Source organism: Rattus norvegicus, chromosome 11, assembly GCF_021556685.1.
Source record: "Rattus norvegicus strain SHRSP/BbbUtx chromosome 11, alternate assembly SHRSP_T2T, whole genome shotgun sequence".
Taxonomy (NCBI): Eukaryota; Metazoa; Chordata; class Mammalia; order Rodentia; family Muridae; genus Rattus; species Rattus norvegicus.
In genome coordinates this window covers 38,871,567-38,943,655 of record NC_141544.1, presented here as the reverse complement: position 1 = coordinate 38,943,655, position 72,089 = coordinate 38,871,567, and the positions used below count along the sequence as shown (strand labels likewise).

Sequence of the window (72,089 nt, the reverse complement as noted above, 5' to 3'; positions counted from 1 at the left end):
GGAAAGAATAGGAATTCAAGGCCCATACCTAAACATAGTAAAAGCCATATACAGCAAACCAGTTGCTAATATTAAACTAAATGGAGAGAAACTTGAAGCAATCCCACTAAAATCAGGGACTAGACCAGGCTGCTCACTCTCTCCCTACTTATTCATATAGTTCTTGAAGTTCTAGCCAGAGCAATCAGGCAACAAAAGGAGGTCAAGGGGATACAGATCGGAAAAGAAGAAGTCAAAATATCACTATTTGCAGACGATATGATAGTATATTTAAGTGATCCCAAAAGTTCCACCAGAGAACTACTAAAGCTGATAAACAACTTCAGCAAAGTGGCTGGGTATAAAATTAACTCAAATAAATCAGTAGCCTTCCTCTACACAAAAGAGAAACAAGCCGAGAAAGAAATTAGGGAAACGACACCCTTCATAATAGACCAAAATAATATAAAGTACCTCAGTGTGACCTTAACCAAGCAAGTAAAAGACTTGTACAATAAGAACTTCAAGACACTGAAGAAAGAAATTGAAGAAGACCTCAGAAGATGGAAAGATCTCCCATGCTCATGGATTGGCAGGATTAATATAGTAAAAATGGCCATTTTACCAAAAGCGATCTACAGATTCAATGCAATCCCCATCAAAATACCAATCCAATTCTTCAAAGAGTAAGACAGAACAACTTGCAAATCATCTGGAATAACAAAAAACCCAGGATAGCTAAAACTATCCTCAACAATAAAAGGACTTCAAGGGGAATCACTATCCCTGAACTCAAGCAGTATTACAGAGCAATAGTGATAAAAACTGCATGGTATTGGTACAGAGACAGACAGATAGACCAGTGGAACAGAATTGAAGACCCAGAAATGAACCCACACACCTATGGTCACTTGATTTTTGACAAAGGAGCCAAAACCATCCAATGGAAAAAAGATAGCATTTTCAGCAAATGGTTCTGGTTCAACTGGAGGTCAACATGTAGAAGAATGCAGATCGATCCATGCTTATCACCCTGTACAAAGCTTAAGTCCAAGTGGATCAAGTACCTCCACATCAAACCAGATACACTCAAACTAATAGAAGAAAAACTAGGGAAGCGTCTGGAACACATGGGCACTGGAAAAAATTTCCTGAACAAAACACCAATGGCTTACGCTCTAAGATCAAGAATCAACAAATGGGATCTCATAAAACTGCAAAGCTTCTGTAAGGCAAAGGACACTGTCATTAGGACAAAACGGCAACCAACAGATTGGTAAAAGATCTTTACCATTCCTACAACAGATAGGGGCCTTATATTCAAAATATACAAAGAACTCAAGAAGTTAGACCGCAGGGAGACAAATAACCCTATTAAAAAATGGGGTTCAGAGCTAAACAAAGAATTCACAGCTGAGGAATGCTGAATGGCTGAGAAACACCTAAAGAAATGTTCAACATCTTTAGTCATAAGGGAAATGCAAATCAAAACAACCCTGAGATTTCACCTCACACCAGTGAGAATGGCTAAGATCAAAAACTCAGGTGACAGCAAATGCTGACGAGGATGCGGAGAAAGAGGAACACTCCTCCATTGTTGGTGGGGTTGTAGACTGGTACAACCATTCTGGAAATCAGTCTGGAGGTTCCTCAGAAAATTGGACATTGAACTGCCTGAGGATCCAGCTATACCTCTCTTGGGCATATACCCAAAAGATGCCCCAACATATAAAAAGGACACGTGCTGCACTATGTTCATCGCAGCCTTATTTATAATAGCCAGAAGCTGGAAAGAACCCAGATGCCCTTCAACAGAGGAATGGATTCAGAAAATGTGGTACATCTACACAATGGAATATTACTCAGCTATCAAAAACAATGACTTTATGAAATTCATAGGCAAATGGTTGGAACTGGAAAATATCATCCTGAGTGAGCTAACCCAATCACAGAGAGACAGACATGGTACGCACTCATTGATAAGTGGCTATTAGCCCAAATGCTTGAATTACCCTAGATGCCTAGAACAAATGAAACTCATGATGGATGATCAAAATGTGAATGCTTCACTCCTTCTTTAAGAGGGGAACAAGAATACCCTTGGCAGGGAAGAGAGAGGCAAAGATTAAAACAGAGACTGAAGGAACACACATTCAGAGCCTGCCCCACATGTGGCCCATACATATACAGCCCCCCATTAGACAAGATGGATGAAGCAAAGAAGTGCAGACCGACAGGAGCAGGATGTAGATCGCTCCTGAGAGACACAGCCAGAATACAGCAAATACAGAGGCGAATGCCAGCAGCAAACCACTGAACTGAGAATAGGGCCCCCGTTGAAGGAATCAGAGAAAGAACTGGAAGATCTTGAAGGGGCTCGAGACCCCATATGAACAACAATGCCAAGCAACCAGAGCTTCCAGGGACTAAGCCACTACCTAAAGACTATACATGGACTGACCCTGGACTCTAACCTCATAAGTAGCAATGAAAATCCTTGTAAGAGCACCAGTGGAAGGGGATGCCCTGGGTCCTGCTAAGACTGAACCCCCAGTGAACTAGACTGTTGGGGGGAGGGCGTCAATGGGGAGAGGGTTGGGAGAGGAACACTCATAAGGAAGGGGAGAGGGGACGGGGATGTTTGCCCGGAAACCGGGAAAGGGAATAACACTCGAAATGTATATAAGAAATACTCAAGTTAATAAAAAAAAAAAAGGAAAAGGAAAAAAAAAAGACAAGCGAAGTAGTAAACAAGGAAATGACAGAAGATAGTAATTAAGCAAAGTAGTTAACAATGTTCACTGTTGCTAACATTCTTTTCTGAACCTTTTCCTTGTCGAAGCCCAGTGACAAATGTTAAACTTCTAGAAGCAACACGAAAAGCTCTCAACAATCTATCCTCCACAGAACCAAGGGGCTCCCTTCTCATTGATGCCAGACAATGCCATCCTCTGCTACATTTGCAGCCGGAGCCATAGGTCTCTTCATGTGTACTCTTTAGTTGGTAGTTTAGTCCCTGGGAGCTAAGGGGGTCTGGTTGATTGATATTGTTCTTCTTCCTATGGGGTCGTGTACAGAAATATATTGAGCATGAGTTAGAGTTTTCTATATGGAAAATATTAAACTTTGTTTAATTGATTACAATATATCTTAGCCATAGTTCCTCCTCCTTCCACTGTTCCTAACCACCACTCACCTCCCCTTTCCCCCAGATCCCCTCACCCTCTGATTCTCTTCAGCAAAGAGCAGTCTTCAAAAGATAGCAACAAACAGGACAAAACAAGATACAATAATCTTTGTCATGAACATACATACCTTGAATTACAACTCAAATTGTTGGGGAAAATGTCCAAAATGATTAATTCTGGACAGCCCACAGAGCTCCTCCCCATTTCACCTTTGAAGAACAGTTAAGGTTCAGCCATCTACTCTTTTCTGGATATTTTCCTGGAACATCATTTTCTGTGGTCTCCCACTCATTTCTAGCTATTTTTTAAATAGCTTCTATTGTATCCCTAAAAGACAGGTTGATTTACAAACACAATGGCAAAAGCCTCAACATGTATCTGACAAAATTATGGCCAAGAAAGTTACGAATTAGATTAATTTGTTATTTCATGAATAAGCTAGCAATATCAATGAGATTAAATAATTCAAAGAAATGGCGATGATTTATTAGCTTCCTGAAGTATAGCAGCAATTTACCACAGATTAACTATCAGAATACATCATAAACATATTCGTTCACAGTTCTGGAGAGGAGAAGTCTAATGGTGGAAACCTCGATGGAGATCTGATCCCTCTAGTACTGTTTCTTACTGCATCAGGTACTGCTGACAGTTCATGACTTAAAGAGTACCACAGGCTCTGCCTTATTTATACATCTCCACCTCTGTGTGGCCAGTGTCTCTTCTGCATGTTTCCTACGACAAGCAATATTCATTAAATAACCCACAACCATCTTTTTGTTCTAAATATGTAACTTATTTATACTGTCTTTGGCTCCTTTTCTATGTGAATTAACATTCACAGACTACAGAGACTAGATGGGAAGTTCAGGGCAGTGACGTGTACGGGGATGTTGACATGCTAATATTTCTACATCTTTAACCTAAGACTCCAGATGAAACAGTTCTGCTAATGATGCTATTTTCATGAAAGTGTTGTTTCTTTTGGAAGAAGCTTTAAGAATTAAAAAATTTTACAAATACTAAGATTCTATCTGAAAAGAAAAGCTTGTAATGCCCCCCCACCTTGTTCAACACCCACCCGAAATGTTGCAAGAGGATTGCGTATTTTTATCTTAGCCCACTCGGGAAACCGGAATATGTGCAGGGTAACTCATGATACTGACAGAGGGCATGGCTGTGAGGAGGCCTCTGGAAACCTACAAAGATCAATTAGAACTTTACTGCACAGGGCATCCTTCTGCATGTCTTTAAAGGGGGAACAAATAGCTCATGAATTCCCTCATCAGGAATGCGGTGGGAGCATCTAAGGGGATGACAGTAAAAAGAGGATGGAAATGCGGAAAGCTCAGTGAAAAATAGATTAACATCGTTCCAAAATGTATGAGGTTGTAGCTCTGAAGAAGAAAAGAAAAGAAAAAAAAAAAGAATCAAGCCAATGAGTGTCATAAAAATCGTCTGGAAGCTAAAGGATAAAAGTAAAACCTGGTTATAACTTTAAGGGATTATGTGACCACTCAAAGGGAAAAGAGTGTGTTCAAATGACTTTAAATCAAAACCAAAAATAAGGGGATTAACTTATGAAAGTAAAATTTGACCAGACTCTAAAGAGAATACTTTCTAACAGTAAAACCTATTGAATCAGGATAAAATCTGCCACAAAGAAATGATGATGCTTCATCTAATTGTTCTAAAGTTACAATAGGGGCCTGTGCAAGCTTCTGTGGATGAGTAGTAACTACTCTTCAGAGGACACACATTCAATCCTCAATCCCTAGCACCTAACTCATGCCTTACTGTCATATTTAATTCCAGTTCCATGGTACCAGAAGCCTCCTTCTGGCTTTCTTAGAGCACATACATGCAAGCAAAACACTCACATACTCAACATGAAAATAAAACAAAAAATAAAATAAATTAGACTAGGTAAACCACTAGGAAGTCAGTAGTGAAGAATGTAGTTCATTGGCAGAGAAAGAGTAAAAAAATATCTAATAGCTTTATGTGTTGTATAATCCCAAATTCATATTTAAAGTGACGTATCACTTTTGTTTATAGCCCCATTTTTGTTGTTCAGAAACTGAACCTGGAGCCCATGAAAAAGTACCACATTCAGTGTATCAAATTGTCTTCATGTTTGTTAAATCGTGTACACACTCAAAGAAAACAAGACTTTGCAAGGCACAGAAAGCACAAATATATTTACATCTAGATTCCTTGAAGCTTCAGATACTGGAAACTTGGGCTCTAGCATGGCATTGTTGAGGTCATAGAATCTTCAAGAAGTGGAGTTTAGAATAAATCATGTATATTTTGAATAAATCCACACAATCTTCAGGTTGTGTGCAACCATAGTGCTCTAGGCCTGGTTTATCCCTCTGAGGATTCAGTCGTTCTACAGAGAATTGCTAGGATGCCCATCCTTCCTCACTACCTTCTCTCCATACAGGCTCCACGCAGCCAGCTGGCTTCTCTTCTTTTGTAAATGACACTGTGATACAGCCAGTGTTCCTCCTTCTCCAGTGCCAAGGCTAATGTCTTTAGATTTTCCAGACCCTACAATCTTTTCATTCTGTTTAACATAATCTTCAGTACTTTGCTATAACAATGTCAAATAAGTAGATACTCAATTTCTGATGAATTAAAAAAGCAAACAACAGAATCTGTGGCAAAGAAAATCTATAATGTCCCCACTCACACATTCACTATCACTGTCAGAGCCAAGAAATCATATCTAGACACAATGATCAAGGTCCTACATTTTCTCATCATTGCATAAATCATCAGCTTCCCTTTATTCTTGATTTTTGTTTTAATAATATTTACACTGGGTATTTCAACCACTCCAGGAAAGGACTGTAGAGTCCAGGAATAATTGACCAACATAATTGACAAACATGTAATTGGATACAATGGATACAAAGCTCTCTCTCTCTCTCTCTCTCTCTCTCTCTCTCTCTCTCTCTCTCTCTCTTTGTGTGTGTGTGTGTGTGTGTGTGTGTGTGTGTGTGTTTGTGTGGTTTGATTTGGTTACAGTTTGCTTTGCGTTGTCCTTTTTGGTTGGTCTTTTATTTTCAATTTCTTGATATTGTTTATATTTTTAGAAAAAGAATAAAAGTTGGATGGGTCAGGGGCATCTAGAAAAACTTAGGTGACAGGTGGAATGTGTTCAAAATATATTTAAATTTAAAAATTTTCAAATAATAAAAATATTTTTAAAAGTTTACATACAATGTATTTTATCACATTTTTCTCCCTCCCCTAACTACTGACAGACCCTCTCCATCTCCCTACACATACAACTTTATGTTGTAGCATTCTCAATCATTTATATTCTCCATATGCTTGGGTATTTGACATATGGCCCCCTAACTGATGGCATTGTTTTGCGAGGCTGTGGATCTGAAAGAGTTAGAACATTGCTGGAGGGAGCATGACACTGGAGGTGGGATTAGAGAGTTTATAACCTTGTCCCACATCTACTTCATTCTGTCTGAGTTGTTCTTAAGTTTGAAGATGTCGTCTTTCAACTTCTGATCTAGCTGTCTACTGGCAATCCTCCCACCATTATGGACTCCTCCTTGGCAATGATATGGCAAATATAAACTTTCAATATAATAATAATAATAATAATAATAATAATAATAATAAATTTTAATTTTACACATGTGATGTTCTGCTTGCATTTATTTGTGTCTATGGGCTTTATTAAGTTTTGAAACACTTCAAATTGTGAAGCCATTTTTGAAAATATTGATAATATTTTAAACCTGCCAGTCAATGATGAGTGCGATCGAAGACAAGTTAATTTTCTTGCAAATGTGAGATTCTGAGCTTGACTTTCAGCACTGAAGCTGTGAATTAATTAAAAAACCAAACCAAAAATACTCCTTCCAATCTTAGTTGATTTTTGTCTTCCCATAAAAGTCATTTTGATGATTATAATGAACAAAAGTTCATGATGTTTATGCTACATGACATCAAATGTCACTCTATAAACATAACCATCTTTTGCACCTACACATAATTGACCCTTTAAACCACATGAAGTTCTTTTCCATCTAACCAGAGCACTAAGTGTTCTAATTGATTCAGTGACTCACTATGGAAAATTAAGTCAACATCACATTCTGAGGATCTACCATGTTAAAAACATTCTGATGTGCCAGGAGAATAAGACCTAATTCTTTGAATACAATATACTAAGATTAGTATGGTGAGAACTGGGGAAATAAATTGGTCGGTAAACTTTACAGACAAGCATGGGGACTTGAGTTCGATTCCCAGGACCCATATAAAAGCCAGTCATGCTGGTGTGTGTATTCCCAGTCATAGAGACACAGAAACAGGAGGCTACCTGAGGCTTGTTGATCATCAGGTTTAGCTAAACTGATGAAATCCTGGTTTAGGGTTAGAACCCATATCAAAATGATTGGAAAGCTATAGAGAATCACACATTAATCTGTAGCCTTGAAAAGTACATGGACATCAAAATCCACACCAACAAAAACATAAAAAATAAAAATAAATTAATTAACTTATAAAATGTCTAAATGTAATGACCAAAATAGTAGCATAACCACATTTTTGAGGGAATCTGAAATCAAGCTTTGGCTTTCTACATATCACAGAGATGTCCCATGGCAGGAAGAGATCCTGCACAGTATAACTGATGTGAAGTTCCTACTCAACACACTGTCTTATTTGTTTGTTTGCTTGTTTATGTATTTATTGTTTGTCAGACAGAATTTCTGCACGTAACAACACTGGCTGTCTTGAAACTCACCTGACAGAAACTGGCTGTCCATCTGCCTCTGCCTCCGATGGACCTCAACCCTGTGTGCTGGGATTATAAACCTATGCCACTCTGCCCTTGGCCATTGCCTACTTTAAACTGAGTCATTTATCTGGGACAGTCAGCTTTATATACAGCTCAGAAAACTGTATCTGTGAACAAGGCTTGCTCTGGAGCTCACACACATTCAAAAAATAAGGATTCTTTTAGTTCAGCCATTCTAGGCCCTCTCTGCAAGTGAAATAAATGTTTGGTTCACATGATAAGAGGGATACAGCACTCAGAGACTTTAAATTTCAGAGGTAAAAAGGGGCCAACTGACTTGGGTCATTGTTCTCTCTTATGAGCTGTGACTAGACTTTTCCCACTTCGGACTTTAAAATGCCTGAAAGAAACTCCCAGTAAGAATTTCTATTCTTTGTAATTTTATTTTTGCTGAAGAAGATGTAATTGGTGAAATGGTAAATAATGAAAAAGGTTGAAGTGAGTTTGTGTGAGGAAGAGAATTTTGTTATATAACTTTACCTCTTATGAGACCTTCGGGTATTTATTGTTGAAAATGCTATTAATTACTAGCGTTCTTAATAAAATGCCACAGAAGTGATTCAGTTAGGTACAAAATGGCTGTGCCCAAGGGTTTGGAACTTGGAAGATTAAACAAGTGATAATTAAAGGCGAGCTTTCATATGTTGGGTGAGTTGAGGGATCAGGGAAGATGTGTTAGTATCAGAGAGCCTGTGTGTCAAGAGTTTGTTAACATGAGTCATGGTGCTATAAACCTTTCTAATTCTCCAAAGTATTTCCTCTGAAGGGTCATCAGTGTTCCAATGAGCTAATATATAACATTGTTCAGAAATCCAGGTCTCCCTCTGTATCTCTACCCCAGAGCCACAGTCCACCAAACCCCTGGATTAGAGGAACTCTTCATAAAACCCTTTGTTTCTACACCCTTGTGTAGACACCTGGACTACTACAGGTTTTGAGTCTTAATTTATTACTTTCCCCACATGAAGTCAACATTAAGGACACTCCCTTGGTTTTCTTTACTTGGGGCCAGTTACTTCATGAGCTTCTTAGTGTAACTGAAGACCAAAAGTAATCATGAACTCACATCTTTGCCTGACATTTGCCATCCTGGCCATAATTCTATGCATTGTGCAGTTATTATCATGGAGTGCATTTAAATAAAGTTTCAAACTCCAAAATAGACTTCAACCTAAATCATGTTTTGTTACTTTACCAACCTCTTTTGTTCCTTTACCTAAAAATAAAGTGCTAATTTTACATTAAATTCTTTTTACTTAACCCATTATTTTTTGCTTTAGATTACCTAGCTATTTAGTTCTAAAAAGTTGCTATATTTTCTGGAAGGCATTTTCTAAATCCAAAATTTATAAAACTTGAGAATAAGTAATCCAAAGGGTATCATGCTGGCAGAGCTATCCAGCACAATCAATTCTGAAAATGAATCATTTTCTTCCCATTCTATTAATAGTATCAACTAATTTCAGATTTAAAGCAACATTGAGGGAATACTCACTTGAATTTAGAAACTGCTTCAAGTGCCTGATTTCCCTGAATCTATCATCGTAATATTAAGTTATGAATATCTATGGTATGCTTATGAGAACAATTAAAATATAGGAAACTTAAATGAGTATCTAGTAAGCCAAGTTACTAGGAAATGACTAAGTCACAACTCCAGTCTAAACTATTGGACACCTAGGTAAATGCTTTTCATCATGATACAAGTCTGCGTGTTATTTTAATCTGTTTCCCATGCCTACTCTAGATGGTTCCAAAGACACTACTTATGTAAGTTTTATTAAAGCGAGAAACCAGAAGTTAGTTACTTAAGGTTAAAGAAATAAAAATACTCAATTGTACACTAAGTGTGTTCATGATGTGTGTGTGTGTGTGTGTGTGTGTGTGTGTACTCTCATAAAGAGTTATTAAAGCAATTATTTTTAAGTGACATGAATTTGAAGAGGTTCTGATTGCTTTGATCATAAGTTGATTATTCTAATTTACTTACATAGGCAAATAACTTTAATATAACTTTTAACCCAATAGAAATTCTGCTGTAATTTGGTTTCTGAAATTCTCAACAATATGCATCTTGTACTATAGGAAGAAAATAAAATAGAATGATAAATTTTGGCCATGACTTTGTAAGCAAACAGCGTTCTTGAAACAGAGAGTATAGACAAATGAGTTTCTGAGTGGCAGTGCATTCTGGGCTGTCCACTGCTCCACTGCAAAGTTGCTAGCTGGCATCACTGTATTCTGCCTGTGTTTTCACATCACTCTATCATTGCTTAAATAAGAATCAGCTGTTGGAGATTTAAGAAATCTAAAAGGTTGTGTTCTTAATTTGTCTCAAACAGTATCATATACAATGATATTCTCTAAGTAAATATTATTGGATTAAATTGTTTCCTTTAAAATTTATTTAGAATTGTCAAAAATGAAATTCAGATGTACAAGAGACATTAAATATAGACTGTGATAAATATGGAGTTGCTACTCACTGGGTATAAAGTTTCAAATATACAAATCGAAAAACTCTGGAAGTCAACTGTCAGTACTAATAATATACTAATATTATTACGTCTCAAGTTATTATTTTATACCATAATACAAAATGATAAATTGTTTTATTCTTATATTTTGTAAGCTTTGGAAATATGCTATGAAAAAGCTAAGAGACCATGCCAGTGTTCAATTCTAATGGATCAGAAAGCTCACAGCACATAGTTTGTATCCAATCTCACATCATGTAAAGCCGGGAGCATCGAGGGAGAGGGATATATTCTCAGTCTGTTGTTATTTCCAAGTCCACTAGGTTTCTCTTCCCATCTCTTTATTAACCACAGATGAACTCAAGATTTCAAAATAGATGTGGTAACTAACTTCTGCCTACATGGGAACTGGCTGGAAGTCTGAGCAGTCACAAGTGTGCAGAAAGTGATAAGAAGGCTAATGTCATGTGCAAAGTGCAGGGAAAAAAAAAACACTTTACTCCACACACGGAGCATGATAAAAGCAGAATCAATAGAGAAATAAAACATAACACTAGTTTTGAATGTTTGATAGAGAAGTCCGAATGTTCAAATGAAAATATTGAACTGCTCTGCTTTTGATATAGAGTAAGGTCTTCAGAAAATGATTTTTTAAAGTTCTAATTACTTTTGGCATTAAAACTGCTGTTAAACAAATACTTGCAGATATTAATTTTCGCATATAAGATGATTTATAATCTTAACTGCGTATTTCACTTTACTGAAAAAGTTACTTAGGAAGAAGGGAACAGAGAAGGCTCCCAATTTCAAAATATATTCTTTCATTCCGGGGGAGAAAGGCATTGCAAGCTGCTATTCCACATAATTCTGATTAGTAATCATCAGGAGAAAATTACTCATTACCCAAGAGACGTGGCCTTTGAAAACAAAATTACTTGAGAGTAGAGTCATTTTAAGGAGACTTTAATTTGTGCTGTGTACCAAACTCTTGCACACAGAATAGTTCATAAAACATCTTGACGAAGAGTTCAAATAACTAGGCATTTTATTCATCTTTGTGAAAACATAAATAAAAGTCACAATGTTATTGGCAAAATTTTATCATTTACTTCCAAAAGTCAAAACACTTCTGTTTTAATCTAGCTTAAATTGTTTTATCATTCCTTTCTTTCAATTAAAAAGAAAAATTGGTTACATAATGCTAGAGAGTGGAGGTTCCCACATAATATTTCAACACTCAGTGTTGCAGGTCTGCCTGACTTTAACATGACGATGAAGCGAGACTGGGTGTTTGGCATTCCTGACACCCTCTTAGTTGCATTCTGTAGCTCCACAGAATAGTTGTTTTCATTAAGTGAAGCCAGCAACCAGTTTATACAACAATGACCCCCGGGTCAAAGCGTCCTGGCTTTGAGGTGCAGATATCTGAGCCTTCCTGCAGTAGAGTAGCTATAGTAGTTTATCTCCATGTGTTTCCCCTGGGACCTGCTTTTCTTGCATGATTAGGAGGATATTTTATGAGCAACTTACTTTTTTTTTTTTTTTGGTTCTTTTTTTCGGAGCTGGGGACCGAACCCAGGGCCTTGCGCTTCCTAGGCAAGCGCTCTAACCATTGAGCTAAATCCCCAACCCCCGAGCAACTTACTTTTAATGAAGTGTAATGAAAACATTAAACCTACTCATGATTGTCTTTGAATCTGGGCAGAACTGTCGCTGAAGCGCTGGGCTTGAGTCTCAGCCGCAAGTAGACATGATTCTGATTTTTTTTTCAATTGTTTTGTGAAAACACCAAGAATATGTTTTCAGTAGATGACCTTATTTCTTTGTAGGTGGCCACAAAGGTTAGCCTGCGTGGTCCTATTAATGTAATGATTTCCCTTAGAACTGTCCTTGGGAGAAGTGGGTTCTGTCATTGCATAGATTAAAGATAGAATGATTATGTCAGCTCATTGTTTCTTATCCAATACTGTGTTCTTCTATTCTTGAGGAGTTTGACCTGTATTAGCTCTCCTAACTTTAGACACATATTCTGGAAGTCTGTCCAGTTTTTCCATCTTTGTTTTGATATTTACCAACTTACATATGACTAATGATAACATGGCTGAGTCTCCATTCTGTCTCTGTTTCTACAACTCTCAAACAATTTTTAACATTCAACCTTTCCGTGCCAACGATTATTTATCTATATCCTTAGCAAGTTATTTTTGAATTAAGGAATAACTAGGCTATAACATAAGAAAGAAAATATCAAATGAAAGTAAAGGAAAAACAAATTCCATGGAGTTCAATATGCCAAGTGTAATGACTGAAGGAAAAATGAGATCTAATTATATTTTCTGTTTTACTAAAAGCGCCCTTAGATGCATCTTTCCAGGTCACCACTCTTAGATGTATCACCCCAGGTCTCTGCCCAGAATGCATAGAATGCATTTTGCCCAACACTTTACTAAATTGTTTTTCGAAATAGAGCAGAATAACTTGGTTGATACGGTTGGGGACTTTTATCATGAAGCAGATAGGAAATGTCTCCAAGGTTGGGGACCAGTTAAAGAAAACATTTTTAATACACTGAAGATGGATTATGCAACCTTTCAGTTAATGCTTTTATTGCTCCTAAAAGTCAATGAATGATATAGAGTTGTCAAAGCCTTTCCTTAAAGTGGACTGTATCTAATCAACCAATGATCATGTGTTAAGTTCACGCACAAGATGCATGTGCTCAAATACCTACTTAAATTCAGGGTCTATAATTCTGAGTGGGGACCTTATTGTCCAAGTGGTTATAATTCTGAATTGGACAATGACATGTGAATAAATCACAGAAATTTAAATAATGGAGCATAGGAGCAAAGGACAGTTGATGTTAATTTATTGAGATAGAAAGGAAGGAGTGGAGATGATGTAACACTATCCATACATGAAATTTCCCCCAATAAAAAGGTTAAATAAATAAAAAATAACAGTCAATAAAAAGAAGAATTCTAAAAATACAATGCATGTTTTATAAAGGATTTAAAGTACACAAATAAAAAATATTTTTGGGAAAGTAATGTCAGATACTTCATCATGAATGTTCAATAAGATTACAGAACTCTTAACTGAAATGTTTTGAATGTAAATAATGTGAGAAATCTTGCTTTTCCATACCTACTGATACTGTGAAAATGAAAGATAATTAAGAAGCAGAAATTGTAAATGTATTAAATTCAATTCATTGTGTTTAAATATAAATTTGAAAAAAAATATTTGCTGTAGAAACAAACAAATGAAGTTAAAGTTCATGAAAAATTGTTGCCTTAGACAAAAGAAATAAAAGTTCAAGGACAAACTCATAGGTATTTCCATATGTTTTTATAGTTTATGGTATTTATCTAGATAGAGGGAAGAGGATACAAACTTCTCAGTCTAAACACATTGTAGTTTAGGAAGCAATTGGCCAGAAAAACCAGCAAAGAGTGAGATTACACATGTGCATTTGAGGCCACTTCCTCAAGGAGACTTTGGACTGTTTAAAATTTAATTTGGTCAGAGTTCCTTGCTCTGTATGAAGAAATAATGACTATCCCTAAGGAATAATCCTTAGAATTTCAATGAGAGAGTCAAAAGGTGATGCTTCAATCAGTTTTAGAAGCATCTCTAAATCATTAAAGGGGCAAATACACAGATCCATGTTTCTCTTATAATATTTAGAAGTTTTTTTTTCTCCTAAGATTGAATCAAAATTTCAAGAGCATAGCAGCCATACTTTCCCCTTAACTTCCTGTCTAAGACAATAAAAGATGATGTATGCCTGTGTGAAAGACTCCCTGGGCAACATAGTACCACAGAAGATGCAAATATATAGTGAAAATTAAAAAAAAAACTAATAAATAAAATGCACACATTCTATCCATGGGATATTTCAGATAGTTATTCCTCTTGTTAGGCTGAGTAAAAGAACATGTCCATTTTCTTTATTCCATAAGAAAGATAAACTTTCATTGTCTTAGGGTTTTACTGCTGTGAATAGACACCATGATCAATGCAAGTCTTACAGAAACAAACATTTAACTGGGGCTGGCTTGAAGTTTCAGAAGTTCAGTACATTATCATCATGATGGGAAGCATAGCATCATACAGGCAGACTGTGGCTGGAGGAACCAAAAATTTTACATCCTAATCAGAAGGCAGCCAGGTGAAGACTGGCTTCCAGGGCAGCTAGGATGAAGGTCTTAAAGCCATGCCCATAATGAAACACTTCCTCTAACAACACCACACCTACTCCAACAAGGCCACACCTCAAATAGTGCCACTCCCTAGGTCAAGCATATTCAAATTCTCACTCTCATTACATATATCATCTTTCTCCCCAGCCAACTCCTACCACCACTTTTTGTATAAAGGAAAATGTGATAATACTGTTTCATTACATGGTAATGCACAACTGTCACTAACCTTTGGTTAGTGGTAAAGTGGAGACCAGGAACTAAAGCTTCCTTTTTATTTTACTGGACATTCTGATGAGAAACTTCTTGAGTGCACAATTCCAAGGCACATTCTTAAGAGGCATCAAAACTAAGTGCCAAGCAAGATTGAAATCCAGGGGCTCATGGTGGAATCAGATCAACTCAATAATGCCTGCCTGCCTGGGTCCACATCTTTTCCCTTTTCTTCCTAGTCACAGGCCAAAGTAAACTAAATGTATTTAAGTACTTGTTCCAGACTTGCTTTGGGGCAAGAGGATGGAGAAAATCCAAAATAAAGAGAAGCCAGAGTTAAAACACTATAGGCAGCTGGCTTGTAAGATCTAAAGTGAGGTGAAGCCAACAATGATAAAAGAAGTAGTAAAAATTTGCAACTATGCTATTTGCTGATTTACACAGTTCCATTAGGAATTTAAAGAGAAAAAGCCTTCTTGCTATTTCAAACAGTAAGGGCATCTATCTGCAGACCCTCATAACTACTATCTTTTGTGAGGGAAGATTATCAGCTGGGTTCTGAGGTCCTCAGATGGAATGCTTCCAGAACTCTGAGGGGCTATGGTATTCCCTTACTGCTTGGCTTGGCAGAAAACCCCAGTGAAATTTAAACCCACCTTCCTCCACTTTGAGCTTTATCTTTTACATAAATCATGCACACAGTTTCAAAATGACATGAACTATTTAGGGGGAAAAATGATCTCGTTTCCCACAATACATCCAACACCATCACTGCACTGACCTGCTTCTTTTCGCTTCCTCTTCAGGAGCAAGATGATTTAAACAACTCATGGTGTAGGTTAAATCTTTATTGTCCTTTGCTCTAATGTTTTTTTTTTTTTTGGCAAGTATTCTAATCAATTTTATTTTCCTTTTTGTCCCCATCTATGAAGGTAAGAATAATTGAAAGACTGATATGTGAGAATGCAGTCTGAATATGGCAAGATTTAGCTCTCCCTTTACTGTTATGTTAGTTTTCTCTTATCTTTTCTTAGTTTTCTCTGAGCTGTGTGATGTACAGCCATAGCAAACATCCAGTTACCTTGACCTAGACGCTGTCCTCTAACGCCACAGCTTATTTACCTGCCAATTTCCTGTTTTCTATGTTCTTAATCACCACAAAAATGTCTCTCCTACACAGAAACATAATCATTTCCAGAAGGATAGTAAATAAAAATATAGAGGCAAAACTTAAAAGTACAAGTTGCAGATATGGGAAAAAAATGCTCCTCAGGAGACACAACAGCCCTGTGGATGCACCAATTTCCGGAGAGGCTTGCATGCAAAAGGAAGCGGTGCTGAGGAGGGTTCTCATAGTGTAGAAAAAGAAGTGTGAAAGAGGCTATGACAATTTGGAATTTTGATCACTATTTATGTAATTGTGTTTACAGGACCCATCTATTAGCCACTGGCCACAGCTTTGAGATATAGGCCACCCAGTGTTTCTTAGCTCTTTTAAACCTTGGCCAGATTTTTAGGAAATTTTATAACTTACATTGTGGAGATTTATAATCTACCTTATATCCTATAAGTCAATGCATTCTTGTTTAACATAGACATGTAAGACAGAGCATCAGCAGAAACATAAGCGGAAATATCACTGTCAATTTCTGGTCTTCTGTATGAGGATCCTATGTTTATGATTTGAGCCTGATGTTTCTGTGGAACCTTAATGAGATCCTTCAATATAAGCTTCAGCTATGAACAAAAATGGAAAAGGATCCACTTGGAGGGCTAAGGTTGCTGGAGAGATGACTCAGCAGTTAAGATCACTGGCTGATCTTCCCGAGGACCCAGCTCAGGTATAATTCCTATAACCCATTTGGTGGCTCATAACCATGTGTAAGTCCATTCCCAGGGGATCCAATGCTCCTTTCTAGATTCCATGAACATAGAACATGCAATTTAGTGTACAAAAATGCTAACGCATAAAACAATCATTTGCAAAAAATAAAACAGAACAAAATAGAATATTTATTTTAAAACAGAGTTCTACTCTGGTTCAGATTCATGTGTAGATGAACGGCTGCTAAATTAGCTGTGGAATCGAACTAGAATTGCTCTTCAACTGAACCATAATACATTTAAAAATAAACAGATAAGGCATAGATAATAAGTTGCAAATACAAAATATCATCATTTAGAAAAAAATCTTTAAAAATAAGGTATTTTTAATCTGGTAAAAATCTATGATTTCATCAAAACAGAGAATGGAATAAAACCACATTATTTGCACATGTTTGTATGGAGTGCAGGTTTTATGTAAGTGCTAGTTTTAAAAGTGGTCAAAAAATTCATCCATATAATGATTCTGCTGAAGATGTCAAGATACCCTATCAAGAATTTTGGAAATGATGTGAACTTTACCTATTTTTATTTACTAATATGATGATAAAGATAAAAATGAACCTAAAATTTACTTATGTGTGTGTTTTTGAGTGTGTGTGTGTGTGTGTGTGTGTGTGTGTGTGTGTGTGTAATCCTCATATAGGTAAATATAAAATCTATGTACATTAAGTCATAGTAAGAATATTTTCAGTTTTTAAAGGTCAACACATTTTTAAAGCATTGGCTTTGTGTGCCTGTGTGAGTTTTTGGGCACGTGTTCCAGAGCAGGCTATGAAGGTCAGAAGACAATTTCCAGAAGCATGGCATCTCCTTCTACCATATGAATCTTAGGACTGGAACTCAGCTGGTCTGGCTTGGTGAAAAGTGTGTTTACCAGCTGAACCATTTCACAAGCTCCTATTTTATTTAATTTTTTCATTTTTTTATTCTCTTAGATTGTATAGTATTATTCTTTGTATTCTATAAAATATTTTAATGTTTAAAATTTGAAATATTTAGCAAATTAGAATGTAAAATTTCCCTTGTCTTTAGAGTACTTTTAAAGTACTGTATGTAATGAATTCTTACCAACTATGTAATCACATAAGGGATAAATATATTTCTTAGTGTATATTTGCCATAATTAGACTTTTTTAGAAAGAGAATTTTAATGTTTCATACTAACAATAAAAACCCAATAATTCTGTTTTGAATACAATTATGCTATTTATTTTAGAACAGATGATTAAACCCTAGTTTTATAATGCACAGTTTATAAGTACATGGGATTCCAAATGTTTGGTTAAATATCCTTCTGTTTAGCATCCAGAAAAGTACTGCCTATTCCCAAACAGTGACAGAACTGGCTGGAAGTATATCAGCATATTAATGTGTATGCATACTCCTAATGTACCGTGTGCTAGTTAGGGGTAACTATGGGTACAGAATCAAAATGCAGATAGAATTTGTTTTTCTATGACAGAGATGAGAATCCTATGGTAAGACAAACAACAAGGTACTGACAGAAACCTTGTATATCTTAAAACTAAGCTTCTACAGAGCTGAGAAAAACTGCATCCTGCAGAAGGAACAAAAAACTGTGAAGCCTCTTTCTCTTCCAGTCCCAGGTGCTGTGAGAGCAGCGGCTTACTGTGCAGACATGGCCAAGCCCACAAACCACACCACACACAACCAGTCCCGCAAATGGCACAGAAATGGCATCAAGAAACCTTGGTCAAAAAGACATGAATTTCTTAAGGGGGTTGACCCCAAGTTTCTGAGGAACATGAGCTTTGCCAAGAAGTACAACAAGAAAGACCTGAAGGAAACACAGGCCAACAATGCAAAGGCAGTGAGTAGATGCACAGAGGCCATCAAGGCCCTTGTGAAGCCTCAGATCATCAAGACCAAGATGCCAAAGGGCCCCAGCTGCAAACTAAGCCATCTGGCTTCCTTTGCTTACCCCAAGTTTAGGAAGAAGATTCGAAGTTTCATGGCCAAGGGTTGTAGGCTCTACCAACCAAAGCCCAAGGTTCAAACTAAGGCAGAGGCCAAAGCTCCAGCTAAGGCCCAGGCTTCAGCTCCAGTCCAGGCTCCTAAAGGTGTCCAAGCTCCTGTGAAGGCCCCATAGAAAAGGCTTCCTTCAGTGTGAAGACAGACGGACTGCTGTGACACACCTACCTATACACTATTTGCAGATGACCAGTGACCTATGCTGTTTCTACAAATAAACACGAGACAAGGAAAAAAGAAAAGAATCTATAAAGTCCTGAGCTTAAGGCTGTGCCTGTGTTGAGGAGGAAGCCAATGTGAGTCTGAGAAAACACAAAGGTAGCAAATTCAAACTGGTTCAGAGAGAGTCTTTATGCCACTGTAAAGGAAGAAACTTTTACACCAAATAGGACCACAGGATTCTGGGATGTTTTCAGAAGAGAAAGAGAATTACAGAATTACGTGATTCCTATTTTAGAGGAATCACTTGGTAAATCAATTCTGAATACAGAATACCTAACTGCGGAGGAAGCCATGAGCTCAGTTTAGAGGATATTTCAACTATTCAAGAGACTGACAATGGCCACTTACACTGAAAAGACTTCAAGAAAGGTTGCATCACTTGGATAGCAACTGTATTTGAAGGGCTAGCACTGGTGGATCTGAGGCAAACTGTAAATAAAGAAGTTGAGAGTAACTCCAGGGTGCGTTGTTTATTTGAATATCTGGAAAAAACAGAGATTTGTTTGCTTGTTTTAATATAATGGAGTAAATGGAGTCAGAGGAATGACCCAAAGTTGACTTTTGAGCATAGTGTGTTTGAGATGCCTGACTTTTTTTTAAATTGGATATCTTTTTATTTACATTTCGAATGCTATTCCCTTTCCCAGTTTCCCATCCATGAGCCCCCTATCCTATCCCCCTTCCCCTTCTTTTATAAGGGTGTTCTCCCTCCCCAACCAATCCCCCTTCCCACCCCCCCACCCTGATATTTCCCTATACTGGAAGGTCCAGCCTTCATAGTACCAAGGGCTTCTCCTTGCACTGTTGCACAACAAGGCCATTCTCTTCTACATATTCAGCTGGAGCCATGGGTCTGTTCATGTATAGCCTTTGGGTAGTGGTTTAGTCTCTGGGAGCCCTGGTTGGTTGGTCTTGTTGTTCTTATGGGGTTTCAAGCCCCTTCAACTTCTTCTTAAGAATCCAACTCAGGTATTAAATAGGAATTGAGATTTGGGGAGATAACTCATTGATTTTACATCTGTACCTTGCAGAGAGTATGTGTTCAGTTTCCAGCAGCTAGACGGTCCCAACTACCTGTGTTTAATCTCACAGGGACCTGATAACTATACTCTCTCCAGTAACCTGATCACATATCCACAAGCAGACAGACAAGAAAGCAGAATCAAATGAAATTATACAATCAAAAATAAAACAGCCAAGAGACAACCAGATATACCTTAGAAAAAACGGAAAAATAATGTCTTAGAGTTGGAATCTTAGGACCCCTTGTGTCATGGAGGCTTTTTACACTGCAAGTCTTGGTTTGATTATCAGTGGTGTGAGTGTAGTTACATGGACAAGAAATAAAAAGTTAGACAGTCTTGGGAACCTGCAGGGAATCTCAGGGAAATACAAAGAAAGCAGAGGAGCCAACTAAGAAAGGTACTTTGAGGATGAAGACTATCTGAAATTCTGAGATAAAACATCCATGTACAAAAGAGTCGTGATGTTTTCAGGACATGTTATACTTATCCAAATCACACAGGGATGGAGTATGGTTTTAAGGGGCGATCAAATGGATTGATTCCGAAAAGAATGGGAAACATAGCAAATCATAGCAAGGATAGACATCTATGTTGAGACACATTATGGATACAGACCACGTCCACAGTAAGGGATCTATGAGGGATTAATGCTAAGATTTTAAATGGAGAGAAATGATGAATTCTGAGATTTATCAAATCAGTAGTAGAGTTATTGAGAACAAGATAAAATGTGCTAATGTTGTCAGTCAGAAGTACTTTAGGATGAGGCTCATCATCTGTTGTGTAGTGGAACTTTCTATCTTTGCCATCATGTTAAGGGGCACACAGGAACATTTAGACTGAACTCACAGTCAATAAAAATTTACTCTGTTTATCTAAAACACAGCATTCCTTATCAAATAGATAGTATAAGTGTCTTCTGAGAGGCTCCACCCAGCAGCCAATCAAAACATGCAGAGACCTACAGCCAAACATTAGATGGAGCTAGGAGAGTCTTGGTAAAGAATTGAGGGATGAATTGAAGGATCTGAAGAGGACAGAGACTCCACAGAAAGACCAACAGAACCAACTAACCTGGAATTTTGGGGCTCCCAGAGAATGAACCACCAACCTGCAAGAACCAGCCTTTTCTAAGTCTCAGTTCCTGAGAGAAGGAATATATGGGAGTTGTTAAATAAATGATTCAAAGTTAAATCATGGGACCAAGCGTGTGTCCTGCTCAGGATGGTTCCCTAGACAGCTCTCTGTGGATAGTTCTGGGCTCTGTAATATGTTTAAGATAGCTTTCTGCTAGAGACAGCCCTCTGCTTAAGACAACTCTCTCATGCTAAAAATGATTCTAAAAGCATTCTGGAGAGCTCATAGGTTCATTGTCCAAAGTTAGAAAGACTACCAGAAAAAAATGCTTGAATTTTGCAATCAAATTGAAAATCCTATTAAAATAAATTCTAAAAGTAATTCTTCTGTATTCTGATCAAAATCAGAAATCCAGAAAAAAAAATGTAAAAGAGCTATGATTGCTTTGTAGTTTTCTCTAGGTGACTGCTTGAAAAAATTCTAAAAGCTGTGTTAGCTCTATAAGTCAGTCTTCAGATTTCCTACTGGAACATTTCCAAAAGAGCTATGAAATCTAAAAGATCTGTGTTTCCTCTCCACGGATTTTCCAACCAAAATCAGAAATACTGTTAGAAAAATTTCTAAAAGAGCCTTATTCACTCTCCAGAGATCTCCAGACAGCTCTCAGTTCTTGCTAGAAAAAAACATATAAGAAACTGCTATCATTCTCTGCTAATTCATTTCATATAGACCAAAAGCCTAGCTTTCATTTATATATCAGTTCAATCCTTCACTCCAGGTTCCCTGTTGATCACCCCATGATTCACCATTTCATTTTAGTCCTTTAGCACATTTTAACATTATAAAAGAATACATGAATTTGTAAACTTAGCAGAGTGGGATCCTATCCGGAGAAATCATTAGAACCTTACCAGGACCTAAATTAGCTGTCCCAAACTGAACTTGAACTCAGGAATCTGCCTGTCTATGTACCTTTCTGACATATATATATATATATATATATATATATATATATATATATATATATATACACCTTTCTGGTATATAGTGCAGCTGCCTCTGTTCCTTTAGATTTTTGAAACCCCTAATATATAGTTCATACTGCATCCTTATAGTTTACATAGTTGAGAAATTTTTTGAACTCATGTTTAGAGAGTTATTTCCGACAGCCTTAAAGGCTGTCCTGAAGGTCACAGCATTCTACCATTTTGCTGAGATCTTAGGTACACCCTCAACTCCTGCACATGTGCTGGCTCTGATTAGCATAGAGTCATTAACCTTGACAGAGAGAACATTCCTTAATGGAAGAGCATGACAATATATGTATATTATCATACAAGCAAGCATTACATATGAAAACCAACAACACTTGTGGAGGCCTTCACACTGCTGCCTCTGTTCCAGGAGCAGGAACCATATCTCACTATCCCTACATAGCCAAGCTGGACTCAGCACCATCCAAAGGGTGAGTATGGACTGGACATAGGCCCCTTACATATGTAGCAAATGTGTAGCTTGAGCTTGATGCAGGTCCCCCAACAACTGGGGTCTCTGAAACCTGTTGCATGCCTGTGGATTTCATTCCTCCACCTGGCCTGCCTTGTCTGGCCTCTGTTAGAGAGGATGTGTCTAGTCTTGCAGTAACCTGATGTGACAGAAGGATTAGAACAGGAGGCTCCCCCTTCTCGGAGGAGAATGGCAGGGGGAAATTGGAGGGTAGAACTGTGTTGGGGGATACTTGGAGGAAAGGGGAAGGCTGATATTGGGCTTTAACATGAAAAAGTAAATAAATAAAAAAAGAAAAATACTAGAAATGCACACACAAGCGCGCGCGCACACACACACACACACACACACAGAGAAAGATAGCACAAATTATTCCCTAAGTAAACAACAAGGTTCTCCTCAGCAATACTAGGACTTAGATTATCTTCCTTATAAGCTTGGTTCAACTAAGGGGCTACGACTTGCATTGGCAATAACTCATAACTCAAAATGAGGGATTAAAGAGAAATACTCTGAAACTACCAATGATTTACAAACCAAATGTTTCCCTCAAATACTTTCTCTGCTCTGAAGGCAGTTGAGACCACATAAACCCAGCTTTGATCTCAAAATCCTATTGTCTCTTCCTTAGCATCTTTACTATCTTAATCCACAAATGCAACATGATCTGACTCTGCTCCCTCAAAAATGCATATGTTGAAACTTAGTAGCAATGTGATATTATTGAGAAATGTACTGTGGGAGAAAAATTATGTCATAAGAATAGGATTCTCCTTAGTGTTCTTATAGGATCTCAGAGTACTGTCTATTCTCTTTCCTCATGAAAACACACAGCAGGAAGACAGCATCTATGAATTAGTTAGCAAACACAGAATTTCCTAGTGCCTTGATCTTAGAAGTCCTATTCTCCATCTATGTAAGAAACTATTATGTTCACGTCCCAGTGTCTATAAGCAATCCTTTCTGCTACCTTTTATGAGAGTAACATGAATGGATGAGGTACCCCATATGATGAGTATTGAAGTAGAGATGGCAAGGCATAACATGCTGTTGACTGTGTGAAAATTTCATCTTTGAGAAATATGTAGGAGGAGCTTAAAGTCAAGGGATGCCTATGCCCAGAGCCAGACAGCTTGCCTGTTAGCAACCAGGAATCTATACTGATCAGAAACAGCATACTGTATTTCATATACATTATTCACAAAATAAGTTACATTCCACTCTAGTATTATATACCAGCAAGTTGTCAGATGGATCCGTCTATATATTTGCAGAATACTCTTTTCCGTTTGATTTTTCTTGCCTTTAGGATAATTTATTGGCAGAGTTACTTCATTGGCAAGGATTTATTTAAACGTTAAGAAATATCTTATTTGATTATTAAATCAACTGAATAATGCACACATGCACACATATGCAAACATGCATACATACACATCATATATACATATATATGTATGTATATATATGCACACACACACACATATATGTATATGTATATATATACATATATATATATATATATATATATATATATGAACCACTTTCAGTATAAAAGAAAACCAAATCTAAAATTCAGTGGTAAGCCGAAGAAACTCAAAGTCTTAGCATTTGTTGGAGCCAAAATTTCAAAGTAGATTTATGTTCTCCAAAGTTCAAGAATTCAGCCACAGAGTGAAGCCAACCTTGTCAGTACACTGCACAATACCTCCTCCCATATTGACAAACTCATAACACAGGGATAACTCCCTGATAGCACTGTCAATACCAAGTAACTGTGCATTCGTATACGTAAAAGCACATCTGTGTCCAATGGCTGGCCCAGTCAAGAAGTGTTAAATAAGGTAAGGTTATTCCTTGTACTTCCATACCAATATACAGTCAAATGCAATGTACGAATTTTGCTTAAACAAAAACCACAGTATTTTAATTAGCACTACAAAAGTTAAGCCCTGAAACTTGTTATCCCTGCATGAAGTAATTTATAGATATATCCTCTCTCTCTTCATAAGTCACAGTTGGCGTTCAAGATAGAATGGCATACCTAAACAAGTCTCCTGCCAAAATCTTGAGAAGCATATTGTGATGCATGTGCAAATATTCCCTAGCTTTTATTTCAATAGACATGTGGGATTCTACCAAATATTTTCTTGAAGAAAGAAGGTTTGATATGAAACCATTTCCCTCAACATATTAGATTCTTGACTCAATGCCTAGAGTAGTAAACCAAAAAGGGATATAAAATGTAGAGAGAAAGTAAGCCCATTGTTATGTAGAGTTAAGCATGGAAAAGTAGCACTACTTTTACAAGACATACAAAAATGTTTGTAAAACGCACTCTGTTATTTGCATTTCTCAGTTTCAAATATGTACAACCTGGCAATTTTACTTATTTTTTCTTAAATATAGAATGTTATGGAGTTTTAGTATCAAACAGAAGAAATTACCTCACCTAATCCTTCCTCTCAGATTTTTATTTCCTTACCTACTAATGCAGACAAGGTTCCCAACTTTCAAAACTGAATTATTTTCAAGCGCAGCTGTTAAAGATTAAGTGTAAACTCCTGTAAAGCCAGCTTATATTGGCTGCATGTTGGCAACCTGAGTTGACAGAAATAATATAACACATTTGGGGATTTACAATGCAAAACATAAACTGGATCCTAGTGGTGCACACAGGCATAATAAATATTAATGTGCAAACTCTAGTTTGCTAAGGCTTTTGCTGTTCAGCAATGCTATCTGCATGTTATTTTTTTCAAATCAAATGCAAATATAATAATGAGTACTAAAGGAAGATTTAATTGTGAGATTTCATGATCAAAACATATTACCTATGTGTTTTAAACAGACGTGATTAATAAGGTACATGGGTGATTACATCTCACTGGAATGGCTGGATCATGAAACCTGGTTTGGTAACTCGCAGAACCTTCCCTGTGAAGCAACATGTCCATTAGGCCCTATAGAACTTCATGTTCATTATGTTCAGTAAAATGTCTAGCAAAGTAAGGATCACAGATGAGAAGACCAGAGTAAGGAAACATGACACTCTGAGTAGACAGAAAGAGTCCCTTCAGAAATGTATCTGGAAAATATAAGCAATAACTTCTCAACCCCTAGAAAGAGATATTTGCTGGAAACTCAGTACAGTAATCATACATTGTTAGAACATATTTTTTAATCAACTTATGACTAGCATGACACTTTATGGCTTTATGTAAACTACAGAAAATCAATATATGGCTTCCACTAAATAATGAACAAAGGAGTCCTAAAAAATGATAATTGTTTTTATAGCTACATTAAATTTGTAATTATAGATATATTTACCAGCATAAGATTTAACTGGTATTTTGTCAATTTTGGTCTCCAACAGATGGATTTATAAGCTATTTGAGGTGTCGAGAAGCAATTGGAGCCCAAATTTAAGGAACTTTGACATCCAAACACCAACTTCGATGTCCTTTGAGACTAGAGAACAGAAAATATATGTAAATAAACTTCTTTAGCAGATGCATAAGAAAAAATACCACATGTTTTGGTCATGAGAATTCATGCTTATAAACAACAATTGTAATAAATACAACAGCTTTTGCAGTCTGGATACTAGGGTGGAGCCAAAAACCTAAACAAATTTTAATAACTCCCTTTTGAAAAGTTAGCTTTAGTCTATCAGAGAGTAGTTGTTGACATAGTTATTCTAGATACTTTGTCAGGGAAGCAAAGGAAAAAACATAGGTAAATATGCAAAGAACATTCACTGACCAATGATACACCCTACAGTCACAATATATTACTATTCCTTACAGTATAAATCTAATTTATTTTTCTTCTTAAAAATATTCAGTATGATACTTTAAAGATTCACTTGCAACAATATTTAGTGTGGGTTTATTAGTTCCTGGACTACTATGGAGTTATTTTACTGAGTAAAGAAAAGTCGAAAAAGACTGAATACCCAGTTCTTTTTTTTATTTTTTTTATTTTTTATTTATTTATTTATTTATTTTTATTTTTTATTAACTTGAGTATTTCTAATATACATTTCGAGTGTTATTCCCTTTCCCGGTTTCCGGGCAAACATCCCCCTCCCCCCTCCCCTTCCTTATGAATACCCAGTTCTATGCTAACTTCTAATCTTTGTTCCTGAGATTACCATGGATATTAGGAGTCTATTCATTTGTGATCTTTCCTTAGAATTTTTTGTTCAATGCTCTGGTATATGATACAACATTGAAACTCAATATATCTTTGACATATTGTTTCTCTTGTCTTGTACATTAACCCTCTGGCCGAGAAAACAGATAGAAATAATGATCATTATCTTATCTCTGTGGAAAAGTAGATAGATCCCATAGATTTAACTCAAAGGAAACTGATTTGAAAAGCTAAACAGTTCTTTTCAAATGTCCACCCTTTATGTTGTACTATAACATAGCAAGACTGACCTTGGGAAGACCCACACTGGGGTCAAATTGAGCACCTGAATCAGACTGTGCACTAACAGCATCTTATGGGGAGGGTTTGACTTCTCCTGTTGGGATAGAAACTAGTTAAGTTATATTTTCTTGATATCACTCAAAAAATCCTAGTTTTTAATTTGTTTTTCAGTATTTTGAACTTTTGTGTCCATTATAACAGAAATGAGAGATACATCAAGAATTTTAGTAAACTTTAGTTAGAAATGATGTTCCTTCTGGTATTTTTGTAAAATTATATTAAATATATAACTTATATTTATATATTATATATATATATAAATTATATATAGTATATAATTTATGTAAATATAAAATACATTATATTATATAAAAAATAAGAAATCTAGAATTTTAAAAAGAATTTGAAGGGTCATAGAAAATAACTTCTTTCTATTTCTAGAGGTGAAAGTTAATTTATTTTTCAAATTCATTTCTATGGTTTGTTACATTTAATGACCAATCAGATTTGAGATATGGCAAGATTCAGAACAGTAGACCATTAGTTTATTTGCATCTAAAATAAGGAAAATGGAATATAAACAAATGTTCAGTCCAAATAGTGATGCTTGGTGGATTTTCTGTGATTAAATGTAAGAGATGCTTTACTTTACAGGGAGTTTTAATGATATAAAAAACCTTCAGAGATATACTATTGGAGCCCCTGATAAACCTTCATGGAATATATACAAGAGCAGAGTAAATATAAATATCATAGTAGTACAGACACATAAATTTAGTGATGCAGGGGTTGGGGATTTAGCTCAGTGGTAGAGCGCTTGCCTAGGAAGCGCAAGGCCCTGGGTTCGGTCCCCAGCTCCGGGGGAAAAAAAAAAAGAACCAAAAAAAAAATTAGTGATGCAGATCTATTAACATGAATAATGTTATATTTTATTTCTGAAACAATAAAATATTCAAAGATCTCTACATTTGCATGTTTTTATATTTTGTGTCTTGTTAAGCCATGGATAACTGATAAGAAGTGTCCTATCTGGTCGTTTCTTTTCAATTTGATGGTTGATCATTGTCTTGCAATATAAGCGATTCAATCCCTTCGGTTTTTAAATCTGAGATTATCTTATATGTAACCTAGCTGGACCTGAAGACTCAAAGAAAGGTGGACAATTAAGGAAAATAGAATCTATTGCCCATCACTTATATTTTGGTATCAATATATTCCTTGGAGTAAACATTTAAGAGATGAATCTCACTAGGCTTACTTGCAAGTGGTAAGATTTGTGGATGAAAACTTTCTGGTCTTAACAGTGTACTCTTTGAATGTGCCACAGGTGGTAAATGGGTGTGGTCTTGAGACAATCTAACTGGTCATAAAGGAAGTCTGAGCTGTACTACTTTCTCCCTTTTAAGAATTTCTTAATCTCCAAGACTCTTTTTGACTGCAAAACTCAAGCGAAATCCTGACCCATTCTGTAGAAAATCCCCAGAGAAATAAAAGAAAGTTACTCTTTCTCACCTTTGTTAAAGACAGGTAAGAGCTCCAACTTTCACATATCACCTGTGATCATTAGTGTTAATTGTCAGTCTGAAGGAGGAAGCTAGAATCATCTAGGAAATAAGAGTTGTGGAATGCCTTAGGGGAGATTATCTTTATTGTGTTAACTGAGGCTAGAAAGACTCTCCACAGTGGGTGGCAGCATTCTCTGGCTGGGATCCTGGACTGTTTAAACAGAGAAAAGGAACAGATCACCACAAGCATTGCTGTTCCTACCTGTGGATGTGACATGACCAATAGCTTGACCATTTTGTTGGCTTGGTCCACTGTGTGATGGATCTTATGCTTGAACTTTGATATAGAAACCCTTTCCCTTTGACTTACTTTGCCTGAGTGTTTTATCATAGCTAAGAGAAGAGAAACTAAGGCTTTCTAAAACCTAGATTACTAAAACCTAGATTGTCCTATGCCCTTTTTTGGATATCATTTATTAACATATCTGAGTCATCAATACTATAAATAAAAAATGCTCAGAGAACTTCTGAAGAGGAACTTCTGAAACATGAATTCTTTTAAGCACATGCCTTAACTAAAACATTGGCTATAATTTTAAAGAGAAAAAGTAATGAGCCCAGTACGATGACCGAGTGGACAGATCACCTGTCCTACAGGAGTGGGAGTAGATTTCAGATCCTTAATATCACACAAAGGTCAGCATATCCTCTATTTCCAAGATCAGGGAGAAGGAAAGAGTGGGTCTCTAGAACAGTGGGGTTGAGCCTGGAGTTCAAATGACTGATACTGCCTGTGTATCTAAACTGGAGAAATAGCAAGGAAGGTACCTAACATCAACATCAGCTTCTATGTACATGTTCACACAGGAGAGTATATAGCCATGCACATATAAGTAGGCATATATACATTCATCTGGTGCATATGCATACACCCAGGCACTCAAAAAATAGTGTATATTTGAAATTAAAATATAACTAAGCAATCCGTATTTTGTCTAAAAATATTCCCTTTTATAAAATGTGTCAAAGATTTATTTGAAAATAGCTGCATGCTATTGTAAAGTTGAGTATACAAATAATTTTTGATGTAAGTATAAAGTTTACATCAGGGAAACCAAACTGGGTAAGAAAGTGTCTGAATTATGCAAAGTGAAACTCCATTTTCCTTTTCTGAAGTCTACCAAGTTGGGCATACACCCTCCCTAAAAGAAAATAGTTAAAAATGTTAACAAAAACAAAACATATTAAAGTGACCTTTCAAAAATAATTGATCATGGAAACAGATTTTATTTTCCCTGAGTCTATAACCTTCCCTAGCCAAATTATTTTCTTTGATGTCTGACTGATATTTTTCACATGGGAGGATGATAGGATTTGATAGGAGAATGTGTGTGCCAAGCATTCTACAACAGAGAGGCAAGTCGGCCAAGGAAATAACACTTCTCACATTCTTGGAGAACTTTCTACAAAATCGCCCCATTTCAAAAGCTTATGTGCATGTTCAGCAATAATAAACTATGTTCATAGATCTTCAAGTACACAGTTAAGTTATTGAAAGACTTAGTTGGAAATTGATTCTGTAAACAGAAAATCTGTTGATATTCTAGCAATCTTCTTGGAGGGGAGAGGTAGAAGTTAAGTAGTCTTGGAAGGCATTGCCCTCCAAGACAAGGAGGAAATCACATGAATGCTATATTTCTAGGGTGTGTTCATACAACCTCAATAAAATGCTCTACTCAAGTTATTTTGGCAGCATTCATACTATAGAAAAACACAAGTCTAGCCCAAGTGAGTGGGTAGTTTTGGAATATTGAATGGTAGTCGAAAAATATATCAGATGGGGACAAAGGAAATGGAAAGACACAGGTACACTATGCTACCTTAGAGCTCTAACTCAGTTTTTTAATTTTATAAATTCTACTTTCTATGAAAAATCTTCCTATATTTTATAGAGCATTTGAGTACTTAGCTCTAAATATAAATTGATGTATCAGAAAGATAATATATATTTAATATATATAAGGAAATATATATGCATTTGAAAATATCCTCATAAACATCAGAGAAGTCAACAGTCTTTTTGTAAAATAAATGAACATGTAAGCATTAGGTCTTACATAAAATTAAAGTGTCCTCAATTTAAAAAAAAGGGGGTAGATATTTGATGGGTAGGTTGTTGGGGGAAATCTTGGAGAAGGAAAACTGTCATCTGAGTATATTGTATGAAAATTTATTTTAAGTAAAAACATTTAAAAATCAGTCACATGCTAGTTCACATATACACAGACACAGACACATGTACACGCAATAATTACCCAAGCCAAAACATCATGGAAATATTCAGGATTGAGGTTAGGTGTCACCAGACACTGAGTAGAAGTACTACGAGATACAGGCAGAGTTGCTCACTCTCTTTGGTGTGTAAAAAGAAGCAATGGGAAGAAGAGGTGAACTTAATAATCTCAGTGAAAAATATTTGATATTTGCAAAGAGAGATGCAGACCCACAAACAATTCAAGAGTAAGCAGGGGACACCTCCTGGTGTAGGAGGCAAAGATTAAGTCCCTTGTGTTCCTGAGTGACTATCAGAACCTATTAGATTCTTATCTAATACCATAAGACAGAGGTATGAAAAACATAAGCACAGTACTAAATGTGCCTCTTTATTAATACTTGAGGCAGAATGTCTTTGGCTCCATTCTTTCATCTAACAATCACAGAACTTTGATGTGCCAGTGAACGACTACACTCCCCAGAGCAAAGCAGAACATTAATTTTAATTATATGATTTTTTGAGGGTTAAAGCAAAAATAATAATCTTTAGAGTGTGCAAACAAATTCCCAGAAATATATGAAATAAGAGCTATACCAGAAAGTCTGACAGTAGAAGGAGAAGATTGCAATGCAGAGTCAAATCACCCTGGGTGATGTTTAGCCCTTAACATTCATTTATTGCCCATCTTTGTTTGAACAAACACCTTAGTATTTTGGAATATAAGAACAGGAAACAGTATTCCACCAATTCAAATGTCATAAGTTTCTAAAATCTGTTGCAGGAAATCTATTTCTTGGTCTAATCCATCTACCTGAAATTCATTAACTATGTATTTTAAAAGTACCTTGATTTACAACTTCCACATTTCTCTTTGTTTTTTCTTTCTCTACCTCTACCACAAAACTTGGTTATTGTCTGTAGGCAACTGTTGAGAATGTACGTTTTGGCCATTGGTATATCATTGGAGAAATGTCTATTTAGTCTTTTTTTTTAAATTGGATATTTCTTTATTGACATTTCAAATGTTATTTCCTTTCCCGATTCCCTGTACATAAGCCCCCTGTCCCCTCCCTCCCCTTCTTCCATAAGGGTGTTCCCTTCCCCATCCACAATCCCCTTATCACCCCCTGCAACATTCCCTTACACTGGGGGTCCAGCCTTGGTAGCACCAAGGGCATCTCCTTCCTTTGGTGCCCAATAAGGTCATCCTCCGCTACATATGCAGCTGGAGCCATGGATCCTGTCCATGCATGGTCTTTGGGTAGTGGTTTAGTACCTGGAAGCTCTGGTTGGTTGGCATTTTACTTATAGCATTCAACTATACAAGCCCCTTCAACTCTTTCAGTCCTTACTCTGATTCCTCCAACTGGGGTCCTGTTCTCAGTTCAGTGGTTTGCTGCTAGCATTCGCCTCTGTATTTGACACACTCTGGCTGTGTCTTTCAGCAGAGATCTAAATTCAGTTCCTGTCAGCATGTACTTCTTAGCTTTATCAATTTTATCTAGTTTTGGTGACTGTACATATGTGGGGCAGGCACTGAATGACCTTTCCTTCAGTCTCTGCTCTAAACTTTGCCTCCATATCCCCTCCTATGGATGTTTGTTCCCCCTTTTAAGGAGTGTAGCATCTGAATTTTGGTCATTCTTCTTCTTCTTGAGCTTCATGTGGTCTGTGGATTGCATATTGAATAATTGGAGGTTTTGGGCTAATATCCACTTATGAGTGAGTGCATACAATGTGTGTTTTTCTGTGATTGGGTTACCTCACTCAGGATGATATTTTCTAGTTCAATCCATTTGCCTATGAATTTCATAAAGTCCTTGTTTTGGATAGCTGAGTAATATTCCATTGTGTAGATGTACCACATTTTCTGTTTCCATTCCTCTGTTGAAAGGCATCTAGGTTTTTTCCAGCTTCTGGCTATTATAGCTAAGGCTGCAATGAACATAGTAGAGCATGTGTCTTTATTTTATGTGGGAGCACCTTTTGGTATATGCCCAGGAGAAGTATAGCTGGGTCCTCAGGTAGTTCAATGTCCAATTTTCTGAGGAACCTCCAGACTGATATCCAGAGTGATTGTACCAGTTTGCAATCCCACCAACAATGGAGGAGTGTTCCTCTTTCTCCACATCCTTGCCAGCATCTGTTGTCACTTGAATTTTTGATCTTAGCCATTCTGACTGATGTGAGATGGAATCTCAGGGTCTTTTTGATTCGCATTTCCCTGATGCCTAAAGATGTTTAACATTTCTTTAGGTATTTCTCAGCCATTCGATATTGTTCAGCTGAGAATTTTTTGTTTAGCTCTATGCCTCATTTTTAATAGGGTTATTTGACTCTATGGAGTCTAACTTCTTGAGTTCTTTATATATTTTGGATATAAGCTCTGTATCAGATGTAGGATGGGTAAAGATCTTTTCCCAATATGTTAGTTGCCGTTTTGTCCTAATGACAGTGTCCTTTGCCTTACAGAAGCTTTGCAGTTTTATGAGGTCCCATCTGTTGGTTCTTGATCTAAGAGCATAAGCCATTGGTGTTTTGTTCAGAAAAATTTCCCCAGTGCCCATTTGTTCGAGTCCCTTCTGCACTCTTTCTTCTATTAGTTTGAGTGTATCTGGTTTGAAGTGGAGGTCTTTTATCCACTGGGCTTCAGCTTTGTACAGGGTGATAAGTATGGATCGATTTGCATCCTTTTACATGCTGACCTCCAGGTTAACCAACACAATTTGTTGAAAATGCTATCTTTTTTCCATTGGATAGTTTTAGCTCCTTTGTCAAAGATCAAGTGACCATAGGTGTGTGGGTTCATTTCTGGGTCTTCAATTCTAGTCCACTGATCTTTCTGCCTGTCCCTATACTAATACCATACAGGTTTTTTATCACTATCGCTCTGTAATACTGCTTCAATGATAATTCCCCAGAAGTTATTTTATTGCTGAGTATAGTTTTCGCTATCCTGGGTTTTTCGTTATTCCAAATGTATTTGCAAATTGCTCTTTCAATCTTTATGAATAACTGAGTTGGAATTTTAATGGGGATTGCATTGAATCTGCAGATTGCTTTTGGCAAAATGTTCATTTTTACTATATCAATCCTGCCAATCCATGAACACTGGAGGCCTTTCCAACTTCTGAGATCTTCAAGTTTTTATTCAGGGATTAAAGTTCTTGTCACAGAAATCTATTCACTTGCAAAGTCACACCGAGGAATTTTATATTATTTGGGACTATTGTGAAAGGGTGTCATTTCCCTAATTTCTTTCTCAGCCTGTTTATCCTTTGAGTAGAGAAAGGCTACTGGTTTGTTTGAGTTAATTTTATGCCATGCTACTTTGCTGAAGTTGTTTATCAGGCTTAAGATTTCTCTGGTGGAACTTTTCAGGTCACTTATGTATACTATCATATCATCTGCAAATAGTGATATTTTGACTTCCTCCATTCCAATTTGTATTCCTTTGACCTCCTTTTGTTGTCTGACTGCTCTGGTTGGGACTTCAAGTACTATATTGAATAAGTAGGGAGAGAGTGGACAGCCTTGTCTAGTCCCTGATTTTAGTGGGATTGCTTCAAGTTTCTCTCCATTTAGTTTGATGTTAGATACTGGTTTACTGTATATTGCTTTTATTTTGTTTAGGCATGGGCCTTGAATTCCTGATTTTCCAGGACTTTTAACATGAAGGGGTGTTGAATTTTGTCAAATGTTTTCTCAGAATCTAATGAAATGATCATGTGGTTTTTATCTTTGAGTTTGTTAACCAGTGGATTACTTGATGGATTTCTGTATATTGAACCATTCCTGCATCCCTGGGTTGAAGCCTACTTGATCATGATGGATAATAATTTTGATGTGTTCTTGAATTTGGTTTGCAAGAATTTTATTGAGTATTTTTGCGTCGATATTCATAAGGGAAATTGGTCTGAAGTTCTCTTTCTTTGTTGGGTCTTTGTGTGGTTTAGGTACAAGAGTAATTGTGGCTTCATAGAAGGAATTCGGTAGTGCTCCATCTGTTTCAATTTTGTGGAATAGTTTGGACAGTATTGGCATGAGGTCTTCTGTGAAGGTATGATAAAATTCTGTACTAAAGCCATCTCGTCCTGGGCTCTTTTTGTAAATAACTTCTTGTATTTCTTTAGAAGTTATGGGGTTGTTTAGATGGTTTAGATGGTTTGCCTGTTCCTGACTTAACTTTGGTATCTGGTATATGTCTAGATTCAAAGATTTTCTTGTTTCTTTGAATATAGGCTTTTGTAGTAGGATGTGATGAATTTTTTTAATTTCTTCAGATTTTGTTGTTGTGTCTCCCTTTTCATTTCTGATTTTGTTAATTGGGATACACTCTTTGTGCTCTCTCTTTAGTCTGGCTAAGGGTTTATCTATCTTGTTGATTTCTCAAAGACCCAGCTCCTGGTTATTTTGATTCTTTGTATAGTCCTTTTTTTGTAGAGAGACAGGAAGATAGATCAATGGAATAGAACCAAGACCCAGAAATGAATCCATACACATATGATCACTTGATCTTTGACAAATGAGCTAAAACCATCCAGTGGGAAAAAAAAGATAGCATTTTAAACAAATAGTGTTGGTTAACCTGGAGGTCAGCATGTAAAGGATGCAAATCGATCCATACTTATCACCCTGTACAAAGCTGAAGTCCAAGTGGATCAAAGACCTCCACTTCAAACCAGATACACTCAAACTAATAGAAGGAAGAGTGCAGAAGGGACTCGAACAAATGGGCACTGGGGAAATTTTTCTGAACAAAACACCAATGGCTTATGCTCTTAGATCAAGAACCAACAGATGGGACCTCATAAAACTGCAAAGCTTCTGTAAGGCAAAGGACACTGTCATTAGGACAAAACGGCAACTAACATATTGGGAAAAGATCTTTACCCATCCTACATCTGATACAGAGCTTATATCCAAAATATATAAAGAACTCAAGAAGTTAGACTCCATAGAGTCAAATAACCCTATTAAAAATGAGGCATAGAGCTAAACAAAAAATTCTCAACTGAACAATATCGAATGGCTGAGAAATACCTAAAGAAATGTTAAACATCTTTAGGCATCAGGGAAATGCGAATCAAAAAGACCCTGAGATTCCATCTCACATCAGTCAGAATGGCTAAGATCAAAAATTCAAGTGACAACAGATGCTGGCAAGGATGTGGAGAAAGAGGAACACTCCTCCATTGTTGGTGGGATTGCAGACTGGTACAATCACTCTGGATATCATTCTGGAGGTTCCTCAGAAAATTGGACATTGAGCTACCTGAGGACCCAGTTATACTACTCCTGAGCATATACTTAAAAGATGCTCCAACATATAACAAGGACACATGCTCCACTGTATTCATAGCAGCCTTATTTATAATAGCCAGAAGCTGGAAAGCACCCAGATATTTTCAACAGAGAAGGGATATATTTATACAATAGAGTACTACTCAGCTATCAAAAACAATGACTACATGAAATTCTTAGGCAAGTGTATGGAACTAGAAAATTTCTTCCTGAATGATGTAATCCAGTCACAAAAATACACACATGGTGTGCAGTCACTGCTAAGTGGATATTAGCCCAAAAGCTTGAATTACCCATGATAAAATTCACAGACCACATGAAGCTTAAGAAGAAGGACTACTAAAGTGCGGATGCTTTAGTTTTTCTTAAAAGGGGGAACAAAAACATTCATAAGAGGAGATACGGAGACAAATTTTGGAGCAGAGACTGAAGGAATGTATATTCAGAGCCTGCCCTTCCTGGGAATCCATCTGATATTCATACAGCCCCCAAATCCAGACAATATTGCTGATGCTAAGAAGTGCAAGCTGACAGGAGCCTGATGTAGCTGTCTCCTGAGAGGCTCAGCCAGAGCGTGACAAATACGGAGGGGAATGCTTGCAGCCAATCATTAAACTGAGAATGGGATTCCCATTGAAGGAGTTATAGAAGGGATTGAAGGATCTGAAGGGGTTTGCAACCCCGTAAGAACAGCAATACCAACCAACCATTGCTCCCAGGGACTAAACCCCTACCCAACTACTTCACATGGACAGACCTATGGCTCCAGCTGCATATGTAGCAAAGGATGGCCTTATTGGGCACCAATGGGAGGAAAAGCCCTTGGTCCTGCCAAGGCTGGACCACTCAGTGTAGGGGAATATCAGGGTAGAGAGGCAGGAAAGTGTGGGTGGTTGGATGGGGAAACACCCTTGTAGAAGAAGGGGGAGGGAAGATAGGATATGGGGTTTATGGACTGGAAACCAGAAAAGGGTATAACATTTGCAATGTAAATAAAAAATATCCAATAAAAAATAGCACTATCCTGATTACATGCAGGATTCATCCATTCATCTTCTTTCCTTCATTTCTACAGTCCGTTTGTTCCATTAGTTGCCCAGGTCACTCACTTCAGGTTTGTGCCTCTTAGTTTAAACATGAGCACAGGTAGTGAGTGGTCTTTTTATCCCCCTCCTTTATGACTAACGCTGACAGACCCTGCAGTAATAATACATTTTACAATGAAATCAATACTAGAGTTCGAATTCCCACCGGTCTGTGCAATGGTCATATATGCACAAAGAATGATATTTCACATTTAATACTAAAAATAATATCAAAAGAAAAGAACAGACATACACCAGGAGACATAATAGAGAGGATGTCTGACCAGGAATGTTAGATTTGTTCTCGTATTCCTTTGCAATGTGTCAAGAGCAAATTATGGGTCTACCAAATTTTACCTGTGACTAAAGACTCAAATGTCTTTCGAAGAAAAAAAGTTTCAGCAGAAAGAGGGTGTAACGTGGAAAAAGTCTGTTGCCCACAGCAGTGTTGTGGGCTCTAGGGATTCAGAGCAGAACCTGGCACAACACTGGCTTCACTTAACACATTAAATCAAAGCGCCCACTGAAGCTTTCAAAATACCAATAAATACATCAAAACCAAGCTTAGTAGCTGAAAAAAATCTGAACTCATAGAAATCAAATTGTTAAATGATTGTGTAATTTTGATATTTATTACATGAAGGAAAAGCAATTAAAATGAAATGAAAGTTAAAAAAAAAAAGTAAAGGAAGGGCTGGCTAGCCGTGTGTAAGTTTTACACAAATCACAACTCAAATTCCAAATGTATATAATTTCATCTACAAAGGTAAGGTCATTTACTCATTTCATGTTGTTAGTATCTATAAACATATGTATATTTCTTGACTAATGAGATTTTATCATAATGTATGCAACTCTTCAAATTTACCCACCAAGCTGCTTATAATGGAAAAATGCTGTATAATTTCAAAGACTTGGCAAAAGAGCTACAATACCACTACATGCTGCCTTTCATGGGGTTTTGAATGTGCTCTTCAAAGTCCATTTCAGAAGCCATTAAAACAAATTGGGCCTGAGTACCCTATTCCTGTACTTTACAATAAAAACCTACTCTAAATCCGCAAATGAAACGTTGAGCAGCTCATATACTTGCAAAGATTTTTAACCATTTCAAATTTTGGCACTGAATACCAAAGGCTTTCCTAGACAGCCTCTGTTCTTCTGCCTACATTGCCCGGCTGAGGAAGACAGTTACCTATGGCCACAAAGGATGGTCACCACAGCAGCAACAGTGCTGGCAGTTGAAGTGACCAAGTAAAGGAATTCACTGGAAAGACAATGCAAAAGCAAACAGGCAAGACCAACAGTCTCTCCCTCTGAGACATTAGCAGGGGTAGGGTCTTCCCATTTCATTTAACCATACCATAAAATTCCTGAGAGGTATGTCACTCATAGAGGATAATCTCACGGGTAAAATTACTTGCTACCAAAATGAGTATCAGTGATCACTGCTATTCTCCAACTGTTCTCTTCAAGTACTTTAATCAGTCACATTATAGATTAATAGTGATAAAGAATTAAGTACGTGTTATGTATAGTTTCTCAGGCTCACAAGCATCATGGACACTCCTGTATTCATAGCATTGGTTTCAAATACATTAACTTCAGTCTTGACAACATCGTAAGATAAACAACACTGTTTTCCTTCTATAAGGACATTGATTTCTAATACTTAAGTGACATTTCAAGAGCTTAGACACAGTAGGAATAGACTCATATGAAAATCCCAAGTTGATTCCTGTACATTTTTATATCATTCTTTTAAATGTGTACACAACGGATTCCTTCAAATTAGTATTTCTCAATTTTATTGATTATTGTGTTAATATTGGAGAAAGTACCCTTACTCACATTCTGTTACCACATGTGGACTGTGACAGTAAAAATCTCAGTCATAGGGTTGGGGATTTAGCTCAGTGGTAGAGCGCTTGCCTAGGAAGCCCAAGGCCCTGGGTTCGGTCCCCATCTCTGAAAAAAAAAAGAACCAAAAAAAAAAAATCTCAGTCATAAGAATGCTATTTACAAGGAGCTTCTTTTTACATTCTTATATAAAGAAGTATTTAAGTGATACTAAATTAATCATTGTACTATCTATAAAATATTTCACATGGAAATTGATACAAATATTAATTGGTGATATTAGACCCATTAATCATTTGACCAATCATATTGATGAGTCTTTCTGAAAAGAATTCTGAATATATTAAAAATTGTCAATTTTGTAATATGCTTATGATGTAGTAAATATTTTCCAGTAATGTAATTACAAGAATAAACAAAAAATAGACCTTTTATAAGTTTAAGTCACTCTTGTCTTCATATATTACTTCACCAGAAATATTTTTCTGAAATATTTTTCAAAATACTGTTGCTGAAATTCTTTGTGATTCTTAGTGTCAAGTGTGGTACACTACATCTGTAATATCAAATACTTGACAAACTGAACAGAAGGAATCCTAGTTCCAAAATTTCAAACAGCAGCATACATGAGAAATCTGAGGACCATATGCTGGTATCAGCTCTTTTCTTCAGTCATGGCATCAAAGTCAGATCAGGGCTTGGTGGCAGGGGTCCCTACATGCTGAGCAGGATCACCTGGATAAATTTTATTTAAATAATGTATCAGTGCAAATAAGATTAATTGGTTATTTGAGAACCAAAAGTAAAAACATGTATTAAAAATACAATGGATAATTTTAAAATAAGTTTGAGTTTAGTAGTTTAATTAAGAGACATTTTAGTATCAAGGTATAAGTTGAAGCATATGCAAAAACAAAAATGAAGAAAGAATGAAACAGAACTGGAAATTTTTTAGAAATTGGCAATCTGCTGGAGCTGATAAATATATATATATATATCACAAGGTTTGGAATAACTTAGAAGACATAACTGTGGGCATGTCTGTGAGAGTGTTCACTGAGAGCAGATATGCCCTACATCTGAGCACAGCACAGCAGTTTTCAGATACAGAGATGCCCGAATGAGGAGCAGTGTACATGACCTTGCCTTGCTGATGCTTACTTAATGAGTGCATGGCATTTGTGCTGCTCTGATCCTTTGCTTAGTCTGTACTCCATCTCACTCCATTTTCCGATGTAGACTTCCTACCAATGATTCCAGAAATATTTCTGGATACCAGATTTGGTTTGTGACAATTGAAGTGTTGAAAATGTTAGACTGAGCCACTGTAGAGTTCTCTCCCTATCCAGAGATCAGACTGATATTATTGAAGTATATAGATACTATCATGTCAGCCATTCTAAAATAAATCCCTTCTTATAATGTGCACATACACACACACACACACACACACACACACACTTACACATTTACACATTTGCATACTGCATCATGAGTGTGAAGACAGAAGACAACTTAAGAGATTTGATTCTCTTCTTCAACAGTGTGAGTCCTAGGATCTGAACTCAAGTTATCATGTTTGGTAATAAGGGCACTGAGCAATTATACCAGCCCCACGACATTTTACAAAGCAGGAAACCTGAAAAGAACATAAGTAATTTTTATTTTTGTAAGAGCATTCATCAAAATCAAAGAAAATAAGTAGATAATGCTAAGAATTAATAAAAGATAAAATAGAATGCTACATTGTCCTTGTGGACTATACGGGAGTAATGCAATTACAAACAAAAGTCCATAAGATTTTATCCTATAGGCTGCCAGTATTTGTTTCATAGATATGGTATCCAGAAGTATGAAAATCTTTGTAATATACAAACAAGGAACTAAAAGTCAAAGTCAAAGGTCATATATTTGAGACTTGTTGGCAAACATATTATGTCTATATTTATGTAAAAAATAAAAAAAGGATTAAAGGAAGAAATGAAAAAAACTGAACTCGTATATTCAACATTGAATATCTGGGTAATAGCAAAAGACAGTGGCTTAATACAGGATCCAGAAAAAAAATGGAAGAGATAGAAATAAAACAAAATGAAATAAAATAAAACTTAAATGCCAAAAGGTCATTAAAAGACAGTGCTACAAAATGAAGATATAAATGGAGATCTATTTATTTGAGGTAGCTTTAGTTTTATAGCTTCAATTTCTCTGTGAGGTACAAGGAAATTGATATCCCAGAAAAATACATTTCCTCAGCAATTTTCTCTCACTGAGGGAATCACAGCTTCAGGAAGCTAATGAAACTTACAAGACCAAGGGAATTTTGGAAGTCCCAAATTCACAAAGCAGCTCCCATTGACTATGAACTTAGTAGCTATGTCTGGAAAGGGAGAAACTGTCTTTGGACTTGGGCAGGAAACTCAGAGATTCAGCTTTGGTGACATCACCATGGTGATCTGGACCTTTCAGGAATTCAAGTGGACCTTGAGTTACTCATGCTTTTGTAAGTGACCCCACACCCACATTCTTGTCAGTAGCCGCAATAAATTCACTGGATCATCAGTCTAGCCTTTACTGGAATCATTTCTTTGACCTATTGTCAATGCTCTATGCACAGTGAATAGATAGATAGCTGTTCCTGCCTCTCCTGAGCAAGTCACAGAACAAGGGAGAATAGAAAAAACCAGCAGAGTTTCTCAGAATGGCATTGTAAGCTGGGTGGGGCACTGAATTTAGATCTCCAGAACTCATGGAACTGCCAAACATGGTGATACATGTCTGTAATGATATCACTGAGAGATAGTGACAGCTAGGTCCCTGGAGTTCATTGCCTATGAATTCAGCGGGAGCCATGAGATTCAGTTTCAAAAAAAATGGTGCTCAAATTATATATATATAATATACATATATATATGGTGCTCAAATTATATATATATATAATATACATATATATATGGTGCTCAAATTATATATATATATATATATATATATATATATGGGTGTGTGTGTGTTTGTGTGTGTGTGCATGTATGTATGTATGTATTATGTATATGGTATGTATATATATGTATATATATGAAATATATATTAAGGAAAATACCCCCCAAGTCTCCATATTTTACTAGCAGCACACACACACACACACACACACACACACACACACACACACACACACACCAGTATTTATTTGCAACACATACTTAAACACCCTCCCCCAATACCTGTGATTTGTCATTTCTGAACAGCAAAATTACTGGGAACTAATTGCTTCCCTGAATAAACTGTCAGCAATTGTCTTGGACTAAGGTGCTCTGGATAATCTTAAATTTATTGAAGCCAGACAACCACAGGAGAAGGAAATAAATGAATTATTTTATCCAGAGCTTTTCTAAAAGTCCTTAGAAATCACTCCAAAAAATACAGCTTTCAATTCTAGCCCTGGGGTCACTCGTCTCTCTTTGTTCTCTTGTAAGAATCTTTGTTTCCTTTCACTATTGTGACATTCACTCTGCCCAAAGTAAGAAACTCCAACTTGTTTCTAAGATAGTCCCTGAGGGTAGGTAGAATGGATAGGATATAGCTGTGGAGGGCTCTGCCCATGGTCTCCACAAAGAAGGCATCCTTCCTTAGCCTCTGTGTCTCATCAGAGCAAAGAGAGTGTCCTATTTTTGTTCCTGTTTGTTCCTGTTTGATTGGTTAGCTTTTTAGGATTAATCATTATCGAGAAAGAGGAGAGGAAAAGAAGGACCATGCCCTGTTTAGACTGTCCACCATGAAGTAGAAATGGTTTTCATTTGACTGAAACAAATTTCCTCCTGGTCATTGCCTTCAGCCCCGTTTCAGTCCTGTAGAGTATTATATAATGAGTTCAGAGCTACTACTCTGAAACTTTTACCAAAATTATTTAATAAGTCATGGTGACTCAACAATGTCTATATATAAAGAGGTCCTATGGAACTGTGGTTCATATAGTAAGCAATATGTAAAGTATGAATAGCTATTGTATAAGAAATCCCTCCAGTGAATGAGAAACTATGTCATACATGCTTGCTGCCAAATAACTGACAGTTTGCTAAATTTGTGTTATAAATGTGACTAAAAGTTTTGATGCCCATACCTAAACTTAATACCATACTAAGAATAAGCAAACATTTATTCACAGAGTACAAAAACTTCTAAATGTTATACCCAAATGTGTGTGAACAAATTTTTGGATTATTTTATTTCTGGATGACCCTGTCTTTTACAGGGTCTACACTCTGAAGTTCACTGTCATGATCAGTGGCAAAACACATTGTTTTAAAATCATATTGAGATTAACCTTAGTGCTTCCAGTGTTGCACACAAATTGTTTGATCCACATACCAGCCTATAGAGTATAGTGCTGTAATGTTAAAGGATGAGCCGATTTCCTTAAATGTTTACCGAGCTAGTTCTTCAGTGGTAAGTTACCTATGAATGTTGGTAGATAATTTGTAGTGTATGTGAGAAGATGCACAAAATTGTTGTCATGTTAAAGATTATAATGCAATGTCTTTAGATCAATTATTTTGATCTTTTCATCTTTCTTGACAGTTTCAATCATGTGTACAATGTATTCTGAGCACCCTCTCCTAATCATGACCCCACCACCACCACTTACCACTCTCCTTCTTTCTAGTTTCCTTTTCACTCACATCATTTTGGTTGCTGTTCTGATCCACAGAGTTTACCCAGGACGCTCTGTGTGACTCTGGATTTCAAACTCTGAGGGAAACCTGGTAGGTTAGCTTCTGACAGCCCATGGAAATCCATGACTGCATTTCTCCCAAAATCCACCAATAGTCAGTTGCGCAGCAGGTATGATATGGACTCATGAATCCCTCCTCAAGCCTTTATTATGTGATAAGAGACCAAATTCTGTGCAGGTCTAGTGCAGGAAACCACAGCTTATTCCATTGTTTGATGTTTTTAATAAGGAACATAATAAAAATTTCATACTAATGAGACATGTTTTATCATTATTCTGTCTTAATGACTTCCTTTTTTCTAAATCAATCAATGAGGTTTCTTTTTTTTTCCAAAGTGAAATAAAGGTATTGAAAGGATTGTATTTAAACAGAACATGTTAGAATTTCTAGAGAATATTAAGCCTCATTGTGTTTTAAGTACATTCTCTCTGAGGTGTTCAATAATTAAAAAAAAAAAGCCTAGATCATGTAAAATGTGTGGACATTGTTTATCAGTAAATATCTATTGAATGTCCATGAAGTACCTCTATTATATTAATAGTTTTCCTTAGTAGAGGGTTTAGGTGACTGAATAAGATCACAAAACAGGAACTACTCACCTTTTGTGTAGGATACTTTGAATCACATCGACTACAGAAAGTTTGACATTATCACATGAGTGAGAAGGCCAGGTTCTTAAAGACATGAATGGTGGGTGAAGCCATTGCCAAATGTCGTAGTCAGGGTCTCTATTCCTGCACAAACATCATGACCAAGAAGCAAGTTGGGGGAAGGAGTTATTCAGCTTACACATTCACAATGTTGTTCATCACCAAATAAAGTCAGGACTGGAAATCACACAGGGCAGGAAGCAGGAGCTGATACAGAAGTCATGGAGGGATGTTACATACTGGCTTGCTTTCTCTGCCTTGCTCAAGGTTGCTCTCTTATAGAATGCAAGACTTCTAGGCCAGGGATGGCACCACCCACAATGCGTTGGGTCCTTCCCCTCTTGATCACTTGTTGAGAAAATGCCTTACAGCTGGGTCTCATGAAGGCATTTCCTCAAGTGAGGCTCCTATCTCTGTGATAACTTCAGCTTGTGTCAAGTTGACATAACAAAATCAGCCAGTATACCAACTATTACTGAGTCCTTATCAGTCATGCAGAAATAACTTATAGATATTTATTTATAAAAGGATGCTTCAATATATATATTCCTTCACCTGGTCCAACCACATATCTAGCATCTTGGGTTGTTTTACCACTGTCTTGTTTCATCTTCTCTAATCCCACTTTATGTCTCAGAAGCAGAAAGATATGATGTTGACAGGGCTGTGTGAAGAGAATTGTGAAAAAAATGTTAAGGAGGTATTTGCATTTCTATTATTTTCAGTTTTCTGGACATCAGGATACAAGATTCACAAATGGAAAGATGCAAAGAAGGAAAGCTTCCTAACTATAAGTTCTAGAATCAGTTAGAGAAGTGAATAAGTGGTATGACTCAGGCAAAACAAATCAATGTCCCTAGTCCTCCAAAGTCCCTAAAGTACCTGAGAGAAGCCACTTGCTTGTCACTAGAGTTATACAATTTTTAATCTATTTTTCATGGAGCATGATTTTTAAAATACAATGTTTGATCCAACCATAAATTAGAAACTTATATGCATGTGAGACCTTGCATAAGAAAATTCACTCAATTTAGTTTCAAGGAATTTGTCCAAGAGGTGACACATTAGATTTTTTTACTTCCCATCAAAGCAGTGTGGAAGAAGATATCATGCAACAGAAATATGATCTTGGCTTGGTTAATAAATTGACCCTAAGGAACTCTTTCCAATTATGGTTAAAATATTTATCTACTCCTATTAATAAGATGTCAGAAAATATGATTAATAGATATTTATGAATGAAACACTTGCTGTATTCTAGACAATGAAAGTCCTCCTCTCCAACTCCAACTAATACACCTTATACTGCTTACTTTGGTCAATATTTTAATGATTTACTGAGTATTTGACTAATCAGATTTCTTTTTTTTGCTTTTGAATATATTATAGTAGAGATTCTAAGCAAGCTTAAAATTTTTACTTAATCAATTTACAAATCAATATTTATCTAGAGGGATAAATATTCACGTGACACACTCAACACCTACATAATTTTAACAGTATAAAATAGATATTATTCTGCCTTGGAATTCTCTGCATTTGATGAGCTCAAAAGTGTTACATAATATTTTAAATTTTATTTTTGATAATCTTTGTTTCACAAAACCAACCTATATATTTCTTTAAATAGAAAACAATTCAACCATAATAGTATTCCTGCTATAAAGGAATAAATGTACCGCACACATGTGACAGGTGGGAGTTACTCTTAGATGTGACTGATTTAGGCACAGCTGCTTTCCACAGAATAAACCCACATGCTCGGTAAAAAGGGAGATTAGTTTTCATCATATAGTCATGTTGGGTAATAATATTTAAGGAGCCATGTTAATGCAAGCTAACTCCACTTGTTTCTGGTACACTATAAATTCAACACAGAAAATGGACAGCATATGTGAAAAGAATTATGAATTATGAGGCTGGCCACTCAACACTGTTAAAGGAGGGATATTTCATGGAACACTGATACTTTCTATAAATCCTAATATTTCTACTAATTGCTTTAAGCCTGTTGCATAGTTGCATCTGGGAAGGTAATCATTAACTGGTAATTGATTCAAATATGGCTGTTTCATGACAAGGTCTGCAGATCCTCATTGGAAACTAAAAAGTCAGTGTAAGGCCATGGTATCCACAGTGATTGGCAGAAGCATATGCTATTGGCATGGGTTTCACAGTTTCTCCCATTGTTTCCCAGACATTCATCGTCACTTCAACTATTGGTTTTGTTTAAGCACCAAGTGTTTTTGTTTTGAAGAATTGTTATTTGCACATGTGATGTTTTATAATGAAAGCATTGGTTGAATGTTTATAAGAAAGAATAGTACAAATCTACAAAGTACAGTGTTTAGTTACCCTTGTATAACATCACTGTGGGATTACCTTAGAGCAGATGGAGCACTGTTAGACTTGAGTCACCAGAGGAAAAATGAAATAAATTTTTTTAAAGGCTAAACTGCATTGAAATGAGATTTTGTCTGACCCAAGAAGATTCATGTGTGTCTAGGTACCCACAACAGCGAAGGGGAATTCAATCTAACCAAAGGGGCCGACGACATTTCTGTGTAAAATATTGTGATATTGATAAGCAAATAAATACTAATGAAGACTGAGTGGAAAATGAATGTCTCTTTCCCAAGGAGTGAATAAAATGCTCTCTTTCATTTCAGAAGCTTCTAGGATATTGGGGAAGTTATATTCCTTCACCAGTACCCATGATTCTGATTGTCACATCTAAGGACCCACAAAAGGGAGCATTATCAAGTATCTCACCTCAATAAATTAATCAAAATATGTTTTCTTTTTTCAAAGCTTTGCTAAGATCTAGGAGTCCTGGAGCTGATGGGATTTATTGCTACAATATAATTAAACAATAAAAAACACTAACTTAACTAGTTTGGTCTCATATAAAGCATTATCTGATTCCAGTGGGCACATGAGAAGAAACTAAATATAGCCTTATCTGTAGTTAATCAACTCAGATCTGAACTTTCTCACACAAATATGCTTATTAGGCCAGCAATGCAGGAAACGTGCTCCAGTAATCTCCAAGTCTATATTTTAACTTGATGCTATTGATTCACTCTGGGAATATAATAAAGTTTTACTACTCTAATAATTAAAATGTGAATAAAGTCCAAGGAATTCTGGATCCTTTATTCTCAACAACATAGTTCCAAACAGACAGGGCTGTACATACATAAATACATACTCTTTCTGCCTTTTGCTTTCTTTCAGAGATAATTTTTGGAAGATTTTTTCAAAGCAGCTTTAAACATTGAGAGAATAAACTATTTTCTTAGGTATGTATGTTTGATGAGACTGTTATAGAAATTTTCCATATAATAAGATCACTAAAATCTTAGCTGACGATATTTTATCATAAAGCACATATACACACACACATGCCAATAGCCAAAATATATTGATAATATCTACTACAATCCTGTTAGGAAAACCAATTCCAAAAAGAGAAGAAAGTTTAACTTTTGGCTTCCAAATTTTGTACCAAATAAAAAATATGGAAAAAGAGGACAAGGCCAATTCAGAGATAGGAAATCTATTAATAATTTGTGCTTCATGTCTGCATCAGTATTTCCTACCACACCCACGGCAATGCAATTCCAGTCACGCCGGCCATACAAAGGTCCATTCAGACTGAGGGATTTAATGGAACTGCTGGGGACCTTATTTATAAACTTAATAGAGGCCCCTGATCTGTGAAACAGATGTACTGCTTTTTACTTTCTATACCAACACACCAAATAGTTGACCTATGAGTACTTCTCCTCTCCCTCTCCCTCTCCCCTCCCCTCTCTCCAAGAAGCAATGTGAGAACCAGACACAAAGTTTAAGGCATATGAATATAATTTGCATTGTGAACAATAAAACACACTGAGAACATTGAAGAATTGTATTAACAACTTTCTCAGATTGCTGTTTTTAAAACTTAACCTGTAATAAACTAATCTATACTAAAGGTCACCAAAGGCTATCACAATCCTATACTTGACTACTCTCCCCCCCCCCCAAAAAAAAGCATTAAAATAGCATCAGAAGAATTTCAGGATTTTCAGTGACTTTGCTTTAAAATTCAGTGACAAAAAGAAAGTGGAAAAAAACAAAACAAGAGAAAACAAAATCTCCTGTATTTAAAACAGAAAAACAGGACTTATGCTCAGTGGGCATCTGAAATCATGAAGGTCAGCACTAGACCACAAGGTCAAATGAGGCACACGTGCACATCTGTGAGCACATTTGAATATGAGAAAAATCAGCTCATCTGTATGTCACCTTGTGTCCCTGCCTGACAGGGCATGCTCCTTAAAGGTCTGTATGGAAGATGCTTCTGCTTTCATTGGTACAGCATGGTGGGTGTGGTTGTGAGGTCCACGAAAGCTTGTGATCTACAGTAGAGACATTTGTGTTTGGAAGACAATAGGAAGGATAGAATTATAAATGTAAGATTCCTGGTCTTCTCGATTCTATGCCAGGAACACAAAACAGGGAAAACACTGGAGACTCATGGTTTCTTGTGATGGTATGGACCGCCAGTGACTTTAAGATTTCCTATTAGGTACTACTTTTAAGGCACTAACCACTTTCTAGAGGATCAAGAGCCCAAGTCTATAGATCAGATGAACTGATACTTTCTTTCCAGAAGATCCTTGGGAAGTGATGGCTGTGAGAACAGTACAGGCAAAGGGTCGAGGTCTTAGGAAAATCATGAGTGGTGGTTCATAATATAGACACTTTCGTAGGGTTTTTGGTTCCTTGATTGAACAAGGAGCACTAGTACCTAATAATTGTGTGTGTTGGAGGGGGTATTCTATGTACACATATGGTATGATTTTGTTGCTTCTGTGGAGGCTAGAGGAAGAGAGTGCCTTATTTCTCTGTCTTTTTTCCATAAGAACTAGGGCCATCCCACCACTTTGGGATGGTCAGCAACTCTTACTGATTCCCCTGTTTGCACCTCTGTTAGCCTTCGACTGGAAGCTTTCCATGGAGGTCTCTGGCCTAGCCAGGCGAGGGTTCAGGTAAAGGGGAGAGAACTGGAGCAGAGAGAGGGGATGGCCCGCTACTCCTGCAGCTGCTGCAGCTTCTCCACCTCCATCTCTACCACCTCTTCAGTTGCTCCATGAGGACAAATGGGCTTAGTCAGCAGGAGGCTGGCTAGCAAGCAAGGGGTGCAGGGGAGCTTCTGGCAACGATTTCGGGAAAGCATATCTCTTCCCCCAAACAGCAGTAATACAGCTCTTATGACAGAAGCTCAAGAACCCAGAGGCCCTTCAACAGAGGAATGGATACAGAAAATGTGGTACATCTATACAATGGAGTACTACTCAGCTATTAAAAACAATGACATCATGAAATTCATAGGCAAATGGATGGAACTAGAAAATATCATCCTGAGCGAGGTAACCCAATCGCAAAAAAACGCACATGGTATGCATTCACTGATAAGTTGATATTAGCCCAAAAGCTCGAATTACACAGACCACATGAAGCTCAAGAAGAAGGATAACCAAAGTATGGATGATTCAGTCCTTCTTAAAAGGGTGAACAAAAATATTTATAGGAGGGGATATGGAGGCAAAGTTTGGAGACTTAAGGAACAGCCATTCAGAACCTGGGCCACATGTGGTGGATATATATACAGCCACAAACACTAGACAATATCAATGAAACTAAGAAGTAAATGCTGACAGGAGCCTGATATAGCTGTCTCCTGAATTGCTCAGCCAGAGCATGACAAATACAGAGCAAATGCTTGCAGTCAACCACTGAAACGGGGTCCCCACTGGAGTAGTAAAGAAAGGATTGGAGGAGCTGAAGGAGCTTGCATCCTCATAAGAACAACAAAGTCAACCAACCAGAGCTCCCAGGGACTAAACCACTACCCAAAGACTACACATGAACAGATCCACGGCTCCAGCTGCATAAGTAGCATAGAATAGCCTTGTTGGGCACCAGTAGGAGGAGGAGCCCTTGGTTCATGGCTGGACACTGCAGTGTAGGGAAATGTCAGGGAGGAAGAAGAAGGGGAGGTAGGGGGCTTATGGCTGGGATACCCAAAAAGAGAATAACATTTGAAATGTAAATAAAAATTATTCAATAAAAGAAAAAGAAGCTGTTAGACAAGAGAGTAGTTCTTGCATAACTTTAATACTTCTGGATAGGATTCTTATACACAGTTTTGGGGTTGGTCAGGGTCTGACAGCAAGTACTTCCTATTGGCTTGTTCTGAGAGCTTGGAAATACCTTATCTACATCTGGGAGGGGAAGGTCCTGCTTCTACCTGACTGATGGACACAAGCCTCTTTACAGGGGAAAAGGGGGCGGGATGTAGCTATGTGACTGGGTCCTGGCATCCTGGGAGTTTAGGAAAAGCCTACTGTCCCTTAGCATCACCAGGTTTCAACATTATCTTGACCAGGATACCTTTCACAGCCCACTGCCCTACACACCTCCACAGTTCTGAATCCATGTGAACTCCTCCCATATCTGTGACTGGATATTTACAGGGCCATGTTATACACAGTGCAGTGTGGCAGTGAAGGCATGATAGTGAGATCGGCTGCTTCCCAAGTCTGATTGTTCATGTCATGTCACTTTCTGACCAAGGCTCTATCCAAGGAACCACACTACATGTGCATGTCATGCTTCCTAGGGGCTCCCTTCTCTGTGATTATTTATTGTTGGTCTCTTTTAATAAAATGATTTCTCATTAAGTGAAGACAGAATCTTACAAACTTTAAGGAGTCTTTGAATAAATAAGATTGAATCAGGGGTTGGAGAGATGGCTCAGTAGTTAAGAGCACTGACTGCTCTTCCAGAGGTCCTGAGTTCAATTCCCAGCAACCACATGGTGGCTCACAACCATCTGTAGTGGGATCTGATGCCCTCTTCTGGTGTGTCTGAAGAGAGTGACAGTGTACTTATATATAAAATAAATAAATAAATCTTTAAAAAAGATTGAATCAAATTAAACTGTAGCTGTGTGTGACTTAGAGGATAACATGTATATGGAAGAAGAATGTATCATAAATGTCACTTTTTTGAAAAGTCTGACAGGTAAACCAATATCATTGATAAGACACACAAAGTTGACCATCCATGTGGTTTACAAATCATGGTCTGATCTTGAGTGTGTGCTTGGTAGTATCTTTAAGTGTTCTTTGATAGTTCTCATTTTAAATCATCTGAAGAGCCCACAGGAGAATCCAATTTTGGAACACAACTAGTCAATTGTGGTTTCCCTTACTATATCTCCCGCAAAGTGCTCACATGTCCACACAAATTCAGATATATATGTTTTACATGCAAAATGCACAAGCACAAATATATATATATATATATATATATTGTATATACACACACCTATATACACATCTACACATATACATGCACACACTCATATGAACACACATATGTTAGAGTCGTATGCTGTGGATGCATGGATCCTTAGCCACTGGGAAAAATATATTTATATTTCAAAGTGAAAAGAAAATCACTTTTTACAGGGATATTGTTTTGACCTCTAACACTTCTTTCACATCTACAAGATTACTATGCAATTCTGAAATCAGTAAAGAAACACATTAATAAATAAACCATGTTTTCCTGAAGCAGAGGTTAGTATTCTCAGCTAATGTCTCTGGATATTCTGTTTGGCTATGCTACTGTTTTATGATGGCTGGATCTCTGAGCCTTTCGTTATGCCTCATAATTCAGGAAACATAAAAATATGACAAGATGGCTTTTACACAAAATATTCCTATACAATTATCTGTCATTGCATGGTGGAGATCAAAATGTTAACTTCTATGAGTATAAGGAAATACCTTATAAAATGTTCTTTCAGACACTATTTATGCTGTTATCAGATAACAAATTTCTCCTTTATTTCTAAATAGTTGCTATCATCATAAAGCACCAAACTGAGATTTTCTATCCCTTCAACAAAAGCAAAACCTATGGCATAGTAAAAATACATTAGTCTATTTTGGGGAGTAAATGTATCATTTGAATGTTAAAGTCATAAAATATTGGAATGATAACAGTCAAAACAATCTTTAAAGGGTGTAAACTTTAAGAAGGTACCCAGAACCAGTGACAGAAATATTTTGGTTGTCCTTTCACATCATGATCTATGACAGCTAACAGGTACTGGATAGGAAATATGGATCAGATCAAGAAGAATGGAGAAAGAAACAGTATGCGGGTGTGCAAGAGAAAGACAAGAGTCCTTCTATCCAGAAGGATAGAACCATAACCAAGATGTCAGAATAGAACAGCATCTCAGTTTTAGGTAAAGAGTTTAGTACTCATAGCAGTCAGAAGTTACAAGTTTTTGGCTAAATATAAGCACATGTTCTCATTGATGTCACTACTTTATCCAAAGGATAGAAAACAAGTTATATATGTCATTCCACTGTCACCTGAGTATGAATCAAGACACACTTGCCTTAGGTGAAGAATATTAGTTTAATAAAATGTCTATTAATATTACTAATAAAATTTAAATATAAAAATGGAAAAAATTATGAATATTTAGGACTAAATTGTGTTCAGTCCTCTAAAATTAAGTATGTACTGTACATTTATGTCTCAAGTACGTGCTTCTTGAGATGATCTCTTTTTTAAAAAAAGAAATGACATTAACTGCAGTTCTCTGAGGAAAAGCTTATTTATAAAACAATTTATTTATTACATTCTGACATTTGACCTCACAGGCTTTTTAAAGATATTTTGTTCCTAATATGAGATGTAGACATTAAAATTCCTTTTCTAAGACATCACAGAGTATTTCTGAGCCTTAACAACGTATTTGAGCTAATAACGAACGAGCAATCTTCAGTTATTTATTACAATTATATGTATTTATTACACTTTTCTACATGTGAAACCCATCATTTTCATTGCATCCCTTTCACATTTGAGATTTGTTAGAATAGTTCTATTAACATGCAAGCAGTGAAAATACAAATATTTAAATTTAGAAAGAATATACATGATCTTGATAACGAGGATTAGCCACAAAAGTGAGTCCCAAATGCTTATCGGTCATATTGACTTTCCCTAGCGCATATTCAAGTCTTGTAGTTTAAAAAGAAAGCTGTTTGGGAACAGATTTTGAAGGAATTATGTAAGATGATAAAGCATTTGAATGGTACAATAGATGTAAAAAAATCAGTTTAAAAGAAACGTTTGTTTTTTATATTAAATGTTTATTTGAAATCAAATTATTTTGTACATAAAGTTCCATGTTATAAAGCTGGAAAAAGCAAGCTGTATGTGTGCCAGTCTGAACACACATGTAAGCATGCTTTTGGGGGGCATGCCCTTTCTTTAGACAATGGTTCTATTTCTTCTGTTCTTCCTGGGATACACTTACCAACCAATAGCTTTGCCTGCAATGTTTGTCTTAGCAAGGTTCTTCACAGGACTTCCTCTGACCTACTGGACCCATCAGGGCAGAAGTACCTATTAACATTCACTGTCACCCAGAGCCAGTAAGTGATTCCCTACACAGGAAGCAACAGCCCTCCCCCTGAGCAGGGACAGACTATGTTGTGTGACTTAACACTCAGTACTCCTAGTAGGACTTGTATGAAGATAGGCTTGACAGAACATCGGTTTTCCTTTGCATCTCCCATACTAGTCTTTTCCTAGAGCACTTCTGCCTGTGTGCTATCTTCTAAACATCCAAATCTAATAGCCACAAGCATTTAAAGCTCTCCAAAGAAAAGGAGTAAAATCACTTACAAACATCACTTAAAGTTCTATAGATAACGGACTATGGACAATAACAGTAGCATGATTTTTAAATTAAAAGGAAAAGAATTTAAAAGATGCTCAATTGATAAAGCCATCAAGATGACTCAGAGGGTAAAGATGCTTGAAGAAGCCTGAAGACTCAATCCCCACAATCTGCATGGTAGGAGAAAACTTCACCAGGTTAATCTCTGAGCACAACATATGTGTGTGTGTGTGTACTTCAACATGCATATGTATACAAATGCACACACAGACACTCTAAATAAATAAATAAATAAACAACAAATAAATAAATGTATAAATACATTAAAATATAAAACACCAGTTGGTGGTAATTTTAGGGCTTCCTCTCTTGAGTTATAAAAATAGGCAATAGTCTAACCACACCTAGCCTTGTGTTTAGTGTCATTCAAGTTATAGAAGTTCCCTCAGTTTGTAGTAATTTTGCCTTCCAGGTTTGTATTTCATGATCTCGTCTTATGAGCAATTCATAGTGATAGAAGACAATGTGTAGAATATCGATAATAGTAGAATTAAATGAGATCACTGTAATTTGAGGAAAGACAAAATAAATGTTTAAGCATTATTATAAAACAACAAGTGTTGCCCTGTGCCCTGAATATGTGCGTTGGCAGATTATATTTCCTGATCTGTCAGAGCAAGCTATCAATATTAAAAGAAAAGAATGCCTCGGCAAATTGTCCACATGATGTAGATCTCATTGAAATGTAGTAAAATAGTGGCTGGGTAGCTGTTTCACAGGTGAAGTACTCAAAGTGCCTACCACATAAAAAGATGTGAGTTCAACCCCAAGCACCAATGTAAAACAGTGAAGTACAATAGCCCACACTCTGATCCCATAAGTCAGCTAGGACGTTCACACCAGAGAATCCAACTGAACTGGAGATCTCCAAGTTCAGTGAGACAAAACAAGGTTTCTCAAGAGCAAACAAGCAACCAAACAGACTGAAGCAGAGATCAATCAACAGAGGCTCTCAGTCTCTTACTCCTTCCACATGCATACACACATGCATACACACATGCATACACACATGGCTGCTTACACACATTTGTTTGTAAAGAAAGAAAAAATATTGTAAAAGTTTGTTCACCTCTCTATAGGCATTTGCCAGCAGCAAGAAAAATGAGTTTTCTAGCCCTGGGGGATTAAACATATTTTAGATGTGATTAAAAATAAGACAATCTAGTGAGAAATGACTGTTCTTACTGTAAAATAATGGCTTCTCCCCATCTCCCTTGCTGCTTAAGGACAACAGGAGTGAGGAGGGGGTTTTCTTCTCAGCCTTGTGAACTGATAGAACCAAACATCTCACTGGACATAATTAGAGGATACAGCAGGACAGTATACTTCTTCTGGGTAAAACTGAATCGAAATGAGTAAGTTGTCCTAGATTCATGCAAAGCCAAGCTTTTCTGGACACTTGAATTATACTCTAGTCCCACTTCTCGAATCAGGAAACTAAGGTCCAGGTGCAGGTAAATAAATCAAAGGTGTTAGCTCAAGGGCATCTATGTTCTTGCTGTCTTCTCAGGGTTGAGATCCTGGTCTTCAAAATAGAAAACCCTTCAAAGAAGAAAGTATTCTTCCAGATAAACAGTAAGACCATTTTGACAACCATTTAAGCTATTTTATCTAGACTTCATAGTCTGATCATATTCTTTTATGGTTTGTTTTTTCTTCATAAGATCACCAAAGAGGAGGAAACAATAGGCTGTGTGCTTCAAAGAGCGTGTACCAACAACCGTAAAAGACAGGTAAGGAAAAACAATCCATGGCAGATTGTTGGAAAGCAATCGGCTGCATTTTATTTTTTTTAATTTTTTTTAACTTTATTAACTTGAGTATTTATTATTTACATTTCGATTGTTATTCCCCTTCCCAGTTTCTGGGCCAACATCCCCCTAGCCCCTCCCCGTCCCCTTCTAAAGCCAAGTTTTAGATCAGCTGCGAACGGCCAGATAAATAGTTCAGAGCTTAGTCTTTTTCCCCTGTATCTGCTCACAATTGCTTGTAACTCCAGCTCCAAGGGATCTGAGGCTGGCTGTCTTCTGGTCTCTAGAGTCCCTGCAAAACACACACACACACACACACACACACACACACACACACACATACACACACATGCACGCACGCGAACGCGCCCACACACACACACACACACACACACTTAAACATTTAGAAAGGTGACTTCCTTTCACAATGTTTATTTTGGAGTAGGGGGCTTGCATTTCAGTTCAACATCACATGGAAAAGAGTCTGGGAAGTATTATTCTTAACAGGACCACATGGTGACTATTTTAGGCTTACTAGAGCAAAAAGAGTAATGAAGACCCGTTATATTGTCATAACCTCAGTATCTTAGGGCTGTGCAGCCATAGATACAACCAGTCACAGAGCAAAAACATGCAGAAAGAAATTGCGGAAATTGCATCTGTTCTGGATATGAACAGATGTTTCTCTTTCTGTCCCCTAAATGACATTGAATACAACTATTTAAACAGAATATACACTATATTAGGACCATAATTAAACATAATCTTGAGAGGACTTTAAGCACAGAAGAATATGAGTAGACAATACTACATTATTTATACAAAACTTGAACACAAATGAATTTGAGTGTGGAGAGCACCAGAACTTATTTTCAGTAGGTCATAGTGTGTGTATGTGTGTTTGTGCGACTTACATACATATGTATATAGACATTTAATGTAGCAAAGTTACAAGCATGTGATGAACCTGCAGGCCACACCAAAAGAAACAATAAGTTAGGAGTGCAATGAGATATACAGCTTACCCATGCCTACCTAATACAGGACAGATGAAATTAGACAGAAGACCGAGGAAGGCTAACCCTTACAGAAAACACTAAAATCAAGTGCAGATCGGGGTTTGTGTCTGTTTGAGAGGAGCTGGGTTTATTTCATTTTAATGTCAGAATTTTTAGGGTAATGTTCTATATCTTTGGCGTATTCTTTCCATAAATACACACTTTCCCACAAGAGTATTCTGTTTCAACACTGCCAATGTCCTCTTCTTTTAGGGAAGCCGAGAAGTGGGAAGTGGCCAAGTTGAATAAGTAGAGTATGTGATGAAAGTTTTCTTAAAGATGCCAGAGATTTTCTTTCTCAAAATAAGGGGACTTGGAAAGTTGATGTGTGATGGGTTCATTTTCAACTTTACAAGCGTATGTATATCTGGGAAGAGGGATTAATTGATCAAATACTTCCATAAGATTGGCTTATTGGCAAGTTTAAGGGATGCTGTCTTGATTAATGAATAATGTTGGAAGGTTTAATTATTCTGGATAGTGCTGTGCCTGGGCTGAAGTTCTGGGTTGTATAAGAAAGACCGCTGAGCAAGTCACGAGTGGCAAACCAGCAGGAACCATTCCTCCACAGCTCCTGTTTCAGTCCCTGCCTACAGGTACTTGAGTTCTTGACCTCATCACTCTCATCAATGGACTGTTACCTGGGTGTGTAAGAAGAAGTAAGCCCTTTCCTTTGCAAACCGTCTTTGGTCATGGTGTTTTACTGCAGAGATAGAAACCCTAACTAAACCAAGACACTTCCCACATTATTTTAAATCTGGCCCTATTTCAATATGAGATATGATGTACCAAATCATTCCAGCAATCCTGCAGTCAAACTGAATGTGAGACAGAGGCATGACAACAAGGCAAGATGGCTTATTGGAAATGGCACTTGCCAGCACACTTGATGATGGGAGCTGATCACCAGAACTCATAGGGTAGAAGGGGAGAACCTATTCCTGTGAGTTATCCACTAATATGCATGAAAGAATAAATAAATACATATAATAAATAGAAGAATAAATATTATGTTAATTAGTTATAACAAAATGTTTAAAATAGGATAGTGTAAGAAGACTAAGATATGATTTAGCTGTGGGCCTGCTCCTTTACCTAGATCATAAAGGTTTCCTAACTTTCAAAGACTTCTGACTTTTGTCTATTTTTTAATTTCCAAAGATATGTAGGTCTTTTTCCTATCCTGGCCATACTTTGTCATCATAGATTTAGCTTAGTTTTACTATTAACTTAAACAATATGGTGTTAGGAACTATTCAAATATTTTAATTTCTACTTCTTAAACTTGAGTGTACATCAATGATATGAAAAGTGTGAGTATACCTCAAAGCATGATTTATAGACCCATAGTGACAGGAAGTATCGATCTCTTGTAAACTAGCATGTCAGGGTAGGCTTGCTGACTCACTTGATCTACTCATGGAGACATGGAGACGCTGTTCTGAATAGGTTTCTTGTCTTTGGCATATATATATGTATATATATGTATATATATATATATGTATATATATATATATATATATATATATATATATATATATATTCCTAGCCAATCTGCTTGTCCATATTCTCTTAGTGTCAAAACTGCATGGTAGTCAGTGTTAAGTCGTAACTATGATAAACTAGGTGATTGCATCTGTCCTAACTTCACATTATCTGTGTAAATACCAAAAAAGAAAATGTGCTTTGAGGGACATGCTAAGAATAGAGCATACTCAAGTACAAACATGCCTTCTCCTCCACACCTAGAGAATATCTCCAATGTACTATGAAGGTACTCTGTGATTGGCACTCTGTAAACATGAAACATGATTTCAGGATGTAACAGCATAAGCAGATTAACCAGATAGGATGTGCAAGCTTATCTACGGCTACAAATCTGAAAATGCAAATACAGTGAGGGACTTGAGAAGATAGGCCACCATTTCAGGGAACACAGTCTTAAGTTCTAGCAATTATAAAATGTCACCTTGGATTTTGAGGTGATGTGCATTTCAGTTCTAGCCTTAAATCCCTTCTTTGTAGACGACATATGCATTCCTTGTTATTTGTGCTTTACAGTTATTTTCCTTCAGACTGACTTAAACATCAGGTAAAAGTCCCCCACCCTTATGTCCTGTGCCAGTGAACTGTAAGTTTATAAATCATGTAGAGTTGAGCCCTTGGATTTCTACAAACATTTCCAAAATACAGCTATCAACCTGTCACTGGTGGGGAGCAAGTTAGTCCTTGGTATCTGGCAAGTGTTAAAAAAATGCTTGTTGAAATAGTTTTACTACCAATGTATCTCATGGGAGGAACGTGGGTTAATAAGCAAAATCTTTATTGGCAGGGCATTTCTGAGATATTCCACTACATACTCCCTAGGTTTATATTATGTTGGAGATGTCTAATATGGTTTTAAAATCCATTATTCAGGAATGAAGGGAGAAAAGTCTCCATCTTTTATGTGCCAGGCTGTGAAAGAAAGTGATCATTGAACAAAATACAAGCAGCCTTTGTCTGGGGTAAGTTTCACATAAAAATCTAGATGCCGGAATTTGAAATTGCTTTGGGACAGGGCCAGACACCTCCAAGCCATGGGTGACAGGACACAATAAAGAAGGCGTGTACTGGGAGAGCTCAGTTAGCTCCATGTCTGTTTCTTAAACGGAACGCTATCTACAGCCAACCACAGTGCATGACCATCCCTTTATCTCCAATCAATTTAAAACATTATTTATATATACTGAATGGAAAAGGATGCTAGGTTCAATATGACTTAAATTGCACTTCATGCATACTATTTAGTTTGGAAAATCAAACATAACAGCCAACCAAACTGAACTGAAACCCCTCTAATATCAATATATTACAACATAAAAATTAATAATTTTTACAGATTATTTCGGACATATTGAACACCTGATTTGTTCATTTATTTGTTTATTAGTTCATTCAAGTATTTCATTGTCCCCAAAGTTTCAATGTGTTTTAATTGAGATTGTGTCAAATACCTTGATAGCTGAGAAAATTGGTATTTTAAGATATTTGACTTTTACAATTTGAAAAAGTGAAGTGTGGTTCCTAAAAAGCGGTCTCCACTTAATCTAAGTAAACTTTTTAGTCTTTTACTATGTGACTCTTTCACACTTTTTGTAACCACCCATAAATATCTCATAACTTTAGTGTTACTCTTTTTTAATAATAATAATAATAATAATAATAATAATAATAATAATAATTGTTATTATTATTTAATCTTTTTTCACAGTCCAGACACCGTCCCCTCCAGGTCTGCTGGTATGCCCTCTAACTGCTTCCTACCAACTGCCCCCGCCCCCTTGTCCCCATATCCAAGAGGATATCCGCACATCCCCAACCCACCCCACCAGACTTCCCAACTCCCTAAGTCTCTAAGGCCTCAAGGCTCTAGAGGGTTAGGCACATTTTCTCTCTTAGGCTAGTCCAGGCAGTCCTGTATATGTGTCTAGGGCTTTGGACTTGCCTGCTTACTGCCTGGTTGGAGGTTCAGTGTCTGAGAGATCTTGGGGGTCTAGCTTAGTTGCAACTGCTGGTCCTCCCATGGGGTCACCCTCCTCTGCAGATTCTTCCAGCCTTTCTCAATTCAACCACAGGGGTCCCTGACTTCTGTCCACTGGTTGGGTGTAAGTATCTACCTCTGATTCTTTCAGCTGCCTTTTGGGCCTCTTGGAGAGCAGCCATGCCAGAGTCCTGTCTGTCAGCACACTGTAGCACCAGTAACAGCATCAGACTTTGGAACATCCCCCTAATTTGGAGCCTTAATTTCTGCCCTTCACTGAACCTCCCCTTCCCTAGTCTCCTCTCCTCTCTGTCCCTACAGTTCTTTTAGATAGGAACAACTCTGGGCCAGAGTTTTTGACTGTGTGATGGCCCATCCCTCACTTGATGCCCTGTTTCTCTACTGGAGATGGACTCTACAATTTCCCTTTTCCCACTGTAGGGCATTTCATTTAAGGTTCCTCTCTTTGAGCCCTGACAGTCTCTCACCTCTCAGGTCCCTGGTACATTCTAGAGGGTCCTCCCATCTCCTACCTTCCAAGTTTGCCTGTTTCCATTCTTTCTCCTGGCCCTCATAGCTTCACTCCCCCAATACATGGTCATATTTTCCTCTTTCCTCCCTGTCCCTTCTCCCACCCAGCTCCCACCCAGGTCATTTTTGGTAACCAGTATTATTTTTTGCCCACTAAAAGAGTTTTAAGAGTGAAAACCTTTGAGAGGTTTTGTCAACATGATGGTTCTTTCCTCGTAATTGGGTTCATGTAATTGTTTAAAAACAGGATAAATTAAAAGGATGTAAATTCCTTCTCACTCTCTCATTCCCCTTCCCTCCCCCCTCCTCCCCTCCTCTCTCCCTTTACCTTTCCCTCTTTTCTTCCCTATCTCCCATCTCCTTCATCCTTTCCTTCCCCTTCTCTTCCCCCTTCTTTATTCCCTCCTTCCCTCCCTCCCTGCCTCTACTTCCCTCTTTCTGTCCTTCCATTTTCCATAGCAACATGCAGGAAAGAAGCCCTGACCATGGAATATCCTGACACTTGATAGAGGATATTGGATTTCTTTTCCTCCCAACCTCCGAGTGAAGAGGTTAGTGGACAGACAGCCTGTGATGCACTGTCACAGCATTGCAAATCAGACTAAGATACTCTAGCTTTATTTCATACAGCTGCAGAGTACACCCTGTTTCTCTTCTGAATTTCCACCTAACTCATGGACTATTCAGAAGAGTGCTTCAAGTATTTTCCCAATCTTTAAGTAATTGTTTTTTTACTGATTGATGTTATTTTAATTTCATTGCATTCAGGAAATAATATTCTAAGTTCACAGGATCAAATTATTCTTGTGTGCATGCAAGTTAATTGATGCTTGAAAATTCACTGGGACATGTTTAGGGCCTGTAGTGTACCCTATTTTGGTCAAGTCTGAATGTGTGTTTGAGAATAACAGTTTCTCTAAAAATAATTCTCAATTAATTTAATCAAGATGGACCATTAGTTTGCTAAGTACATTAACACTTCAAAGTAATGAACGCCCCGACTCTCTGCTACAGAGGAGTGATCCTCAATCTGTCTCAAAATTGAAATGATTCATTTCTCTCCTGCTGCTTTGCTCAAAGGCAAGTACCCTTGGGAAACAATATCACAGTCTTTGAGATTTAGATTTTAAAAATGATAGATAGAAATAGAAAGACAGAGAAAGAGAAAGTAGGGCGAGAATTCAAAAGTGGTAGAAAACATGCACACTTGATGATTTACTCTATGGAAAGAATGCCATCTTTCTCTATGGGATTTAAATACAGATGCCTGACAAATACAGATGCGGATGCTTGCAGCCAACCATTGGACTGAGCGCAGGGACCCCAAAAGGAGGAGTTAGGGAAAGGACTGAAGGGGACTGACTCCAGCTGCATATGTAGCAGAGGATACCCTTATCTGACATCAATGGGAGGAGAGGCCCTTGGTCCTGGGAAGACTTGATGCTCCAGTGTAGGGGAATACCAGGTCAGTGAGGTGGGAGTGGGTGGGTGGGTGGGTGGGTGGGAGGGGGAGCATCCTCACAGAAGCAGGGGGAGGGGGAATGACATAGAGGGTTTGCGGAGGGAAAACTGGGAAAGGGATTAACATTTGAGGTGTAAATAAATAAAATATCTAATAAAAATATTACCATTCTTCCTGCAGTCTAAAATAGGTGTCTTCACTTTTTTTATATTTAAAAATATTACTCAAAAAATCAATAAGGTATACACGACACTGCTCGATAGTATACAAATTGCAATACATAATATAGAATATATAGTATAAATATGCACACTATAGAGTAATAAGGTTACAGCTACATGTAAGTATATAGCTATCTATTACATAGTTAATCATTTATTTTCTACATCAGTGAAAATATAACAGAAAACATCCATTTTTTATATTCCTAATAATGAGTTCAAGATGTGTTAACCACACATTACAGAACTGTTACAACTTCACGATTGTCAGTGGGACAGCAGGCATCCACATTCAAAGTATGTTTTCTTTCAAGAACCCTCCAAATGCTGAGATCCTCTCCACCCTTCATGAACCTCACCAAAGAATGAGTCAGTTTGGGTGGGGAGTGGACACAGCACTCTCTGTGAGCCCACCAATGTGTTCTTGGCAATCACTTAAATCTACTGGCACAGGAGATCATCACTTTACATTTCTTGCCACATCAGAATGGGTCTCGCTGAAAATATTGTGCAGATGCAATCAAATCTTGGAAATGTATAAAATACAGCATTGATGTTATTGTTTTAAAGAGATTTCCATGGATAGTGGAAATTTATCAGTAATGAGCATCTTCTTGGAAACCAGAAGTATCCTTTACCCAAACATTCACATTCTAAGATAATTAATCATTTTTTAAGTCCTGTCAAACCAACTTATTACACATAAGGAGAAGAGTCACTTTTCTGGATCTGCTGGATAAAAAGAGAATTACAACATGGCCCTTCACTGACTTTTCTCACTCTTTGGTTTAATTTGAAATAATGTCAGTGACTAGCCCTGCTTCTTCCCATGTCAGTGACTAGGCCTGCCTTCTCCCATGACAATAAATGATGAAACTAAGACAGGAACAGACTTTTTATACTCCCTTAATTCACATGTGGAAAGTTGATGAAACCAATTGTATCTATGTTGATAAATTGGCTAACAATGATATTTCAGGTTGTTGTCTTGAAAGAGCTTTCACGGGTTTCTGTAAAACTTGTTAAATATTTAAATTGCATCCATTAATGGCTTCTGGAGCCTTGAATGAAATCAAAGAAAATTAACAATTATTTGTATGACTATTTTAGGTATCAGATAATAATTTTTGTTTCTAATATAGATCAACATGTACAAAGATTAAGAGTCATGTGGTAACGTATGAGATTTTCATATCAATACTGATATGTTATGGAGATCAGAGCTAGAGAAGTAGCTGTTTTGGTGGGGTCAGCAAAACATAAATCCCAGGTAAGATGGCACATATATCATAGTCCATATTTTCATCTTTCTCCCCTCTGTTGCTTCTGGCTTTTCTCAAAGGGAAGTAGCTCTCCTTTAAGAGACTGAATGGAGGAAAACAGGTTTCGGGGAGACACTATGCACCGTGTCAGCATTGTTACAGCCCAGCTGCTCAACAAGTTGTAAATTAGACATCCATCCTCACTCTCATCATAATGAAGTAAATACATGATTACAATAATTTAAACATTTTAAAACATCTGCATTTTAAATATGTGTGTGTGTGTGTATGATGCATGCGACATATGCTTTATCCACTGAACCATCTTGCCAGTCTCCAGACAGCTGTGATTTTATCATGAAACTCTATTTCCCCATCAACCAGACACCGTAACCAAGTTGAAAGCAAGAGTAAGTTATTTCCCTTCTATAAGGGGAGTTAGTTATCAGAAGTGAACTTATTTCACATGTTTAAGAGTGAAACATCAAATTTTACAGTCAGGAACTTCTAAGGACTTTAAAATGCAAATGTCTCTAAGTATAAGACCAAGAAACTTAAGAAGTTGTAGTGAAGCCACTGACTTTCCTGAGCATGGAGGGGCAGCAGTGGCATTGAAATGCTGGCCTCTTGGGCCACATATCCCCCGGCTACTCCTCTAGCTTATTCATTATGTAAAAGAGAAGCATTCCTGTGGTTTTCCAGTAATGTCTTAGTTGAATTGATCCACGATGGGCCATATTTCTTTATCCATTATCCATTCACTCTGTACAGGATTCCAATGGGCTGGCCTGCAGAGCGCAAGCAACTCAGACCAATGGGACTTATAAAAGTGGCTGCTCTTAATGGCCACTTCCAAGAGAGCTTCAGACCATTAAAATCCACCTATTGTGTTTTACTGGGCACATGGCCAGGCAATTCAAATGTGAGTGTAGCGTCAGAAGCCAGGGACAAAGTAATGCATTAAACCATTTACCTTCTTTCTCGTTTTGATCCAATCTAAAGTTTATAGACAAATTGTAAAGAAACCACTAATTAGAAAATAAATTTCAGGGTCAACCTTTTGTGCATGATAATTTACTAGTCTGGGGTGTACTCAGGAAAAGCCATTTTTATAGTTTTACAACTAGGTGTGTGTGTGTGTGTGTGTGTGTGTGTGTCTGTGTGTCTGTGTGTCTGTGTGTGTCTGTGTCTGTGTGTCTGTGTGTGCATAGAATGTGACTGAACAGTGTTATATCAGCAAATAGCAGATCAAATATAGTGTAAGTCTTTCTATGGCCCTGGCAGACAGAGAATAAGGAATCGATACATGTGACTGCTGTGTTTTGTGTTTACATGGACAGTCGATTTGGGGAAAATCTCTTAAGCTTATTGTGATTATTGAGAGCTTTGTCAATCCACTCTCATGTAACCTTCACCACACTTCTTGTGCAGAATGCTATCTTGCAACTGTATGAAAGCTGAGATCCACCCACAGAAAGCTGAATAGGGACGATATCGCCTTTCATTCGGGTGGTCTTACAACCCTTGCTATTACACATGATCATGGTCCAGGCATTGTCAGCCCAGTGATGAATGAACTAAAGTACTAACTCGAAAGTTTCTTTTTTTTTAAATTTCAACAATAAGTACCTTAAATCCAATGGTAAAGGTAACTAAACTTATTTTACAGAACAGAATAGTAAACCCAGTTAGGGTCTGTGGATGATATATGTGGTATTATGCATTTTTCTTTCTTAAAAGATTCATTTATTTTATGTATATGAGTACTCTGTCACTGTCTTCATAGACACCAGAAGAGGGCATCAGATCCCATCACAGATGGTTGTGAGCCACCATGGGGTTGCTGGGAATTGAACTCAGGACCTCTGGAAGAGCAGTCAGTGCTCGTAACCACTGAGTCATCTCTCCAGCCTGCATTTTTCTTTTACGAAATTTTTAAAAGCTTTGAGCCATATTGGTTCCTCACATTTTCTCTACTCCCTATCCCTACCCCCATGATTTATCCTTGTCACCAATCCTAAACGTAGTGTAACCAGGTGGCTTTAGAATAAAACCACTGAAACCATAAACCAAAATTATTCTTTCCCCATGAAGTTTGTTTTCCTCAGGCGTTTTGTCACAGTAATAGGAAAAAAGTAGCAGAGATTAGAATAAATAAGGAATTGTTCTTTCTATTCTTACCATTAAAAAATCAATATGAGTAGATTGAAAACAGGGATCATCAAAGAATATATAGTTACAAACTAAGAAAATGTGTATATAGTTGCCATTTTCCTGAGAGTTAACAAATTAAAAAACCATGAGTTGTTTTCCTAAATGTTCATATACAGCTGCTATTTTATCTTTCTTTCCTTCTATTTGTCTATCTTTCTTTCTTTCTTTCTTTCTTTCTTTCTTTCTTTCTTTCTTTGCTTGCTTTCTTGATTGTTTTAAAAATTTATTCTTTTTATTAGGTTTAACCTAGGTCTTACATAGGCAAAGATGACCTCAACCTCACTGTGTAGCAAAAGCTGACCGTCCTGTCCTGCATCCCCCTGCCTCCACCTCCCATCTGGTAGTAATGACAGGCACTGTTAATCCTGTTTCGTGAGCTCTATCATCTGAGGTGCATCCTATGTCTGCCTTCAGAGAGTTTTGTTTATTCTTTCTGGGCCCGTTTGCTTTAAATCTATGACATCATAGATGAAGAACATGGTGGGCAGAAGAGTGGTAATGTATACTTTTTAATTTTCTAAATAATTATTGGATTTTATAATTCATTTTTTCATTGATTTAAATTCCTATTTTAAAGTATCTCATAGTCCCAAACTGGGTAAGTTTTAGACCACCCAAACCACATATCTACTCTAATATGAAACATTTTTTAAAATATTCCTAAATTAATTTATTTAAATAGCCAACAAAACTCACAGACTGGCCCTAAAATTAGCAGAAAACTAATTCCATGTTTTCAATAATTCCCAAATAGTAGTGTTCAGAATTATCATTAATCAAACTATCATTTGAATCAACATTTTTCCACCATTTTTTTTCATTTGTTCCAATGTTGAATCTGTAAGGATGCTTCTTTGGAATCACTTCTTGTCTTCCTTTGTGTAGTTGGGTTTTGTTTTAAAGGCACTGAAAGTTTTTCTGGGAGTCAAGTCATTTCACAATCACATTTCTCTAGCAACATACCTTTCGATTTTGACCTTTCATCACTTTTCCTTCAGTATTACCAAGTAGTTGAAAGAAAGAACTTAAGTTTCGAAAAAAACATATCTCATCTTCAGAAGGATTCTCATGCATCATGACAAGGAAAATAGAGCAGAATGCCTACACATGATGTTATGAGTATATGGTGTAAGAGCCTCATATCTATGCAGACCCAGAAGCAGGGGAAGCAGAAGTGCAGTCTGATACCTTGTAATGCCCACCCCTTTTAGTCCACTCCCACTACACCTACTGCCAATGACTCCACGACATTCAGCATACAGTTACTACACGAAGACTAAACATCAGATCATGAGATGTTAACACCATAGCATGGGACATGTGTTTACTTTGGATGTATAATGGGGTTTAGCAAGTGGAACTGGGTACTCCCACTTTTTCTAGCTGTTACTGATCATTGCCCTTCAACATGTATTTGAGATTTATCTGCTTGTATTTGATTAGTACTGAACTACATAGATAATAGTATAGTTATAAACCTCATCTATGTTATACAATGTGGGGAGTGCATTTTATATATATTTAAGTCTTTTCTAATTGACATGTCTTTGTATTATTTTAGGGGGATAGTCACTATATTGGGACTGAATTCATTGTGGAACTGAAATGACTTCAGACTTCCACTTTCAATGACTTCCTGCTGCAAATACTGACATTGCAGTGCATACAAAAACATCCAGGTTCTGAAGTGCTAAAGATTAATCACAAAGATTCAGGAATACTAAATAAGCATTCTCCTATGTGAGCAAAATCCCCAGAAATCTTACAGTTTCATTAAGACTCTGTGTATTCATTGTTTATAGAAGTGGGAATGGTTTAAATATTGGTATTACATTCTATCACTCTGACTTGATTTTGAATTTTCCAGGCACACAATTTTATTTTCTATACTTCTGTTTGATATTACACTTACAAACCTCTTAACTTTCCTTTTTATATTACTGTTGCTGCTCCTCTAACACAAAGGTCTCTTTCTTGCTGTTGAAAATTAAAAGATTGATTGCCCTTCCTTCTTGAAGATAAAACTTTTCACAAAACACTAATAACTTTATTTCCTTGTTTTTGGTCATTTGGTCTCTTCTTGTAACTGTTGGGAAGAATTTGCCAGTGTGGCTCTCTAGATTCAGTATTCTTTTCACAGAAAGGATTTTAGTGACAAAATCACTTTGGTAACTGTATAAAGGAAAATGTAATTTAGACTCCTTTTGCTAGAGTGGTAGCTTTTTATTTTAGAAGGATTTATTTTTTTTTCTTTATCATTTAGTTGTTAATCTGTCAATGCGAAGCATCAGTAGGCTTTTGTTATTGGTATTTTAACTTCTGTCAATTTCATACACACATATACACATATGTTCATACATATGTGTGTGTATGATGCATTGTGATCGTTTTCACCATTATTTATCCTCTCTTATCTGCCTTCCCCTTTTGCTGACTACTTTATTGCCATTTAAAGATATATAAATTCTGCTTTTTATTCCCAATATTGGTAACATAATTCTTTCTGTCATTACTTTTCTTATCTGATGATCACTTCTGAGATTCTTAGTATTCCACTCAAAATGAGGCATCTTTAGAGATGTTTGGAAGCAGTTACCCAGAGGATGAGGTCCGTTCTGACAATTAAACTCCGTTTTCTAGGTATATTAACTACTCCTATGTTGCTTCACATTTCTCTTCTTTTAAAAACTGATTACCCATAAGAAATTATTAACTATAAGATGGCTCAGCTGGAAATGGCACTTAAAACCAATCTTAATGCCCTGAGCTCAACCTCACCCTCCCTGGTGAAAGGGAAGAACTAACTTCTGAAAGTTGTCCTTTGACCTCTACACCTGTATATGGTACACACATATTCATAGGCACATGCCACAGCCACCAACCTCCCTCCTCATAAGCATAACATCTATACACACACATACACAGACAAACTCACATAAAAATAGTTAAATGAATATGTAAAAAGAGATATACATAAAAATGTTGCTCTTGGAATTAAATAGACTAACATATGTAAAAGATATGGAATGGTTCCTTCATGATTATTGCTCTCTAAAAGTAAAAAGAGGATAAACAACTAAGGACCTATAGACTATATAGGACTAAGGACTCCTATAGACTATATAGAAGACCCAGATCCTTCACACCTCAGTATTGATGAATTCTCAGCAAGATCATTTTTTTTATGTTTCTAACCTATTCTTCAGATATTTCTAACTTCACCTTAAGGAGTTATAAAGAGAATCAAAATTCACAAAAGCTGATACTAAATGTATTTTGGGGAAATTCTTGGAAGAAGCTTCTCATAGATATTCTGTTTGTAATGTGATCCAGATTCTTGGTGGGCCTCACAGATCCTTACTCTAGTAGTGCACTGTGGTAGAAGGAACATGTCCATATGTGCTGTCCTCTCCAATACCACTGTTTGTGTATGAACATGTCAAGAAAGAAAGTATATAGACAAAATATTACTTATGCTCATGAGTATAGATATCTACAAGCATGTCCACACATGTGTCCACACAGAGAAGCAAACACAACAGAGCAGTTAATCAACAGACAGAACTGTGTGGACTCTCAGAAGTGCCAGGCATTTTGACTTTTTAATATTATGTAACTTTTTCTCAATCTTGACCTTTTCCTCTCTAAAATATATGACATCAGCCTTCATTTATGACTAGTACACATGAGACACAGCTTCTGAGTTTTCTCTGTGCTTCTTATGTTCAGGCAGAGTCCATTCTTTGGCTGGGGTTTGGATAAATGTAGGAAGTAAGCCTGCTAAGCAAAGATCATGCGTTTGTAAATCCTTCAATCAGAGCAGCAGGATGTCTGTGGGAATGAAAGAAAGATCCTACAGTCACAGGTCGAACTGGAGTAAGTTTAGAGAGTTACATCTCTCATTAAACTGCTTTGATCATTGATCTGCTTGTTTTCTTGTGACTGCCAAATAGAATGGTTAATTTTCTGTGTCAATTACAGAGTTAGGGGTAGACCAGATAGCTGACAATGTGTTATTTCTGGCTAAATCTATGAGAATGGCTCCAGAGAAATGAGTGTTTGAATGAGTAGACTGGGTGTAGAAGTCTCAACATCACCAATATGGGTTCTCATTATCAAACCCACTAAAGATTGCGGAGAAGAATGGGAGAAAAAAAAGTGGACTTTCTTCTTGAACTGCTCTCTTCATCTCTATCTCTCTGTCAACAGATATTAATGCCCATAATAAACTGAATCCTTATATCAGTTCTCTGGATCTCCAGTTTACAGAGGTGAATCATAGAACTTACTGTACTCCAGACTCACTTGTTCAAAGTGGAGAACTCTGATAAAAATGCAATGCAATGGAAATGCATGCATAGATATTCAGTAGCAATTCTCTTGCAAAAGAAAAACTCATTTAAATTATGTGTTCTTTCTCTTCAGTCATGATTTTAATAAAATACAGAGTAAATGTGTGTAAAAACAGACTAGAGACCACAAAGAATAAACAAGAGTGTTACAAACACACACACACACACACACACACACACACACAGGGGGGGAAGAGAGAGAGAGACAGAGAGACAGAGAGAGACAGAGAGACAGAGAGACAGAGAGAGACAGAGAGAGACAGAGAGAGAGAGTGCTCTGCCATGGCAAGGCTGGAAGTTGATGGCCAATGTCTTCTTCAAACACTTTCTGATTTGCTTATCGAGGCACCGTCTTTCACTGAACTCACTCTGACACATATGCCTAGATCTCCAATTTCTGGGATTCCAAGTAGTTTTTCACACCTACCCAACTTGTATTTGGAGACTCTGAACTCCTTCACAAGTGACTTATCTACTCAGACATACCTTCCCCTGAAGCAACATTTAACATTCTACAATGTATTTGCATTGTAATATTGTAGAATAGTATCATAATTTTCAAAAATTACAACTAAGTATTACTTATTTTTCTAGCTGTGTGATGGTATCCTTAGTTTTCTTTAATGCTTTAATAAAAGCATTGTATTAACAGTGTAAATGTGACAATCGGGACCCCCCCAGTTCTCTTCTATTAAATTCATCGCTGAGTTCTTCAAATACATAATACAACTCTCTTCATTGTTATTTTTAAAGAATATTTTCACGAAAACATATCACTTCACTCAGCTTACATTTGCTTCATTAACTGCTTTCAAATAAGAAAACACATACTTCTTCAACTTCACGTTTTAATTTTTCATATGGCTAATACTGATACAACATTTATGAATGAAATACTAAGTAGGTCTAAGAAAGTAAGTAGAAAAGGATACAAAGTTTAGAAACCGTACTTCATATATTAATAACTCAATGAACTGTTTAGCATTAAACCCAAATGATAGATGTGTTGCTCCCCAAGTTCTTGGTCTTGCCTGCCATTCTCTAATGGATAATTCTTAAAGCTAATGTCCTTCACCATTCACTTAACTATACCTGGGGGTATGCACATGGGAGAGAGACAAAAATCCAGCTCGGACATATGCAAGAGCAGCAGTTGAAAATCCGATATATTTCAGTTGTTTTATGAAATTCTTACAACTTAGCACTTTAGGCTCCCTTTCGTCTGACTATGGAGTGATTTATCAGACCTTTTGAAATGTCACCTCAGCAGTGACAATGCTGGTCAGAGTAGTGGCATCATCTGCATCTGGTAAGTGGAACACTAAAATCCTAAATCCTAGCAAGTGAAATCTGAACTTAGTGCTATTATGAAATATGTCAGTGGCAACCTCACCCAAATACCCAGCATTCTTTCCATTTTTTTAAA

General features: G+C 36.9%; 1 pseudogene; it reads left to right on the top strand.

The window, feature by feature from the left end:
- Positions 1-18,428: 18,428 nt before the first annotated feature.
- Positions 18,429-57,347, top strand: LOC148002489 (large ribosomal subunit protein eL29 pseudogene; annotated as a pseudogene).
- Positions 57,348-72,089: the final 14,742 nt, after the last annotated feature.